At 42.2% G+C, this 72089-nt stretch overlaps 3 protein-coding genes and 1 pseudogene across 4 annotated transcripts; 3 read left to right on the forward strand and 1 right to left on the reverse strand.

The window, feature by feature from the left end:
• Window positions 1-22210: 22210 nt before the first annotated feature.
• Window positions 22211-25424, forward strand: LOC121780838 (annotated as a pseudogene).
• Window positions 25425-28385: 2961 nt separating this feature from the next.
• Window positions 28386-32441, forward strand: LOC121782375 (aspartic proteinase 36-like). Of its 2 annotated transcripts, XM_042180179.1 has the most exons (11): window positions 28386-28922; window positions 29584-29713; window positions 29895-30142; window positions 30303-30527; window positions 30693-30855; window positions 31000-31073; window positions 31371-31461; window positions 31539-31614; window positions 31736-31807; window positions 31953-32140; window positions 32261-32441. In XM_042180179.1, the coding sequence occupies exons 1-10, from the start codon at window positions 28699-28701 to the stop codon at window positions 32099-32101; spliced, it is 1452 nt and encodes a 483-aa protein (XP_042036113.1). In that variant the 5' UTR covers window positions 28386-28698; the 3' UTR covers window positions 32102-32140; window positions 32261-32441. The 2 variants fall into 2 exon arrangements, with proteins under 2 accessions (XP_042036113.1, XP_042036112.1); XM_042180178.1 differs by having other exon boundaries at window positions 31953-32441.
• Window positions 32388-33778, reverse strand: LOC121782378. The gene is made up of 5 exons (XM_042180182.1): window positions 33526-33778; window positions 33229-33440; window positions 33076-33156; window positions 32651-33001; window positions 32388-32556 (listed from the first exon to the last, which is right to left on the reverse strand). Exons 1-5 carry the CDS (start codon window positions 33662-33664, stop codon window positions 32455-32457), a joined length of 885 nt encoding a protein of 294 aa, XP_042036116.1. The 5' UTR covers window positions 33665-33778; the 3' UTR covers window positions 32388-32454.
• A 107-nt stretch (window positions 33779-33885) lies between these two features.
• Window positions 33886-36822, forward strand: LOC121782377 (dirigent protein 24-like). The gene is made up of 2 exons (XM_042180181.1): window positions 33886-34481; window positions 34643-36822. The coding sequence occupies exon 2, from the start codon at window positions 35791-35793 to the stop codon at window positions 36820-36822; it is 1032 nt and encodes a 343-aa protein (XP_042036115.1). The 5' UTR covers window positions 33886-34481; window positions 34643-35790.
• The last annotated feature ends 35267 nt before the right edge of the window (window positions 36823-72089 follow it).

The following is a 72089-nucleotide window of genomic DNA, read 5'->3' on the forward strand; positions in this document are numbered from 1 at the left end:
GGACTCTAGACTACAACGACGAAGAAGAAAGAAAACACAAACACAAACACAGAAATACATAAAACACTAATAGATTGGGCTACATTTTCAACCATCCCTCCCCTCGGGATCAGGTGCAATCCGGCCTTAGACAGCCTTGAACTTCTGCCGCCCCCCTCTTTCTCTCCCAGTCAGTACATCTGCTTGTCAAGATCGCCCACACTCTCGGTCAACCACTAGGTTCACTCAGTCACTCGCACCTCACCAGGAACGTTAGGACTGAATTCTCTCATCATGCTCAACCACAATTGCTTTGGACTTAGATCTCACGTGCAGCTACTGAAGGACTTTAAGGCTTGTAACGGGGCTGTTGGGTTGTAGTGTTTTGGGTAGATGTTCCTAAGGCTCTAAGGTTCAAAAACTTCTATTTAATTTATGAAGGGGGATTGTGTGCATCAGGCTTCTGATCAGTTGCTTTTCTTAGCTGGTGCTTCTGGCTTGAGTTTCCAACTGGTTAGTAGGCTTCTTGTGGCTTCGCCACCCTTATTCCTTCATTTTTTTGTGTGGTCAAATCTCTGACCATTTTCTTCTTTTCTTTCTTTCTTCCTCTCTTTTTTTTTTTTCGTGGCTTTGCCACCCTTATCCCTTCCTTTTTTTGGACCTGGAATGTCTCCCTGGTCGATTTTCTTCTAACTTTCCTGCCCAGCTGGTTTCTGCTTTTTTCACACTTCTTCCTAGCCAGTAAGCTCCATTTGTTTCATGCCTTACACACAGTCCCAGGGGCTAGGGGTGTTTATCTGGGTATAAAAGGTTAAGAAAAAAAAGGGTTCTAAAGGTGGTTTTTTTTTTTTTTTTTTTTTAACGGGGGGGTTCCTACTGCCTTCAGTATTTGCTACCCGTGATCACTTCACCCTAGGCAAATTGTGGTAGCCTCCCTTTTCTTTAAGTGTATGTGGAAAGTGGTTCCACTTTAAGGCTTATAACTCACATTTTAGAGGGCTTTCGTGTTTGGCTCTAAGTGTGGGCTTTTCTCTCATACTCACATCATCCATACTGGTCAGGAGGTACTAAGGAGAGTGGTTTCGGTTTTCCAGCTTGTCTTATCTCCCTCAATTCCCCTCACCTCCAGCTCAGGACGGTTGAGTTTTAAGCCCAAATCAGCACACAACATAAAAAAAACTAGACCTAAAAAACACAAAACGAGCACAAACACAGAACACACATATATACATCATACTGGCCATTACGTCCCCCCTCCTACTTCACAAGTGTCTGCCCCAGATAAGGCTGTGAAGTGGAAAAAAAAGTACTGGCCAGTATGGTAGACACACAGACAACAAAATAACAAACAAAAATAACAACTCAAACAGAAACTTCTCACACTTAGGCTATGGAATAGGCTAAGTGGGAGAGGTTTGAACACCGGACAAAATCCACTAAACAAAGAAACACTTATATACAAAAGAAACACAGAAAACATGCTACCAAGAAACAAACCCTAACTTCTCACACTTAGACTATGGAATAGGCTAAGTGTTATGAAGTGGGGTTTGCTCGCAAACACAGATTATACTACCTAACCGAATACCACAACATAACAAAAATACGAAAAGTTAAAAAAGCTTAAAAAAAACTAACTTGGTCAGTAGGGGGGGTCTATCGAAGTCGCCTGCTCCTTCGTGGGGCAGGTGGTGCAGGTTGTTCCTTCGGGTTGTCCTCTTCCGTTCCAGTTTCATTTTCCTTCGCCGGCTCCTCGGCTCTTGCCGGCACCTCGGCGTCCGCTGTCTCTTGCTCATCTGCTACTCCGGTCTCTTGGATATGTGGTTCATCAGTCCGGCCACCATGGCCACTCGGTCCTGCAGCTTGCTCCTTCCTCAGGTAGGTCATTTCTTCTAAGATGTTATCCATATTGGCTAACATTCTGTTCATTGCTTTTTGCATCTTGGAGTTTTCCTCCCCGAGATCTGATACGATAGCTTCCATGGCCGCCTGCCTCTGATGCATCATATCCTGCTCTGCAGAGCCCTTCAACATCCTTTCCACAACTCCTGCCAGCTTGATCACCTCTGCCTTCAATTGCTGATTCTCCTCTGCCATTTCAGTGACTGTCCTTTCTAGAGCGGCTTGCTTCTGAGTCAGTATTCTCTGCTCCGCAGACTCCTTCAATACCTGTTCCATTTCTGACGCTAAACGAATCATCTCTTCCCTCATCTGTCTATTTTCCTCAGCCATCTTTTCCACAGATTGTTCAATTCTGTCTCGCCTCTGGTCATGTCCTGGTGCTTCCTGAGCTGTTGTTATCCGAGCAGTGGGTATTGCCTCTTCTCCCATCGCATAAAAGTAGGGCACGCCCTGCCTCATGTACACCGTGTTCGTTCGGACGAACAAAGGGATGTCGAACAATCCTGGGGCGCTCACCATCGTTAGTGGGGTTAGGTCTTCGTCCTCCGAAACGGTGATGTTGTTCCTCATGAAGATTCCCAATATATGGCAGAGGGAAATATTCCGTGCTGGGTGAGTTGCGACGAGGTGACATGTGTATGCAGTCCAGAACCCTAAGTGCAGCTTCTTGCCCTTTTTTGCACACCATATAAGGTACAACTCCGTCATTGATGTCCGGACTGCCGAATTAGACTGCCCCAAAAGATTGTAGTCTAAAAAAAGTTGAACCAGGCGTAAAACGGGGTCGCTAAGGTGGATCGATCGGGAGATCGTGGATTGGAACTGCCCTGCTCCGGGGTGAGTAAGTTCCTCCCAAGCCGACTGGGGCTCAAATTCCACATGCCGGCGGGGAATCCCCCGCTCCCTGTTTCTCCATTCAAGTCCTATTGCCTCCTCCAAACTGCATATACCCAACCTCACAGTCCACTCAATCAGATTCATCCTAATTTCTCCTCCAAATACCCTGAAGCTAACACACTCTATATCCAAATCAGTTGTGACTTCGAATCGAAAAGTTGCGAAAAACTCCTTGGCCAAATCGACCGGGACACTTAACTTCTCATTCCTCAACAACCATTCAAAACCCAACTCATGCAAAAGGGCTAGAAACGATTCACTAATTTGCATCTCATCTAAGGATGGGAGATGAATTACCTTTCCACACTTAACCTTCTTGCCTTTTGCGTTCTTTGTGCGGTAAACTGACTGGAGCTTCTTGTCGTCAAACAACTTCATCTCTTCCACAACGTCATCCGTGAGTTCCATCGTCCAACGCTTATACCGGAGTGGTTCGGCAGGTGGATGCAACAGTTCTCGATGATCGTTGGGGAGTTCCCGCTCCTTGTATTCCTCCTCTTCCATGGTTGTGTCGCTATCTGATTCAGATTCTTCACTGGCCTCGTACTCACTATCGCTCTGTGTCTGCCGGTTTGATGGGGTCCTCCGGGCAGTCTCAGTGATCACTATGCCTGTGTTCGGGGTACGCATTCTTTTGGTTTTTGATTTTTTCTCCACAACGGTCTTGCCCTTTCTTTTCCTTTCTACTTGGTATCTAGCTTCCTCTTCCGCCTCTTTCTTGGCATCTTCCTTCTCCAATTGTTCGGGGCTCACTGACTCGGGTGCGAGGTCCAGTCCCTCAGCCACCCGCTCGGCTTCCACACCCTGATCCTCTTGCGCCGGACAGGGTTCGTCGTCACTCACGATCTCTAGGGGATCCTCCGCCGTGTTCGGTTCCGCCCTGTTGGGTGCCCACTTACCCAAACAACGTTGCGATTTCCTCTGCGGTTTGGGTGGCTCTGCCTTGGAGCCTGTCTTCACTACCAGTTTCCTTCTGACGGGGATCGGTTTAACTACCGGAGGTGCCCCTGGGGTGGATGCCTCTACCTCTGGTTCTGTTGTCTCTGTTCCTGCTTCCTTGGCTTCACTCTGCTTTTCCCTCTCCTCTTCTCCTTCAGACTGGGATGTATTATCCTTCGGTATGGGTTCTCTAAAAGCTTGTTCATTCTCTCCTACTGATCTTGGTGCGAGGTCCAGACCCTCAGCCACCAAGTCAGTTGTCTCCTCTCTTCGGTTTACCCTGTTCATTATCGAGTCAAACTCCTCGTCCGACATGAGGCCCTGTTTCCTGGCTGATTCGTTCAGATCTATCTCTGGCCGTCTTACTTCTTGAAATACTGGGTCCTTCTCGGGCGTCATTTTTGCTCCGCCACTCTCTCTCTGGGTTTCCCTTACTTGGCTGGACCTTTTCTTTCGCTCCTCAGAGTCGGAGCTGTAAAACGCGGCGATAGCTTCCAGGTCTGCCGAATCTGGTACCGAGGGTTCCGATGCCGCGGTGGCTGAGGGAGATCCTTCCTCCGACTGTAGTTCTGCGTGTCTGACCTGTGCATGAGGAATTTCACTGGGTGCGGTTCCTATGCCCCCCGTGTGGCCGAAATTGGTCAATGCCGCCGTCCAGTCCCTAGTCGGGTCTTGTTGGCGAAGGAATACCATTACGGCATCCAAAGAAATAGTGGCCGGCGGTTGAGCAGTCGGTGCGGGTGGTTGGTTCGACTGTGGTTGGGCCTCCGGGGTATCTTCTCGCAGCGGCTGCGTATCTTGGGTGTTCGCACGACGGGGCTTGATTTTCCTCGCGATAGCTTTCTTACCCATGACTGTAATTTGTGATTTGACGGTAGAAATTAGGGTTTGGTTTGAGAACGATGGTTCTGTGAGAGGGATAGAGGAGAATTTCCTGAAAGGTATTTTGGAAATGAGGGTTTTTGAGGGAGAAAGGGAGGGTCGGTTGGTTTAGTTCGGATTAGAAATGGCAGTTGCAGGTGGTTTCAACCGGCTATCAGTGGTTACCGGTCATGCCGCTTCATGTGAAAAGTGGTTGGGCGACAGGTGTTGGTTCCTGATTGGCTAGCGTGTGTACTATCTCTGCTCCACACCATTCCAGCACTGCCACCCTGCAAAAGCTGCACACGCTTAATTCAAATTTACGTCCTATCCACAATTTCCCTCTATACTTACCTATTACGGAAAATAATTCAAAATGGCACTTAAATACAAATTGGAGTGACACTAAATAGGTAATCTCTTGGTCAAAGTGTACCCCAACCTAAATTTAAGGCCCGAAAATATATTTTTGGATTTTTTTAGAAAATTTTCAAACATGCAAAAATTAATTACGTATATACAGCATTTACATTCTCCTTAGGTAATTTGGAATCCTACCTGGCCAGTATATGCAGAATATTATCAAAATGAAACTAGCCACGTGGAATTCCAAATTCCTATCTTACTAATCAGTATGTGACCTTAGTATGTGGTAGTAGTGGAATTTCATCCACTACCCCCACCTCACTATTATCCCTAAAGATTTTCAACCTATGTCCATTCACAACAAAAGGCTCAGAGTTAGAAAGACTCCCTGAAATCTCCACCGCTCCATTAGCTCGGAGGGCTGTTACGATGTACGGTCCTGTCCACTTAGATTTGAGTTTCCCGGGCATTAACTTCAATCTCGACTGGAAGAGTAGTACTTTCTGGCCAACATGGAGCTCCTTGGTTCTCAGATTTCTATCATGCCATAATTTCGTTCGCTCCTTGTACCACATGGCCGAGTCGAAAGATTCCAATCTAAGTTCTTCAAGCTCCTGTAATTGCAGCTTCCTTTCCTCCTCACAGGCTGTAGCATCCATATTCACTTTCTGTACTACCCAGTATGCTCGGTGCTCGATCCCTACAGGTAAGTGGCACATTTTTCCAAAAACTATTCGGTAAGGGGACATACCAATGGGGGTCTTGTAGGCTGTTCGATATGCCCAGAGAGCATCCTCTAATCTCACGCTCCAATCCTTCCGAGAAGGATTTACAGTTTTCTCCAAAATCTTCTTTATCTCTCGATTAGAGATCTCGGCTTGGCCGTTAGCTTGCGGGTGGTAGGGGCTTGAAAGTCTATGGTGCACACCGTACTTTTTCATTAAAGCTTCAATTGTACGATTACAAAAGTGTGTACCTTGATCAGAGATGATCGCCCTTGGGACTCCGAAACGGCTGAAAATGTGACTCTTTAAGAATTTGGCCACCTCCTTTGCTTCACACGTACTTGTGGCCGTCGCTTCTACCCATTTGGAGACGTAATCCACCGCGACTAGGATATACAGATTGCCATAGGATGAGGGAAAAGGCCCCATGAAATCCATTCCCCATATGTCGAATAATTCACAAACAATAATCGGTACTTGCGGCATCTCATCTTGGGCAGATATTCCACCGGTCAGTTGGCAACGCTCACAGCTCCGGCAGAACTCGTATGCATCTTTGTTGAGAGTTGGCCAGTAAAAGCCGCTATCCAGAATCTTCCTTGCCGTCTTCTTGGATCCGAAGTGCCCTCCACATGCTAACGAATGGCAGTGGGTCAACACATCCCGCTGTTCCCAGTCAGGAATGCACCTTCTTATCACTTGATCGGATCCTACCCTCCATAGGTAAGGGTCGTCCCAAAAATAATATTTTGCCTCACTCTTGATCTTCATTCGTTGGGCTTTGGTAACACTTGGTACCTCTGGAAGTTCTCCAGTTACTAGGTAGTTGGCCAGGTCCGCATACCATGGCTCCTGCCCTACCTTCTCTTTTCCTTTTGCTGCATCATTCTGACCAGTAAGTTTGTACACTTCTTCCCAATCAATTTTTCTGGGTGCAAAAATCACCTCACATAAGTGTTCCTCTGGAAACTGGTCGTGCACCTCCTCGCTGTTTCCTTCTTGCACTATTCTGCTCAAATGGTCTGCCACCTTGTTTTCGACTCCTCTCTTATCTTCCACCTCCCAATCAAATTCTTGCAACAAGAGTACCCATCGGATCAAGCGTGGTTTTGATTCTCTCTTGGTAACTAGATACTTAAGGGCTGCATGGTCAGTGTATACTACGACCTTAGATCCCAGCAAATATGGCCGGAACTTCTCGAAAGAAAACACCACTGCCAGCATCTCCTTTTCGGTGGTATCGTAATTCCGCTGGGCTTGATTTAGAGTCTTGGACGCATAAAAAATTACGTGCCTCCTCCCATCGATCTTCTGACCCAGCACGGCCCCTACCGCAAAGTCGCTGGCGTCGCACATTACTTCGAAAGGATGGTTCCAATCAGGAGCTCGTATGATAGGTGCGGATACTAATTTTTCTTTGAGAAGATCGAAAGCTGCCTTGCATTGCTCATCAAAAACGAACTCCGCATCATTTTGAAGCAGTCTGGTAAGGGGTTGGGCGATTTTGGAGAAATCCTTTATAAATCTTCGATAAAATCCAGCATGTCCCAGGAAACCCCTTATTCCCTTCTGATCAGTAGGGAATGGTAATTTGGATATGACATCCACCTTGGCTCGATCCACCTGGATACCTCTTTCTGAGACTACGTGTCCTAGGACTATCCCTTCGGTGACCATAAAATGGCACTTCTCGAAGTTCAAAACCAGACTCTTTGCTTGACACCTTTCCAAAACTATGTCCAAATGATGAAGGCAAGAGTCGAACGAGTCTCCGTAAACCGTGAAGTCATCCATAAATATTTCTATGCACTCCTCAATCAAATCGGAAAATATGCTCATCATGCATCGTTGAAACGTACCTGGAGCGTTGCATAAACCGAAAGGCATGCGACGGTATGCATAGGTTCCAAACGGGCAAGTAAAAGTGGTTTTGTCCTGGTCCTCAGGATCCACGTGAATTTGGAAGTACCCGCTGTACCCATCTAGGAAGCAGAAAAATTTTTTCCCAGCTAATCTCTCTAATATCTGGTCGATGAAAGGCAAAGGAAAATGGTCCTTCCTTGTTGCGTTGTTCAGCTTCCGGTAGTCGATGCACATTCGCCAACCCGTGACCAGCCTTGTTGGAATCAGCTCGTTCCTCTCATTCTTGACAACTTGGATCCCGGATTTCTTTGGAACCATGTGGATCGGGCTGACCCACTCACTGTCCGGCACTGAATAGATAATCCCTAGCGACAACAACTTCAAGATTTCCTTTAAAATTTCCTCTCGCATGTTAGGGTTTACCTTCCTTTGAGCATCTCGATGAGCCTTCGCTCCCTCTTCTAGCCTGATGTGGTGCATGCAAACGTCGGGGCTTATCCCTACTAGATCTGTAAGGCTCCATCCGATTGCCTTCTTATTCCTATTCAACACAGTCAGTAGCCGCGCTTCTTGTTCTTTTGTGAGACTGCTGTTGATGATTACGGGATATGAGTTCTCCTCCCCGAGGTAGGCATACTTCAAGTTCGATGGTAACTTTTTTAGCTCGACTTGGGGTGGAAGTGTGTCTTCGGGTAGAGGGTTTTTCTGGGCCTCCCCGTCTTTCTTTAAGTCTTCCCCTGAAGGTTCTTCCGTACTGACTGGAAGCTTGGCCCCTGCGGCTCCAATGAACGCCGACTTTTGACAGAATTCCTTGATCGCTCCTTCTATTTCTTCGTCGGTCAACCCCTGGCTACTGATCAACTCACACCACGCAGCAGCTTCTTCGTCGGCCTGATCACAAGCATCTAAAGCCTGGAGTTTTTCCTGTAATAGTTCGGTCTCAAGAAAATCTTGGACTAGAGGGTCAATCACATCAACAAAGCATAGATTTTCAGAATCAATGGGTTTCTTCATGGCATCATTTATATCAAAAGTAAACTTCTCACCATTAAAATCAATGCAAATAGTCCCCTCGGCCATATCCACTATTGTCTTAGCCGTTCTCAAAAAAGGTCTCCCTAACAAGACTCCACTAGACTCTCTCGCTTCATGCTCACTCATTTTGATCACATAAAAATCAGCAGGGTATGTGAACTCCTGTACTCTAACCAACACGTTCTCTAAAACTCCCTCAGGGCTTATGCACGACCTATCAGCCAGCTGGATCAACACCCTAGTGTTTGACAGCCTCACTCCTTTCAGTCGGTTATAGATTGATAATGGCATGACATTAATGGAAGCTCCAAGATCACACATCGCATGTTCAACCTTCACATCCCCTATAGTTATGGGTAAAGTGAACATACCTGGATCGGCCCTTTTGGGCGGCAGTTTCTCTTGCACAATTGCGGATGCGATCCCTTCCACCATGATTTGTCCATCTTTTTGAGCTTTCCCGGCTATGAAATCCTTAATGAATTTTCCGAGCGGGGGGTAGTTTCACGGCTTGGAGGAATGGTATGGTGACGTCCAACCTTCCAAAAATCGACAAGTAGTCGACCGGGTTCTCTTTCTTCCTCTTTGTAACAAATCGGAATGGGAATGGTTTCTCTCCTTTTTTCTCTTCTACGGGTTCCTCAGCAACTTTCTTTGGTAGCTCTTGGGTCCGAGCCTCCATTCTGGGATTTTTCTCTTGAGGAGGTTCCTTCCTGGTCAGTAAGGCATCGGGTTCACCTCTTATACTTGGTGTATCATCCAGGAAGAATGGATCCTGCATTCGAGGCATGAAATTCCCTATTTCCTCGGCTGAAATTGTCTCGCCTCCTATCTTCGTTCCATTCGATCCTTCACTCGGCTGTTTCGGTTGAGGTGCATCATAAGTAGTTCCTGACCTCAACGTGACCTTACTCACATTTGCCTTCTCGGGCATTTGGACTGTAGATGGGAGTTTTCCTGCATTTCCCTTCAAATCACCCATCGAACTGGCCAGTTGAGCTAACTGCCTATTCATCATATCCATGTTCGCCTTATGTTCTTTCTGGGCATTTTGCATCCCCTGCACGACCTCATTATGGGCTTGCAATTCTCCTTTGATGTTCTGTTGTGATGCTAGCATTTCACTCATCATGTCCTCAACGGATCTCCTCGGCCTGTTCGAGTTTTGGAAATGACCCGGCCCTTGGTGTTGATAGTTCTGGAAGGTTTGCTGTCCTTGATTAGGCGGGTATTGGTTATATTGGGCAGGAGGAGTGTACTGATCTTGAGGATATTGATTCTGGTGCTGGGCTTGGAATTGATTCTGGTTCTGATGGTGTTGGGATGCTTGGTTTGGTTGATTTTGGTAGTTTTGGAAATTTCTCTGATGGGGTGGCACGTAAACAGGGTTCGAGTTTGAGCTTTGTGGGTTATAGTTTTGGGCTTGTTGGTTTCTTCCTGACCAGTTGGGCTGGAAGTCTGGGTTTGCTGGTCCACGGTTAGGGTTTTGGTTCGGGTGAGGGTTATATTGGTTCTGGCCTTGACCTTGGTTCTGGTTTTGGTTCCCTTCTCCCCATCGAAAATTCGGGCGGTCCCTCCATGGTGCGTCCCGTTGTCTCCCCTGGATCCAATTCCCATTCTGGTTAAAATACCCAGCAGCATTAGCTTGCTCCGTACTGATCAAGTCATTCGGATGCTCGTATTGGGCCCCTTGATTCCCCTGCTCTGCACCCTTGTAGTTCCCAGTTGGGAGAGGTGGTGGAGTGCTCTTCTCGATGGCACTCAAAAGTGACTTCTTCAGTTCATCCATCTTCAAGTCCATTTTCTGCTCCAGCTTGTTCTCCTGATCAGTAGTCGATGCAACCGCAGCCCGCTCTCGGTTGTATCCTTCCCTTGAATGGTCATACTCTTTCTTTGCATTCAGTAGCTTCCTTAGGACTCTCTTTGCTTCGCTGACCCGTAATTGCGTGAAGCTTCCTCCCGAAGATGAATTGGCCAGGTCTTTGGTTACCGCGTTCATGCCCTCGTAGAAAGTATGATGTACTTCAATGTCCGCCATGCGATGGTTGGGACACGATTCCAAAAGACCCATGTATCTTGCCCAATAGTCGCTCAAGGGCTCGTCATATCCTTGCTTCACATTCGTTATTTCTCTCTTCAGTGCGCTTGTCTTAGATGACGGAAAAAACTCGCCCAGGAATGCTGACTTGAAGTCGGCCCAAGTCTCAATAGAGTCAGGGGGCAAGCGCATGAACCAGGTGTTCGCTTCCCCCTTGAGCACAAATGGCAGAGCTTTCAGCCTATAATCATCTTCAGTCGCTCCTGCTGGTCTTCTCTGCGCTCTACAAATCTTACAAAATTCGTGAAGGAACTCATACGGCCCTTCATAGCTTTTCCCGCAGTATGTAGGTAGAATCGCTATGACATGAGGCTTCACGTCACAAGCAGTCTGTCCCGGGGTGACCACGATAGCTTGCGGTGGTTCTCCTTCGGTATGCGCATTCAGCGTACCGATCTCTGGATCTTCGTCCATGTTGGCAGCCATTCCTGGATTGCCTTCCAACAGTGGTAACTCCACGGGAATTGGTCCTTCTATGGTGTCCTGTTCTTCGTCGCTACTCGTGTCTAGGTCAGACAGAGTTGTTGACAGGCCAGAACGAGTGGTCACAAGTATGGATCCTCGCTGAAGTATCTTCGGTTTCCACGGATTAGGATCCGAACTGCTTCTCATAAACTGAAACAAAAGAAAAAGAGAAAAAATTATACACAATATTTACGCCAAAGTATCACACACAATAGTATATAAAACGCCATCCATCCCCGGCAACGGCGCCATTTGAAGAGGTTACGAGGTGCGTAGGTGTCGTTCAAGTGAGGATATATCCTACTGGCAGGATAAAGATCCTAACTAAGCCTAGACCTCGTCTTCAAAGATTCCTCAACCCACTTCTACTGATCAGTATAGTGGAGGTAAGGGTCGAATCCCACAGAGATGGTGCGTTTAAACTACTGCGGTGATGTTTTGGAGGGTTGGTTAGCTACCACGCTCGGGTTGAGTTTCTACCTAGGCGAGTAATTAAAGGGTTGCGTCCTACTGACTAGGATGGGGGAGCAGATCGTGGAATGCAACTGTGTACGTGGAAATGAGGGGACATGGTGTAACAGAAATTGTTTGGAAAGGACGGTATTTCTATTTTTGGCTAAACAGAATATTCAGAGTGTAGTGGAGGTAGTGGTGACTAGGCTGACAGATCTGCAGGTACAACCAGAGGTGAAGGACAAAAGAAAGCAAAAGTAAATAAAAGTAAGGTGGTCCCCAATCTGGATGTAGACATCGTCTTCTCCAACAACACAACTTAAACTCAGATCACAATTCCAGATCCAACCCGGCAAACGCAGATTAACAACTCGCGAACACAGATCTAAAACTAAGAAATCAAATCTGAGATCAAACGCTGAAACTGGACTTCTGCATGCTGGTCAACATGAAAGATCGATTCAGAAAATAAAACGAAGCCTTGCATGCAACGATCTACCTCCAGATCAAATAGTACATGTTTACCTATCCTAAAGAAATTTGTTACGTAACAGAATTTAGAGATTTAGCACTTAAAACACCGAGAAATCTTAGATCTAAGCTAACTAGACAAGGAAAGAAAAGAACACTACAAAGAACGAAACGGAAATCAACTTCATAGCATTAACACGTTCGGATATCCAAGCAAGCATTTCAGAACAACAAAATCCCAAAATGTAACAGAAATCCAACGTAAAGACGGAGAACTAATTAAACTACGAAAGCAATTTAAAGATTGTTTGCCACTCCGGGCGATAAAATCTCTGACTGGAACTACGATCTAGCTAACTGGAACGGACGATGACTGGAACTCGGGAACATTCTGAACGTCAGGTGATCATGGCTCGGCGAGGCAAGAAGTGGACACGGCTGAAAGACTGAAATTACCGAGAGAACTCTCTACCTAAGGATGATGGTGAATTTAAGTCTATCCCCCCCGGCTTCTCCTTCTCTCTCCAACTTGGCTACCTTTTATAGGGAGGCTACCCTTGATTTTAGGGTAAATCCTCGCTGCAATTTGACTTCTTTGCCCTTAATTGTGGGTAATCCGTCCCAGCTATCCGTCTTCTTCATCTCAAGCCGTTTCAGCACGTATACGGATCAGTATGAGACCATGCTGGCGCTTTTTCTACCCGAACACTCCGGAACTTCCCTACTGGTCAGAACACTTATCCTGCACACTTTGAGCAACTGCTTTGCAAATATAATCATTTAAACCTGTCATACTGACCAGTAACCGAGGCCTAGAATACGACTTATCACCCACCAATCGGGAAATCCGTAGAGATGGAAGCATGTTTCAGCGGTATGTTTCCTCCCTCCACAGTGGCTGCATGTTAATCTGCTCTTGTCTGTGTTTTGGTGGAATTTAGGCGGCGGCGGTGGTCTGCTCCGATTGATTGCTGCTAATCCGACGCCGATTCCTGTTTCTTGTGAGTCGCCTGTGGGTTTGAGAACTCGTTCATTGGCCGATTCACGCCTAACCATTGCATATGCGTTCCTTACTGTGGGTATTGGATCTTTGTTTAAGATCTCCTTCTTTATGGCATCATATCTGTCATCTAGGGCCCATAGAAACTGATATAGCCTATGTCTCTGTATGATTTTGTTGTATTTCTCTATTGTTGATGGGGTATCCATAGGGTTCGAATCCCTTTCATCTATAGAGATCCAGAGGCTTTGAAACTTGTTCCACAAACATTCGAGGCTCATGTTTCCTTGCTTCATGTTGTATGCCTTTCTGTGCAGGTCTGAAACTTGAAATGGATCGGCTCCACTTGCGTACGTGATGGCCAGACCCTCCCACAGGTCTCGGGCCGTCGCGTATTGTGATACTTCATTGATGAGACTGGCTTCAACGTTGTTGATTATCCAGTTAAAGCAGCAGTAATCTCTTTGTTGCCATTTGGGGTAACTGGGATGAGTGGCTGGAGGAGGGTCGGTTACTCCATTTATGTGAGACAACAGACCCTTGCCTCCTATGGCTCGTTCCATCAGGGACATGAACCTCCCCCAATGATTCTGGTTGGTTTGAGGGAGGAGGTGGTGGTTGTTCTTGAGTTTTTGGTAGTATATTAATCTGTTTGAGGAACTCGGCCAATTGGGCAGCGAATTCCCTTGGGAAATTCACCAAAGGTTGGTTGGTGTTTGTAGCTTCTGGGTCAGATTCTGACATGGCTATTTTCTGATTTTTGCAGGTTTAAAAAGGGTCGAGAAAGGTATATCCGGGACGGAGATGAGAATTTTCTGAGTCCCACACCGCTACAACCTGCTCTGATACCATCTTAAAGATGGTAATCGAGAGAGGCGATAAGTAGAAGAAGATTCATGGTGGCTAGAGTTTGAAGAGAAGAGAAATGTTTTGTAATTTTATGTTATGAATTGTTTGATGTAGAACATTAAAAGGGATATTACAACTCTTAGGAACTCCCACTAATTTATTGTTTGTCTAGGTAAATACTACCTATTAAATGCAACAATAATTACCAAGTAGTTGGTACTTGGAACGTGGCTAACTATCCGTTTTGCCTCTTTATTTGACATTATTAGTTGTTGATCTGTTCCAAGACGAGCGTACGACGGTGGTGTGGAGATATCTGAAACGCATAGCCACGAATCAAGGCAAAATTCTGCTTTTCGGAAGAAATTTGAACTGAGAAATTGGGATCGGAAGTTGAAATGGAAGTGAACGAATTTAATTTAGTTCATTCTAACAAACTCGCTGAAATCGACACTCTAATTAATTATAAACTAAGCTAGGCATGAGAATTTAATAAAAGTAGATGTAAAAATTAATCATCATGAAAAAATATAGTACTATAAGATAGATTAAAGTAAAGTAATTGAAAAAAAATGTCTTGAATTTAATAAAAAGAAATTGACTATACTAATATGGAACATATCAAAATGGATCCGCTACTATATAACGGGGAAGTAGTATATTTAAATATGACTCGTGTCTCGAAGGGAAATTAAATAGTTAGTGCATACTACTCCCTCCGTGCCACAAAGATTGTCTCATTTCACCTTTTACCAATTTTGATAATGAAACTCATATTCCACTAACTCATTTATACTCATATTTTATTATAAAATTAATATATAAAAATAGAATTCACATTCCGCTAACTTTTTCAACTTACTTTTCATTAAATTTCTTAAAGCCGGTACCTAATCAAAGTGAGACAATCTTTGTGAGAGTATTAATTTTAGTAGATAGACCAAAAAGCGAAAAAATGGTACCGTGTATTCACTTTTTGTGGGCTATGTCGGTTACTTTCCGAGAGGGGGGGGGGGGGTTGACAGTGGGTAAATGCCTTGGTGTAGAAGAGCAAGTGGCCATTTTTGTATCAGTATTGGCACACCATCAGAAGAATCGAGTTGTGGGGACTACTTTTTGGCGTGCAGGTGGGACTGTATCGTATTATGTAAATAAGGTACTTGCTGCTGTACTTAGCCTGTATCCGGTACTCCTGGTGGACCCTGCACCCGTTCCGGACAATTGCACCGACCACCGTTGGAAGTGGTTTAAGGTAATACGAGCACACGTGTGAATCGGTTTTGTATGCTATCAGATTTGGCCCTATGTTTTATTCTTATTAACTATGCTTGTGTAACCTTTGCTTTGTTGTTCTGAAGGGATGTCTCGACGCCCTAGACGGCACCCATATTAGTGTATTAGTGCCGACCGATGACAAACCACGGTATAGATCGAGGAAAGGGCAGATAGCAAGTAATGTTCTCGGTGTGTGTGACCGTAAAATGCAGTTTGTGTATTTCCTCCCTGGCTGGGAAGGGTCTGCAGGAGACTCCCGCGTCCTCAAGGATGCTGTGTCTCATGCCGATGGGCTAAAAATACCACGAGGTAGCTTAGTCCTTACACCCTTTCGTTATATATTTTGTAATGATCTTCACATATGTTACATTTATCGGGTTCAACCTAATGTGCTCTCAGGTTGCTATTACCTTTGTGATAATGCTTATGCAAATTGCAATGGTTTCCTAACACCGTTTAAGGCAATACGCTATCATCTGAAGGAGTGGGGTCCTGGCACAGACGCTCCCCAAAACCCGAAGGAATTATTCAATATGGGCATACCAAAGCGCGGAATGTGATTGAACGCGCTTTTGGAGTTTTGAAAATGCGGTGGGGTATCCTGAGGAGCGCTTCATTTTACCCTATTAAAACGCAAATACGTCTAATCATGGCGTGTTTTCTACTCCATAATTTTATTCGGCGCGAAATGGAGGTTGATCCAGTTGAACTTGAACTAGACACACAGATGAACGTAGAGAACGCAGAGGACGCTAACGTTTGTGGGGAGTATGTTGACTGTGTTGAGCCGTCATCCGATTGGACGCAATTCAGAGATAGTCTAGCGGTGACTATGTGGAATGACAGATGAATTATTACTCTTGATGGAAGAAAATGTATTGGAATTCAGTTAATCTTATTATTATGTTTTAGGTGGACATATTGTAATCCGATTGCACTGCAATTGCTACTGTTATGATGTTTTTATCTATGAGGAGTCTTTCATTAATCAGTATTGATGATGTGGATATATGTTTTCTTCTGTTTTGATTTCAGCAATATGCATAAAGAAGAAACTCCGGAATGCCTATGCGGCGGCGGGTACATGACACTTAAGCGCGTCGGCCCGTCAGCGATAAATGCAGGTCGCTACTACCTCAAGTGTCCACTCGAAGGGAATCATCCTGGATGTTTTAAGTGGTACGACGAAGTCTTTGGTGAACATTCGTCTCGCAGCTGCAATACCCAGGCTGTATTAGGTAAACGCACAGGCTATGTACGTGGAACAGACTGTATGTCCGAAGCAACTTCCACCTCCGTTATAGGTGCTCCGTACTACAACACCCTTCGCTTGTTGGAGTGGAAGAGTAATGTCCTGATTCTGTGCATTGGTTTGTTGTTGGTTATGGTAGGCTTTTTGATTGGGAAGGCTGTGTAGCACTAGAAACTTTGAAAGCTTATGCGTATGCTTCATTACCCAAAATAAAATCGGTGTGCCGCAATGTATCGGCGGGTATGCGGGTCTGTAACTATGTTAGAGCATGTTAGCTTTCTTTTGTATTGCATAAGCACGACAACGTTATTTCCTATTAGAAGCATCATGATATTGACGCTACTGTCTGACTTGGATGCATTATGATATTGATTCCACAAACCACGACAAATGTATTGGTTTTTTACTAAATAATGTTAGTGATGCTGTTGCATGACTTGTAATATAGAAGAAGTGCAGTTGAGACATCACATAATAAACAAACTCTAGTAATACGATGCATTCAACCAATTGATAAAGCATGATAGCTAGATAGATGAAAATTTGCCATGATCAGTAAGGCATAGACAACACGCTTTGTCACAAACATTACAATAATACGACACTTACTACTACGGCAAATAGCTAACATAAGGACTTCCGATGAATTTAAACCCGGTCAAACAACACCTGAAATTGGACAGCAAGCGCATCAACGAGTTTGAAATGGCAGCGCACTCCTTCCGTCAGGTTGTTGTCATTCTTGAATCGATGCCACCCACGCTTCACCCTTATGCTTGTGGAGTTCTGTCTCAGTTCACATAGCCACGTCCCCCTTTCAGTCTCAAGATACACGCCCGCTTGTATAGCCCCCATTGGAATATGGCGTTGCCAAAATCCATATGGGATCTCAAGGCTGCGATTGATATTTGTCGCGGTAAGCGTAAACACGAATGTTGGCAGCCCGTCGATGGTGAGTGCCCTGCTATCATCAACGTAGTCGTCATCCATCATTGATTCAGATTCAATTTCGGATGGCACATAATCGTCGGACGTATCGATGTCCGAGGCGTAGCTACCTTCCATCGCGTCCTCTACGACACCTACAAAAATAAAATTAATTTTGTGTACTAGTCCCGCATACACCAAAGTCGCTGATTTCAGGATTGCTTACCGTCAACGTCGCCCGGCGGGGGGCAAAGCGTCCCTCTGTTAAACCGCTTGACAGTAAAAATTCCTACATCCACCAAGGTGAAGATGAGGTGATCACCGTGTACGACGCCGGTTGCACCAACAAACTGTCTCCATCCGGTCGAAAAGAAGAATCTGTCCTCAAGCTTCAGAATTCGTACCAAATGGCGTCCGCCATTCGGCCACACGAGCCTGCAATCGAACGGCATGTTTTGACCATGTATCCCTACGAAATCGTCGGGGAGTCGCTGCGTTTAAGAGGGTGACGTGAAATTGTGCGACAATTCGGCCAGAATCAGGTTGTGCAAAAAAAAACCATACAAAGGCACATACCATGTCATCCTTGCATCGTTCCCGGTGGAACACCTTCATGAACGCAGGGAGGCGTTGGTATTCCTGGACGAAGTTCAGGTTGGACGAAAATCCCTGCATCTGCCATTTGAGATTATGTGTGTTACAACGGTTGGTGTTATGGTGTTGAATGTGTTTACTCAAATGGAGAAGATAAGGAGATGCATTAATGAGTGGGTGGATGGAAGGTGGCGAAAATTTATGGTCTCTGCATGTGGTTGAGCACGGCACCTGAAGCTTAATGCTATTGATTTGCATGTAGTAGATGAAAATGCGCTGCGAAAATTGAATGAATTTTATTGCCATTACTGAGAGATCCTGACTTACGCTTCACACACAAGACTCAGGTTGATTAGATTGAATGCATGTAACTTGGGGTGGTTGAAATAAGGGGGTCGCCTACGCAGGAGTTCGTAAATATAATGAGCAGTATTCAAAAATGGTGTATTGTCCGTATATTGATGCTAAATGCATATAGAATTTTGGTGTTGAGTGTTAATTAAATTATTGAAGATGTATATTGGTTTTCATATTTTATTGCATATGACTTCTCGGATTGGTTATGAAGCGCAAAAATAGATACGCCCTATTTCTGTCGGGGCACATATGACAAGGGGTTAACATATGCACTAGCAATGTTACTAACTATAGATACACTGTTTGGGGAAACTTAATGTGCATTAAATTGACTCGGACACATACATATGCATCAGCCAAATTTGTATTGTTCAGTTGACTCAACTACTTTACTCTACATTGCATATTGTTGGTTTTTGTTCCAAAAGTGTGGGGCTCGAGAGAACTTACAGAAGAACGGTGGTGAGTTGCATTTATAGAAATGGTAGATAAAGGTCAATCATATTCAATAAATCGCCTCCTACTTATAAACATATTAGTTGTTTCACCGTAGTGTGTAACTTCAGCATACATAATCAGTATTGTAAAAACAACTATGGCTATACCTCCACAAGCGGATTTATTCTATAAGGGGAAATGGTCACCGGCGTGCGACGATGCGTTGGTGGACTGCCTCATCATGCTGAAGGAGGAACGTGATGTGTCCAACACCGTCTACCCTTCGTGGTTCCTGCTTACGGCATCAGATTGGATCAAGAACAAAGTAAGTGTTGTGTTCTCTGAGCTTGAGCTAAATGATAGGATACAAATGTTGCGGAAGCGGTATTACACGTTCAAAGCAGTCCTCCGTCTCCGAGGTGCGTACTGGAACCCCCAAATGAAAACTGTCGTGGCACCTCAAGAGTCATGGGATAATATGCTTAAGGTACGCAATCGGTTCTGCATGGTAATAGGTCGACAATGAACACTTAGCCCAGAAGCTTAACCTTTTGGTCATAACATGCAGATGAACGCGTTTGCGGGTGCTTACTTCTATGAAGAAGAACCCATTTGGGCACGCCTCGCGTGTGTGTTCGGGATCGATGATGTCAAGATCGAGGGACAGAAGGAAGTGGTCGTCATATCCGACTGCACCGAAGAGATAGGAGCAGACGAAGTCGCTGTCGCCGCGAATGTTGGCGGAGATGAAGAGGTCAACTCTCCGTTGGTGTTCCCTGGACCGCAGGTGCGTCGGAAGTTGTTCGACGCTGACCCACTGCCCAATGATCGTGAGTCAAGTAGCGAACCCGGGATATGTTTCGTTGACTTAACATCGGACTGGAATCTACGAACTCGGGTAGAGAAGGGTAGGATTATGTATCCACCACCCAAACCGATTCATGATGGGTCCGGGCCTTCAGGTATGAAGTCCCCCCCCCCCCCCCCCCGCAAGTTCTTGCGGCTCAAACTCCCCCATGTTGTTTAACCATAGCCGTGGCCGTCCATGACCGAGCACAACCTAATGGTCGAATGAAGTACTTCAACGACCGTCACCGGCTGGAACGGCATATATTAGGGCTAATATTTTGGTTTATTTATTCGAATGGGCAATATGTATGTAGTAAGTAAGACCAACTTGGTAGGTTTGCTTGGAAAAATATGGTTGTACGTGATGTTAGTGTAGTGGTTGCAGTGTTTTTGTGATGTTCCATATGAAATATAACCATTGCAATGCCCCTATTGTGTTTGTATCTTTACTTAGTAGTGTATTAGTCCATATACATTGGAATGATACAAGCTAAAATAAATAAGACTCCATTTCACAAACTTTAAATAACTTTCATAATCATAATGCAAGTATTTCAGTGCCCACATATAAGTATACAAAAGGGGATTTAGTAGCCAAAAGAGTAGATGATTGCACTACGTCAAAGTAAGGTTCCATATTACCAAAAACACACGTCCCGACGTGACTAAGTCATACGGAGGATTTGCTGTAATCACACTTCCTTATGTTCGTCTTCGATGAGGCATAGGAGATATCCTAGACGAGCATTGACCGGCATGCCAATGAAAACTTCAAGACGTTGCGGTTTGTCACCAAGAATATTGCACAATCGGTAGCGTTGGGCCAGTGTAAGGCCGTCAACGGTGCAGAGCTTATCAAAGACTTCCTGTCGTGCTTGTCCCATGTCGAACTCATATCCAATACGTTTAGAAATCATCTCAAGACGTGCGTCTGTTCTCTCGTGGAGGTTGCCAAGGAACTCCATCAGATCAGAGTCGGGGGATGGTTTTTTGCTCTTTCGAGGAATAGTTTTGGTCGTCGAAGTTTGTTTCCCACTATTGTCGGAACTGTCGTCGCGCACCTCATTGTTGGTGGACACCGGTGTATACGGTTCAGTGATAAAATCTTCAAAGGAGGGGTGGTAGTCGTTCTCGTAAACCTGGCTGCCTCCAGAAACCTGTGCACGGACACTTTTCGCAGCAGCTCCTACCTCTTCAGCAGCCAGCCCGGAAGCACGATCCTTGCCAAATATAGTCTTCCACGTCTCCCACAATGGCCACGATTTGTTCCGCATATATTTTGTGTCTTTGTCTGCCTGCAATGACCACCAATTGCTAAGTATTTGTTAACAATATAAGGACCAACCACGATAATAGATATCACAATACCTGCACAATTTGTTCCCATTGCTCATCACTACAATCAAACTTGTGATCACCGTGATGGTTCCACCCTACCCCAGTTCTGCTAAGTATAGAACGGAGAAGGCCGTAGCTCTTCTTCCATGACCCGATTTTGGAGTTGATGTGCGGATTGCCTTTCAAGTCTGTGTTGGGAAACTCAGCACGGAGACTATCTTCTATTTTACTTAGGTACCCTGCTCTGAAACCGTTGTCTGATTTCCAACCTGTTGCAGTGAGCTCAAGCATTGTCGCTGCTAGTATGTCTTCCTCCTTTGGAGTCCACATTCGTCTCGATCTTTCCCTCTTGCGAAACTTGTTCCGCGGCGTCCCACTCACAACTTGAATAGACCAAAACACACCATCCCAGTCAGACAATCACATAAACGCTCCGTCAAAACTATATGTCGTTAACTGAAGCAGATGGGTTTACATACCGTCGCAATCGGCCCTGCTGCTAGGGCTACCACCCCATGGACGTTTTCCGGAGTTGGGGATACATACATTCGGTGTACCAGATAAGGGAGACAGACCTTAAGTAGAAGCACATATGTAATTATCAATTCACACAATAACGTAACCACAGTTACAAATCGGCAATGTTAGTACAGAACTCCAACAAATATAACACCTCTGCGTCAATTTACCCACACCGTCAACCAATTGAATCGGAAAATTATGTATGAACACCACGCGTTGTGGGGCAAAACATTGGAGAGCATCGTACATACCTTGCCCGTGCGGATGACCAGCCTGCATCTTGCTGTTTGGCTTCCTGGGTCTGACGAAGCTCGTCTCCTTACTTTCACCAAATAAGGCTTGCAAGTATAGAGCTTGCCGCCAAAGTAATTTGGGTGGCGGGCAGAGTAGGTAATGCATATATTGGGAACTAAAAAAAAATTGATTGCCCAAATTTAGAACCCCTATTTCCGGAAGCACCCAAGCATCTTGAACACATTGAAGTCAAGGCTTAAAAACGTGATTGCACAGTATCAAAACCGGATCAGATATAATTGAGCATATTTCATGTCGGCCAACTTGAACAGGCCCTTAGGAATAAACGAGTTGTCATGTGGTGTCTCATTAAATATGATGACTTCTCTATACACGCATTTCTCACAAGTTCGAAGGAAGATCTTTTCCACACCACCATAAGATTAAAAAAAAAAAAAAAAAAACAGAACTTTACACACTATTATCACATAAAACTCAAATCTTTTTAGATACGAAGAGAATGATTTCAACACTTGTATAAATAATTGAGAGTTCTTTATTCCTTAGCCCGCCATCTCGTTTGTCTCGTTTTCCCTTTTTTTCTCAAGCCCGCCACTCACATGGAGTATTATTGCTATTCCCACTCCCCAATTCTTGTCTTCTCCCGAGATGGCGATTCGTTCATATTCTTAACATGTTTACATCACCTTCAGTTTTTGAATTAGTGATTGTTTTCGGTGGCAATGGATTGCGGGAAAATGTGGTTGGTTTTGTTGATTTTGGCAGAGTTGATGTGTTGTGCGATCGGGCATTTTGTGTTTGAAGTTCATCACAAGTTGGACGGCGAGGGAGAGGCGGTGTTGGGAGCTATGAGAGCCCATGATTTGCAGCGCCATCGCAGAAGCCTCGCAGCCATTGATTTTCAGCTAGGCGGCCATTATTCCCCCACTTTACACGCGTATGTGTCAAACTAATTTGTTTTTTTTAAGCTTGGGATTTGAATTTCGAATTTGAATTTGTTGGGAATAATTGACCTAAAACAAAAATTGTTTCTTTTGCTGGTTTTGTGCTGAGAGTGATTTTGTTTCTGTTACTAAATCAACCTGTTTTGCCCACATTCTTGATGTTGAAATGCCACTCTAGGGTAAAGGAATTCATAGAAGAGATGAGTTTGATTTGTCTTGTTGTGTTGAGATGATCAAAAAAATGTATGACTTGCAGCATCCATTTGTAGTGTTAAATTGAGTCTCACATGGTTGATGTTTGGTTGAATTCGTGTATACTCCTTGTAGATTCGCAATCTGCATTCTTCTGATCAAAGAAGACTAGCTTTTTCTTTGATTGTATCGACACTTATCTATTGCTTTGTACGCAATGGCAAGCTTTAGTCTCCAGTAATGTGAATCTCGATACTTATTTGGCTCTACCAAAATTGCTATCGTGTTAGTTTTGCGCCAAAATTTCCATGATTGCAGCACTGTATTTGTTTCATATCGATTTGTATACAATGATTCAGGCTCTATTTCACCAATATCACTATTGGGACTCCTCCGGTTGACTATCATGTCCAGGTCGATACAGGAAGTAATACTTTATGGGTGAATTGCCACGACTGTGAAAGTTGTCCCAAGAAAAGTAAATTTGGTGTATGTTCCTTTCATCTTTCCTTTCCTTGTTTCTTTCTTTCCGTTTCCTAAATGAAATCTCAAGATACTGCTTTCAAAAATCTCAATCCGATGCGCCCCCTTTGACACCAAGTATTTTCCTCGTTACTATGTTTAATCCACCAGGTAGAATTCAAGCGGTATGACTTGGCAACCTCTTCCACTGGGAAGAATGTCACTTGTGACGAGGAGTTTTGTCATGCTGCATCAAGCAGCTCAAATAAAAATTGCCCAGCTGGAACTGGAAGACAATGTGAATATTCTGTTGCGTATGCAGATGGGGGCACAACCAGGGGATACTTCGTCAGAGATAATTTTAGATTTAACCAAGTGACCGGAAACCTCCAAACCTCAACAATGGATGGCAACATAGCATTTGGGTAGCTATTCATGTTTGATCTTTTAGTCAGTCTTATGTCTCTGTGGAGTTTTTGTTTCACTCTTTCGACCTTTTGTTTCTAATCTTCATAGGTGCTCAATGTCTGAAGACCCTACTAAGTCTGTTGATGGAATAGTTGGCCTTGGACGAGCAAATGAAACCATCGTTTCACAACTTGCTTCCTCAGGAAAGGTGAAAAGGGTCTTTTCACATTGCTTGGACGGAAACAGGGGAGGTGGTATTTTCGCTATTGGAGAAGTAATGGAGCCAAAAGTCAATCGAACGCCTTTAGTCCCAAACGAGTATGCGATTTCTTTTTTTCGTGCAATGTCTCCCTTTCTCGGATGAAATTGGAGTTACACTAATCTTACTAAAATTTATTACATTTTGTACCATCTTAGGTCACATTACAGCGTAAATCTGAAGTCGCTTGAGGTAGGTGGCCGATTCTTAAACCTCTCGACAAACTTGTCTGGGACGGGATCTAGTAGAAGGACTATAATTGATAGTGGTGCATCATTGGCGTATCTTCCATCTGAGGTTTATCAACAGGTTTTGGAAAAGGTATGCTATTATGTCTTCACCCTCGATGTGAAATTTAAATAGAATTATTTTCTTCTCGTTTGCATTTATGACTATCTTGATTCCTGCCTCTCTTTCTCCTCGAGTCCCTGATTATTTGTCCATCTGTAACTAGATGATGTCGCAGCATCCAGATCTGCAGACTCGTATAGAGCAAGGATTCACATGTTTTGAGTACAATGGAACGTAAGTTTTGTGACTGTTGAAGAATGTTCAACATTCGCTCGTGAGCGTGTATCCCTCATACTAACTTGGCGTTTCACGTATTTATTGCAGTGTTGATGATGGATTCCCAACCGTAAATTTTCATTTTGAAAACTCTCTCAGTTTTACCAGTTCATCCCCACAGTTACCTTTTCGTATTCCAAGTAAGTCATTTTGGTCGGAGCATTACAAATAGAGAGATTTGGATAAGAAACTCGCGTAATTCGTTTGCTCGTCTTGTAAAATATCCCGACATCGAGTGACGCATTGATGTGATTTCGCAGGGTAACGAATACTGTATAGGTTGGCAAAACAGTAGTGGCACACTGCCAAGTGATGAAAGAGACATATTTCTGTTGGGAGGTACACTTTTACATAAGGTTCTTGCCTTGACAAAGAATGAATCTTTATAAAGTGATTGTGTATTTGAATATGCAGACATAGTATTATCAAATAAGCTGGTTGTGTATGATCTGGAAAATCAGACCATTGGATGGAAAGAATATAACTGTGAGTATTATTATATCTTCATTTTGTTAGTTGCTATTTCAATGAAGCAATTAATTTTGATTGTGTTAATAATTAATTGCAGGTTCATCAAGTATCAAAGTGAGAGATGAAGCAACAGGGAATGTTTATGATGTTGGATCACATCTTATATCTGCTGCTGCTGCTGCTGCTGCTGCTGCTGCTCCTACTTTCACTCTCTTCAATCCAACTTTTATTACTCTCCTTTTCTTTATAGTTGCCTCACCCAATGAGTTAAAAGATCATGTAAAATTTATCTTGGTTTCTATTTTTTTGTTGGGTTTTGTAACTTTATAATTTTACATAATTTTTTCCTTTTCAAACACTGTCATAGTTTGAAAATATTTTTCGAAGAAATAAAATAAAAGTTCATTTATCACCAAATACTATTATTTCCATTATTTAGATACAACCCATTTATTTATGAATCCATACCAATTTCATGATGTCTGAAAAATAGGCAATTTACATCATAAATATTATTTACGTTATTTAGTTATTTATCTAATTGTGTTGATCCCTTCAACCCAAAGTGTTCAGACCGTTGGGGCAAAGACTTTATTCTACTAATGACTTTGTGATTTCACTCCGACTTAGGTCGTTATTAATAAGTTCTATTTCAACAATTTATCCTTCCAATATCAAAACCAATCGAGAAATTTCGGAAAAAAAATGATTAAATTCGCTGACCTTTTGAAATGAGGGATTAATTTCGCTGACCTTTCGAATATGGGTTCGAGGCATGCGAATTTTTCAGAATAAGGGATTTTTAATTTTTTATGCATTTTCTCTTCTTTTTAATGATTATTTCATGCATAGCATTTATTAATTGACCAAATTACCCTCCATAATTTTTTTACACAATTTATAAAAAAAAATCAGCTTTTCTTCAAACCTTCTTCCGCCCTCCTCCGCTCTCATACCCAGCATCTTCGTTTTCATCGATCAAGCTCATATCTGTGCTCAAATTGTGGCTCGTGATCGTGATGTTGTTCCCGCTATTACTACTACTTGATTGAATGTGATTTTGGGGCTCTATATTTGATGACCGTGACTTTCCTGATTGTGATTACTTCTCAATTCCCTTGAAATTCTTGATTAAAGCCCATTTCTTTGATTTGGGCTTGTACCTCTGCCGCTGCTGATCTTACTGATTCTCCGAGGGGCCAGAGATGAAATTCCTCTCGATCAGGCCGGAGAGGAATCTGCGCTCAATTTGGCCGGAGATCGGGCTGGAATTTCTGAGGATCGGGACAGATTTAATGGTGGTGGTTGAGTTTCTGGAGATTGCCTGGAGCGAGATTGAGGAGAAGAAATTGGAGCTCTCAAAGGCGGAAGCTTTGTCGATTTGAGCTCTCAAAAGTTTGTATATCTACGTATTTTTGGTCCCTTACACAGACGTTGCCATGAAGGAGAGAACGTGGTGGGGCAGGTTCGTGGAAAGAGGCGTGCAGTTTGGAGTGAAAGAAAGCTGTGGAAGCCATGAAAACACACACACTGGAGATATATTTGGAGAGTTCTCTCAATTCGGCATTTTTCATTACTTCAAATGTAACCAGATGCAATACATATATGCTACATTCAAACGACCTAAAAACATTGTACTAATCTACTTTAACAAACTCTGCAAGACATGTTTCCTCTTTAAACCGCGCAACAGCACATCGCGCCAAGTACACATGTGGTCCTCCATCTTAGCTGGCTTGTCCACGGTTTCAACACGTGCGAGGTTGATCATTGGCTCCTTTTGTGCCGCACACTCCTTTCTCTTCTTTGTCTCATTCTCAGCTTCAGCTCTCATGGAGTTCGTGGATGTTCTGGCTTGCGCACAATGCACTGCAGCTTGATCAGCTTGACGGTCCAGTGACTTGAGATTACAGATCGCGGCTTGTTGATCAACTCGGCAGGTGGCGGCTTGATCAACTTGGTTAGCAGCGACTTGATCAACTTGGCTAGCAGTGGCTTGACCAACTTTGTTATCTCTTTCAACTTGATCAACTTGGCATGCAGCGGTTTGACCAACTTTGTTATCTCTTTCAACATGGAGGTAGGGGTGGGGGGTTGGATGATTTTTTTTTATAAATTGTGTTAAAATTTATGGAGGGTAATTTGGTCAATTAATAAATGTTAGGAACAAAATAATCATTAAAAGGAAGAGAAAATGCATAAAAAATTCAAAATCCCTTATTCTGAAAAAATCGCATGCCTCAGACCCATATTTCGAAAGGTCAGCGAATTTAATCTCTCATTTCGAACGGCTAGCAAATTTAATTCCTTTTCCTGAAATAAACGGCACCGTGATTATCTTTTATTATTGTGGGGGGTTTTAATTTTAGTTCATAATTGTAAACTTTTCAGTTTCTAGAGTCATTTTAGTAAATGTTAACCTCATCCACAAAAATAGTCTAATGTAGTACTATTTATTTTGGTCTATCCACAAAAATTAATGTCATATTTCCTTCACTTCAACTTAGTTTTTCGTTTTAACTTGATTGAGATATTTCTTTTAAATACAAAAGCTCAAAATAAAAATAAAAGAAAATAAAAATAATTATAAATGAAGATAAAATGAAATAAGAGAGAATAAAATAGAAAGATAAGAGAGCATAAGAAATAAAATATGAAAAATTAAATATTTATTTTTTGGCCGGAAAATGATTCAACTTAGTTTGAACATCTAAAAAATTATGACTAAACTAAGTAGGGATGGAGATTATTAAAATGAAAAGTTGCTAGTATAAATTTATTACTCTATTTAACTTACTGTATTTTTTCTTGTGCTTTCTTGTTTTACTCATTTTTTCTCTTTTATCTCTATTGTTTTACTAAATTCGCATTACAAATCAAGAGTCTATTAATATGACTATTTTTGGTAAATGACATATTTTTGTTGAAGGAGAGAGTATAAAAGAATAGTATTTAATATTTACAGGTGTCATTGGTTTGTTATGATTCATTATCATATGATTATTTATTTAATATAAAATTGTTAAATTATTTTAAATAGGAGTAAGCTATGACTCATTATCATATCATTATCCATCTAGGATTAAGCTGTGCAATTCAATCTCATGAAACAAACATAATATTGCATATTTAATCATGAGATATAATCATTCAAATTAAACTGAGCCTATAGTTTAAGAAGAAAAACTAAATTAATATTCCCTTCCTCCCGTTCCGATTAAGATTGACACTTATCTTTTTAATTTATTCCATATTTCTATTTTTTGAAAATAATAAAATAATTTATTGAGAAGGCGTGTGGTTTGGTCTGACACAAAGCAAGAATGTGAGTCAGGTATAAAATTCATAAATGCAGATTAGACACACAAATTCTTGACCTCACTTTCTCCGAAGCTTCATTTAGAGATAGAAACGAAGTTATTGTTGACTTCAAATTGAACCCATGTAAGAAGAAAAAATAAAAACCTCTATTTTTTATCTCAACCTCCGTAGCTTTGAGGTTGAGTCCAACCATTTCAACCCACCTATTTTTGCTGAATTTTACTAAATCAAACCTCATCAATTTTGTCAACTCTCACATTTCTTTTACCGCCAAATTTCTTCTTCTTCCCAGATTCCGATTTATAATTCATTCACAGATCGACTTTGTTTGTTTACAATTTCAATTCTTTCAAGTAATTTGGCGATGGATTCCGGGAAAAGGTGCTTCCTTTTGTTCTGGGCTTTGCTGATTTTGGCAGAGGTGGTTGCCGGCAATCTGGTGTTTCAAGTTCACCACAAATACGGCGGCCGCGGCGAGGGGGCGGCAACGCTGGGGGCGCTCAGAGCCCACGACTCGCGGCGCCACGGCAGAATGCTTTCCGCCGTTGATTTTCAGCTCGGCGGCGATGGTTCCCCCACTAGCGCTGCGTATGTTTCACCCTTTTCAGTGATTTTGATCTGTGTTTGTTGAAATTCTTGATTTGATGAGTTGTGTATACTCAATTTGAAATTTGAAATTCAATTAAATGGCCTTATTGTTGTTTCTTTGTGAGATCATTCCTTTTGCTTTTTTGTTTTGCTGTCGGTTACTGTTTTTGGTCGATTTGTTGATTTTGATATATTACTCGAGGAGAAAAGTAGCTGAGTTGAATAGTCTTTAACTTGTTTTGTGTTGAGATACTGTTGAAAGATGCAGTCTTGGAGAAATGGTATTGATATAAACAATTTATAGATGAAAATAGTTTTGCACCGTGTTTAGGGGTAATAGAACTAGGGATGAAATTGAGAGAGTAATTACTCATTTCCATTGATGATCCTCGTGCGAGGGGCGTACGAAATCAAGACTAGATTCCTCAATGCCAGCATCGGTTCTGTGGCGAATATAAGAAATTGAACATTAATTTTATATAGCTGTGGGAACACTCCTTTGCTTTTGTTAATCTGTATGCGACGCCACAAGTTGTCGCGGTCATACGAATCCGCAATGTTAATGATTGTTTCTGTTTCGGTGCTAAATACTTTGAATGCAAAGTTGTAGTGGAAAGCTCTGTGTTTGTGAATCTCAATGTTTATTTGATTCACTGAACAGGCTGTATTACACCAAAATTACTATCGGGTCTCCTCCAGTTGACTATCATGTCCAAGTAGATACAGGAAGTGATATTTTATGGGTGAATTGTCACAATTGCGACAGGTGTCCAACTAAAAGTGATCTACATGTATGTTTGGCCCTTTCTTCTTTCTTGCTTCTTTTCACTTTTCTCGATGCTTCTGTAATGAAATCTGAAGATTGTGTCGATACTGCTTTGAGTGTTTTCCCTGTCCAACATTCAGCTCTTTTAACTGCAAGTTTCTTCTTCTCTAGAAAGACTGCTATATGTTTGTTTTGCAATCCTTCAGATAGAATTAAAGCAGTATGACTTGGCGGCTTCCTCCAGTGGAAAGGTGGTCACTTGTGATCAAGATTTCTGTGACGCTGCATTCAATAGCCCAAATGCAAATTGCCAGACTGGTATGAACTGCGAATATTCTGTTAGTTATGGAGATGGGAGCAGGACTGAGGGATACTTTGTCAGGGACAATTTTAGATTTGACCAAGTGACCGGAAATCTTCAAACCTCGTCAATGAATGGATCCATTGCATTTGGGTGAGAATTCATGTTTGATCTATGAGTCTATCTTATGTATCTATGGAGAAATTATATTCTTTGCTATCTGCTGAACTTTCAATTAAGACTTGCTTGAGCTTTCTTATAATCTTCCCGCGACTTCTGTATCTTATGCTTTCTGATCTTACATCTGAGATAGGTGCTCAGCCAAACAATCTGGAGAATTAGGTTCATCTTCTGAGGCCGTTGATGGAATAGTTGGTTTTGGACAAGCAAATACATCCATTCTTTCACAACTTGCTTCATCCAAAAAGGTGAGAAAGATCTTTTCGCATTGCTTAGATGGTAGCAAGGGAGGTGGAATCTTTGCTATTGGAGAAGTAGTTCAGCCAAATGTCAACAGAACACCACTTGTTCAAAATGAGTATGTGATTAACTTGGTTGTTTCTTTGTTTCTTTTCCCCTGTCTTTTCTTGGTCAAAGTTTGAGTTATTTTGCGATAGAATGCCCGTGATATTTTTTTTGCATTTTGAGTGAAATAATGTTACCATAGTTTGACTGAAACATGTCACATTTTGGATAAACTTAGGCCACATTACAATGTGAATCTGAAATCAGTCGAGGTAGGTGGTCAATTCTTGAACCTCCCGACAGACTTGTTTGATACGGGATCAAGTAAGGGGACTATAATCGACAGTGGTACAACATTGGCTTATCTTCCATCTGAGGTTTATCAGCAGCTTTTGGACCGGGTACGTAAAGATGAACTTCGTATAAATTGGTTTCTCGATATTTTCATCTCAGCCTACAGTTTTTACTATTTTGCTTCTTGCTCGCTTTTTCCTCCCACATCCCTAATTGTCTATCTGTCTGTTTATCTATTCGTCTCAAGCTAGATGATGGCGCAACATCCAGATCTGCAAACTCATATAGTTGAGCAACAGTTCAAATGTTTTGTCTTCAGTGGGAAGTAAGCTACATGGCTGAGATAATTTTCTATGTCGGTTCACGTGTGTGCACAGACCTATCACTTTCTATAGCACACACAGTTATGCACAATACAAGGTCTTTGATGCTTTGCCTTATTGTATGCTGAGTTAAATCGGTATCATAGTACATGTCCGATCAAAAGTACTTCAGGCAGTGATAATTTGGTCATGACTATGCTGTTTCATTTGTCCCGTTCTTATATGCCTTTACATTTTATTCACTGTCTTTATCTAACCAAAAATAAAAAATAATGGACTATTTCATGTATCTGTTGCAGTGTGAATGATGGATTTCCAGTTGTAAACTTCCATTTTGAGAACTCTCTTGTTTTGCCAGTGCATCCCAGCAATTATCTCTTCAAAATTGGTGTGAGTAATTTGGTTTGATCCCAAAATGTTTTCAGTAAGGTTGATAACTCCATGATCTTGCAACTGCAATTTTGCAGGAGACCGAATATTGTATAGGTTGGCAAAATAGTGGGATGCAGACAAAGGACGGAAGGGAAATAACTTTGTTGGGAGGTAGTTTTCGCTGCTTTTCTTGAACTTAAAATCGTCAATTGATGTGTTGCAACTCGTTTCATGAAAGATGTTGATGCAATCTTCTTCTTGTTCTTGTTCTTGTTTTTATTTTTAACTGCAGATATAGTATTATCTGACAAGCTCGTTTTGTACGATCTGGAAAATCAGACCATTGGATGGACACAATATAACTGTGAGTATACTTTACATTTGATTACTGCTGATATACTCAACTTATATAACTTGCGAGTTTTCGAATAGAACCCCTTTGCTGTCCTTGATTTTTTCAAATTTCACGTTATCAAAGTTCATTCTTGTGAGGTTGATGTGAATGACAGGTTCGTCAAGCATCAAAGTAAGAGATGAGGCTACCGGGAATGTTTATACTGTTGGGGCACATGATATCTCTTCTGCTTACAATGTGTCGGAGGCAAATTTTATAGCAATCCTTTTGTTTCTATCTGTGCTCTGTAAACTGATAGAGTGAGTGAGTTATACACAAGCAGCAGCAGCAGCAGCTTCACAGGTAATGCTGCTCTTGTATAATAGTAATTGTTGATGCTGGTGCTGCATTCTTGAACTAATTATAGAAAAAGGTTTGGCTCGATTTCGAGTGTTGAAAGTTCTCTCCTTTTCTTCCTTTTAGTGCCTCGTCCCCTCCTAAAACGATTAGCCTCTTCTTGCAACTGCGATATTGCTGAAGATTCACTGACATTATATTTATATCTACACGTACGAGCTTTGTTGTGGCATCGCGTGCACTGTGTAACAGATATTTGAATCATTGGTATTGAAATTATACACAGCTTTGATTTTTAGTTTGTAAATTTCATGAATTCTTTACAATGTTGTCTTTAAGAACTGTACAACTAAGTAGAGAACTGCCAGAAACAGAGCAACTTGGATTACGTCTCTCTGGAAGCTGTCGTCGCGTTGGAAAAACTGGATCGAATGAGAGTAGATAGATATCTTTTGTGAGAAATGAGAATACTTGAAACAAATCAATGAAATCCAGGTATATAACATTGTATTGTACCTTGGTTGGATCACCAGTAGGGTCTGGATACATTTCGATGTTCTTATTCTCCTTCGCGAATCGCTTAGACACGTCCTTTATGGAGTCGGAAACATCTTTTCCGGCTTCAACTGTGGCAAAGAGCCGCCGTGAGGCCCAGAAATAGGCCTGGGTGATGGGGGGCGACTGGGACGGGTCCCACGTCTCTTCGTGCTCGATTACTTGCCCGCTGATCTGGTTCATGGTGAACTTGGAGTCCACTTTGAGGATCAAGTCTCCTCCAAAGGCGAAAATCGGAGACTTGGGCTTCCCTCTCAGAGTCCAGTTGATGTTCAGCAGACTTGTTGATAACATTACCATCTGCTGCACACTCTGCAGAAACATGCCATTTTAAACTAATCAGTTCTAACATAATTAGGAATTCTTGAACTTGTCTGAATTCTTACCACAGTGGGATTCTGTAGTGCTTCAGTTGCCCACATTTGTCTCTTGTACTTGTCTCTACCACTGAAGCTCCTAACCGGATCCTGCGACCGTCTCAACATTTGTAAATCGATCTTTATCACCCGAAGTAACGACTTGTTTATAGAAATTAGTACCTTGTACTTGACAGAGACGGCATAACTTCCAAGTGCGCGATTGCCTTCTCGAAGCTCAAGAATGTCGCGTACGAGCTGTCTGGCTGTGGATTCGACTAGAGGGCTGCTTATGCACTCGAACTCATCGCAGAGCTCACCAAAGTCCATGCCATCTACGATCTTGTCAGCCTCTGATCTTGCATCAGGAGATGCTTCGGTCCTCTCATTTGCAACTGTAACGCAACATAAGTCGATAGTTTCTTACAACTGATCACGGTAATCAACGAAAAAGCTTCTACATAAACGTAAGTACTAGACCTCGGAGGGATACATCGGTGAGGTGAAGGCGTCGAAACGAAGCAGCTTGAGGCTTGTTGAGACGATGCTTGGAGATGACGGAAGAGGAGGACGAGGAGGAGGCGGGATTGGGAGGGAAGGTCATGACACAAGTACTCATGATTTATCGATGTGTCGAAGACGAATTCTCCCATACTGCAAGAATTTGGATTATTGATGATGGGGTGTGGTGGTAGATGTTGTTGTCCCCTTTAGTTTTGTTTCTCCCACAAAATCTAGGTGTGTTTGGATAAGATGCTATGTGGTCTGAATGATTTTGGTAGTTCATCACTATTTGTGGCCACATTATACCCCACTTGGTCTCTTTATATATTTCAAGAAACTGTCATATATATTTAATCTCGTGTCTTATTACTCCCACCATCCCTGAAAAGTATTAACATTTGGAGGCAGTTCAATCATGTCATTTCATGGTTAAAAAACAGCCTACTTTCAAATGATATAGAGAGAGTTTACAAGTTGGAGAGAGATAGAGAAAGAAGCTTGTTGAACTGAACTTTGTCTTGATGCACTCATGTGATCTCCTTTTATCAGCATATGATGACTATTTGCAACAGATGAAAACGAACTTCCCTCAACAGCAGCAGCAGCAGCAGGAGGTGGCACGTCGATTCGTTCTTCTCGAATATTCTTTTCCAGGATATGCAAATGAGTGACACATTCATTACTAATCACATCTTATAGAGGTGTCTTTTTCAGATGAAATGCAGTAAGGGGATAAAAAAAGATGCTTTTTTAAGTTAAGAGTATCAATGATATAAACAAGTGGGCTCTAGTTAGTGACTGATATCATCTTTATGTTTTCCCCATTTTCATGCTTTTCACAAAACACCATCTTAGTCTTCTCTCTCTATCTCTCACACGCACGGTGAGACGACAAAGCCACCATGGCCCGGCACCAATCAGCCCTTTTTCCGGTGAGTATGTTAGTGTGCATTTTTCTGCAGTTGCACCGCAACTTTCTCTTGTAAGGAGTCTTCCCGGATTCAAAGGAACCTTCCCTTCAAAACATTACTGGGGGTATATTTTTTGGTATACATTCCCTTATTTAATTTTGACATAACTTTATTATGTGAAGGTATGTGACATTATAGGCCCTCCAAAGAACCTCTTCTACTACCTTTGTAGTGTCGGAGAGAAGTCATGCGCGTGATCCTGTTGTTCTATGGCTAAATGGAGGACCAGATTGCTCGAGCTTTGATGGCTTTGTCTATGAACTTTGTACGAACTTGTCTAAACTTCACACCCTATATAGATTGCTACTTGCTAGAACTAACGACGATCGAATATTGGTTAATTACATTAACTTCTGCTATACTTTTGACTTCCTACTTCTGGTTGATAAGTCTTGCTGATAAAAAAACAAAGAAAAAGGAACAGAAAGAGAAGTAAGAAAAGCTCTTTCGCTATATATTGTGGAAGAATAATAGATATCTTATGTAACATCGAATGATTTCTGTTAGTCATGTTGCTACAGAAATCATGATCAGCTGAACTTTTCATGAACAAGGCCTTTCAACGTTGAAGCATCAAAATCGGGAGGCTTGCCTGTTTTGCATCTCAATCCGAATAGCTGGTCTAAGGTTGAGATTTTATGTGAAAAATCGAGTCTTTTCCCCTGAATTTCGAGTTAGAAATTAGGCAGGAATACTAACATGGATAGCGGTTGTGTGGACTAAGGTTGCTAGTGTAGCCTATTTGGACTCACCGGTTGGTGTTGGATTCTCGTATATGTAAACAGAGGGCTTGGGGTGACGGAGAGGCCTCATGCTGTGAGAAAGAGGATTTTCGGACGTGCTTGGCCTTTTCGTGCACCAGTTGCAGATGGAGTCATCCCTCTGTGGCCTCGAGTTTTCATTGTGTTGTGTGTGAAAAAGAGTATGCTAATAACTTCACTTTCCTCACTGTCAAGGTAGATGGAAAAATTATTTTAGCATTTTTTTCTTGGATCAAAGGCAAAATTATTAAATGATTTGCTTAGAAACAAATTCAGTGGTAAAAACTGATCAAAGTTGGATATAAAAATGAGCCTCTTCAACTAAACCATACCTTTCCAACCAAAGAGTTTAGGTTTTTCTAATTGATCAATCAAAGTGACCAACTCCATCTCATCAGCTCCACTCTCTCATTTCCTTCTATAATCTACACTATAAATACCAACAAACCAATCTCACATTCACATCAAATACAAAACATCTCCACAATAGTTCTTAATTTTTCTTCCAAATGTCTAACCATTTTACTCTCACATCCTTCCTTTGCTTTGTCCTACTTGCCACCCTGGTTACCTCATCAAGAATCCTTGACCAAGTAACCCCACCATTCCCACTCCCATCCGACCCGATACCGCCGCCAGAGACGGTGGCTCCGGCCACAACCGCCCTCCCGAGCGGCCAAATCCCGGCCACCAATGTAGCACCACCCGAGGCTGCCCCGATTGAAGAAGAACCCGTCGCCCCCGCCCCATCCGACATCCCTGAGGCCACCCCAACCGCCCCACTGGGTGGAGCGGCTAGCACTGATCCCAATGCTGCCGCGGGGGCTGCAGTTGTGGCCCCCGCGGGCGCATTCTCCTTTTTCATGCACGACATCCTAGGCGGGTCCCACCCGTCCGGGAGGGCCGTGGCCGGCATTGTCGCCAATTCGGACGCCAACAACCTCCCGTTCTCGAAGCCGAGCAACCCGATCTTCCCGATCAACGGTGGGGTCCCGTTGAACACCATCAACGGCGTGATCAACAACAACAACTACCCGTTCCTGGTCGGCCTCAACGGCGCCCCCTCGAGCACCCTCGTCCAGAGCAACGGCAACAACGCCGTGGCCAGCACCGGCGGCAGCGGCCAGCAAGCCTTTGTGACGGCCGGGCAGCTGCCGCAGGGGCTGACCCTGAACCAGCTGACGTTCGGGTCGGTGACGGTCGTCGACAACGAGATCACCGAGGGGCACGAGCTCGGGTCCGGGGTGCTCGGGCGGGTGCAGGGGATATACATCACGAGCTCCTCCGACGGCAACAGCCACACGGTGGCGCTCACGGCCGCGTTCCACGGCCACGAGCACGAGGCCGTCGACGACACCATCAGCTTCTTCGGAGTTCATCGGACGGCGACGCCGCTGTCCCATATCGCCGTAGTCGGTGGGACCGGCAAATTCGAGAATGCAAAAGGGTATGCGACCATTGAAACGATGCCACATGTTGATCAACACACCACTGATGGGATTGAAACCGTTACACATTTCACGGTTTACATTACTCCATAGGAATATTGTCATGTTTTCTAATCTTTCTTCAATTTCTGTTTATTTCTGGATTCTCAGTTTAATCATTGTGTGATTGTATATTTGTATTTGATTTTATGACTTCTCAAATTCAGTTGGTATCACTTTTAGGCTTTTGTTATAGTTATTCAGTATGCAATTAGGAGTTCCGATTGAGTTTGAATTTTAAGAAATTTAAAAGAAATTGAATAGGAAAACATAGCATGTATAATAAAAGTGAACCGTTACTCTTTCTATTAACCGAAATAGTAAAAGGTTGCTCAGCTCACATAAATGGCTAAACTGGAGCACGCTTGAGCATCTTCACAGTCATTTTGATGTTAACCCAAATAAACACTTAGATCAAGTTATTTTATACTCTCTCCGTCCACTATTTAAAGAATCATTTTGCCATTTTAATTTGTCCACAATTTATAGAACCATTTACTTTATTCCACTTTTAATATGCGAACCTCATATCCCACAAACTTTTTACACGCACAAACCAATATAAAACTAATACTTCCTCTCCAATAACTCACTTTCTTTTTTTTTTGTCCCAACCAAGATGACTCATTACTAAAAATGGAAACACTTTTATCTCTACTTTATTCCATCTCTCTTATTTTACTCTCTCCACTTAATACACAAAATAAAGTTGCATAAAAACCTGTGCTGCCCAAGGAAGGGGTCATCTTCCTTGGGGACAGAGGGAGTACTTTAAATGAGTCTCACATTCCACTCACTTTCTCATTTTACTTTTTCTTCACAAAGTCAAACAATTTCTTAAAACCTATGACGAGTCAAAATGACTCTTTAATTTAGCTGGCTATTTAATCCATATTATACATTTAATTTTAAAATAATAGTAGTAGAATAAAATAAATAAATTTTAATTTGTATAGTAAAAAATTGAAATAGAATAATTTTTATCATTAATTAAAATATTATACTCCCTCCGTCCACGAAAAATAGGGTTATTCCATTTTTATCCCTCGTTTTGGAAAAATAATAATAAATAGTTAAAGTGGATAGAAAAAAAAGTAAGAGAGAGATTAATATAGAGAAGTCTTTTGTCTATATTATTCTCTCTCTTACTTTTCTTTCTCTCCACTTTAACTATTTATTATCATTTTTTCAAAACGAAAGATAAAAATGGAATAGCCCTATTTTTTGTGGACGTAGGGAGCACGTATTATTAGTACATAACAAAATTGGACTTATGCGGTGTTTAAACTTGTGCCGGAAAGTTGTAGGGAATGTGTGGGTTAAATAAGCAACTTTGATCTCCCCTCCCCCGCTCACTAAAATCCACCCTTACCCTTAGGAAGCTCATCCAACTCGAAATTTCTTAAGAGAAGAAAAGTTCAGAGAAGGTTGGAGAGTGGTACGCCCGGTTCACCAGGTTCTACCACTGCATGGCCCAATCATAGTAAAAAGAAGAGTTTGATCCTGGCTCAGAAGGAACGCTAGCTATATGCTTAACACATGCAAGTCGAACGTTGTTTTCGAGGAGCTGGGCAGAAGGGTCATTGACCTGAACTCATCAAAGTCAGCATTGGATGAACATCCGGTTGACGGGGTCTAGGTTTGATAAAGAGAAAACTTCCTAAGCCTTTTTGTTTTGGAGGAAAACCAAAACGAAGATACAGGAGTGAAACTTACAGCACCCTTTGATCAGGTGGGGATTCGTGGATCGAAGAGGCTTATGGGGGCGGGGGTGGCCCCGCACCCCAACCCCGAGGAAATCAATGACGCAGCACCTCCTATTGCCGCCCAGCAGGCACCTTCGGTCGAAGAGATACGGCATCAAGTAGATTCTTCATGCGTGAATAGCCGGGAGGAAAGAAGACGCTTATTGTGTAGTTACCTACAAGATCGGCTAGCATTTTCTGTTTTTTTCTATTTCTCTTTTCACTCTTGCTCCCAAAAGGCCCGCAAAACTATATTGTTAATCTCATATTATACCGTATAATTGCTGCCAAGTTTATCAACTTGGATAAATTCTGGTGAATTACACATAATTTACAAAATTTAAATGATATGAATTATAAATTTTTATATTTTTAATTGTCCACCAATGAGTTTTTGCCCGCACATATATTATTTCTGGTAAATTTTTCATGAAATTCTAGAAATAACTAATAGATTAACTATTAAGTAGAAAATTTTAAAGACCTATTTAGAAACTATCTGCTCATTATTATTCTAATGATCTAGGAAGCTATCTAGTCATTTTTAAATTAAATCTAGAAGTTGTGGACTAGATATTAGTTATAAAGAATTATAGAAAAATATAGTGACTTCTTAGAATATCTGCAACGCTGTCTCTTATCCGTTCCTTAACCATCCCTTAAATTACTATTCATGGGCCCCACTATACTTTTTTACTCCATCTCTTAACTAAGGGACGGAACCTGTAACCCTACATCCCTTAACCGTCTCTTAAATTACTATTCATTCAATTTCATTTTTTATTTTTATTTCCAACCAAATTCAATTAATAAAAACACACTTCATTAAATAAAATAAAATAAAATTACAACATAAAATAAAAATACAACTTAAAATCCAAAAAAATAAAAAAACACAATTAAAATCCTAAAAAAATAAAAATTACATAATTTAAAATACAATTTTATAGAAAATAAAAAAAAACTACTCCGCTGGCGAATCATCCCTCGAAGGCGGCAGAGGTGCACTGAAGCCACCTGGATGCGGAATACTAAGTTGTCCTGCCATAAACTCAATTCCGGCAAGATAGGCTTGGTATTAGGGAGGCGTCATGCGGGAAGTGTCCGCCATTGTGGCGGTCATGTACATGGACATTAGGGAGTTCGAGGGTGCCCCCCCGAGCCCGAGCCCGTCTAGCTTGATTCGGCTCGGCCCCTCCTCCCTCTAGCTGCCTTCGTCGCATTTCTCTCTTGCGGCCGATGGCGCCCACGGGAGGACCCCCCGGCATCGTCTGCTTTGCCCTTAACCTCCTGCGAGGTAAACTCTTGTGCGGCGCTGCCCGAACCGCCCTTAGTAGATGAGTATTGGCCACCCGCCGTGTGCTTCGTGCGCTTCGAGGTCGAGCCCGAGCTGGACCGGACAACGCCGGCCCACTTTTCCTCGTCTTTGAAGAACTCCCAAACATCGACATGTTTGAATTATTTACCGGTGTCGTCGAAGTAGACTCGCAAAGCCGACCTCAGAATGTCGGCTCCAGTGGCTCCGCTTTGGTAATGAGCCGCTTCACTCTTGTAGATGGCGCAAAATTTTTTGACCTCTCTGTCGACTCTATCAAAGTGAGCGCGGAGCATCTTAAATGTGCGGCGGCGGGGCCCCTTCGGCTTAATCTCGTGGTAGGCCTCGGTGACCTTTTCCTAGAAGAACTTCCGGGATTGTTGATTCCCGACGATGGGATCGTACGAGATGTTGATCCAGGCGTTGTACACCGCCAGCGTTTCTTTGGGGCTGTACGGATGCCGACCTAGATCCTCCTTCTCCTCCTCGTCCGCCTCTGCCCTGGAGCTTCCATCTCCTCCACCGCCTCCGCCTTCTTCCGGAGTGGGTTCAACGGAATAATCCTCCCGAATCTGGGATAATCCCTGCGAATACCTCGAGGCGGAGGGACGGGCGTATGCATCCACATCAAAATTGGGGTGGTTGGTACCCCCCCGACGTCGACGAACCCTGGGTGCCCGGCGTCGACGAACCGGAACCACCACCCAGGACATTGTACATGCCCCCAGTCGCCGAACGCGTTGATGTCGAACCCGCCGGAGCTGCCACCACCAGAGTTTCTGTCACCGGACATTTTGTGATGAGAGGTTAGTTGAAAATTGGAGAGGAAATGGAGATGATTCGAGAAGAATAGATGTGTATTTGTGTGTAAAATGAGGATGAATTAGGAGTATTTATAGAGTAAAAAAGTAAAAAAGAAAAAAGAAAAAACGGTAATATTAACGGTAATATTACCGTTTTTCATTTTTTAATTTTTTTTTAATTTGAATGTTTTTTTTAAAAATGATTTATTGCATCAGCGTGACGATGCCCACTCGCGGGCCGGCGAGTGGGCGTCACGCATGGCGCCAGAGCGTGTCACGTCGCGCTAGCGCGTGGCGAGACGTCTCACCATCTTTCTCGGCGGGACGGAACTCTCGGCGGGCTGGGGACGAGACGGGGCGCTGCAACGCGTTACGCCGTCGTCTCGTCCCGGCGTGAATGATTGCGGGCCACCCGCGTGACGCTTTGCGGGTGGCCTTACACGATATATAAATAGAGAATGATGTATTATTTAAGTGGAAATAGATGTTCTCATATCCAAACTATCACTTATTTCCGTCGCATACACCTACCAAAACCAACTAGTTCTACCAAAACCTAGTTCAATTTTACATTTAGGCGTCGTTTTCATTCACCAATTAATTCATCACGACTTGTCTATTAATGTAACAACCACGTCTAGTTCAAATCTTAATCCTAGTTCGGCATACAAAAGGGTAAACATAAATCATAGCAAGGAAATTCGGGAAGAGGTACTGAAAATACACTTTCATTGCTATCATGATATCATTATCCAATGTGGTCATAAAGCGGTCATCTGGCCGCATTCCTTTGGATAACATCTCATGCATACGAGAGTTGAAGCCTTGAGTCACTACTGTCAAAAGAACAAAATTCTATTACTCGGTCAAAAGTACACACTTCCATAAATTCGTCGATGAAATTTTGTAGCTTGAACCTCATCCATCCGCTCCATCATTTAAAACACACCGTGTGTGTTACACTCTCTTCGGTACATGTGATGTGAAAAGGTCTATTAACCATAAAAAAGAATACTAATGCTTGGTTTTGGCAATGTTGTTTTACCATTTACAACAAACTTGTGCACTATTAATACAATGTTTACTTCATCTGTTCAAATACAAATTAAGGGTGCTTTTGGTTTGTATGTTGGTAACTAGTGGATTCTATTGTTTGGTTTCTTAGTTAGCTAAATGCTTGGCCTGATGATATGTGCCAGGCCCAAGCTAAAAACGCTGAAATAGGTGGTTTTCTTATCTTTAAAATTTGGTGTGATATTGGGAAAGTAACTCATATAAAAACACAAAATGACATTGCAGCCCTCACTTTGAACTCCATATAGAGCAGTTCATTTTGAATCAATTAACGCAGCTGAATTGGGTTTTCTTCACCTCTGCGCAGTTGCTGCGCAAGATTAACCGGTAGACTGATACAGACCAAACATGAGAACTCATCCCAAAAGACTAGTGATGATTTAGCGGATTTTTGATGGGAATAAATGCAAGTAATAAATGAAGATCACAACACTGAAAATTACGTGGTTCGATTTACTGAGGTAAATCTACGTCCACGGGAAGAATAGAGGGCAAATTTGTATTGCTTGATCTAGCTTACAGATTACAATACTGACTTGCTATATGAGATTCAGGATCTAGAGAACTTAACCCTGGTCTATCTGATCTAAGTTCTATTTATAAATTCGAACTAAGATCGTGGTTTGCAGCCCTGGTAGGGGGGTTGATAACTGCTTAATACCACTAAATAGATCGTGGGTGTAATGGAGGTCGTGGAGATCCTGCATGGGTCCACTATCTCCTTGTTCGGTCGAATACTGAGACCGAACTGCTGAACTTTGCCGATCAGCTTTTGCCGATCTGAGAGTTGAGCTCGATTGGTCGGCTTTTACCGAGCTATAGGCTGTGACCGAACTCTTTGGTTGTGCCGAACTGATACTCTTTCTTGGGTTTTGGGCTGATGGGCCGTCACTGCTATTGGGCTCGCAATTATTGTTTAGTTGTTTAGTTCGTATCCCATCACCACCCCCCCCCGAAAAGCGAAGTGAATCACTTCGGCATTTTGGATAAGTGTAAGGGGGAGGCTGACGTCAGGGGACGTGCTCTGCACGTGTCTGCATTAAATGTGACAGCAAATCCGGCCAGAGAATCCAGAAAAAGTGGGATTTGAAACGGTGCGACGAATTTGAAACGCCTCTGCGAATCTGATAAATATTTCCTTTCTTCATCATTGGAACACTTTTGCGATTATTTCTTCTGCATTCTCTCTCTTTTTCGTAAAATTTTCTTCCGCTTCTTCAAGAATTTCTTCAGAGACTTTCGACCATCAAAGAGTAAGAATCATGTCTTCTTCTTCTGAAACTGTTTCTGAATCAGGTAGTGGTAGGAAGGGGGGTAAGGGATCTTCTGGCCGGAAAAAGTCCGGGGAGAAGACGGTAGAATATTTTCACAGCATTTTGAGTAAGGATACTGTGATATCCTTACACAGAAAATATTTTCTTCCTGGGGGGTTAGTGGTGATTCCCGACGACACTCATAGGGCTAACTCGCCGCCGGAGGGTTATGCCACCGTTTACGAAGCCTGCTTAGAGTGCGGGCTTCGTTTCCCTCTTCCCTCCTCCTTTGTAGAGCTTCTTGATTTTTTCCAACTTCCTTTAGGTCAGGTGACTCCAAATTCTTGGAGGCACTTATCGGCCTTTGCTGCCGAGCTGCGTAGACTAGAAAAGGATCTGTCTCTGAGGGCAATCCTTAATTTCTTTCAGTTTAAGAGAAAGGGATCCTGGTTTTACTTGATCCCTTTACAGCCCTTTAGAGCCTTCTGTAAAACCAAATGGCCGATGTGGAAAAATCGCTTCTTTTTTTACAATAGGACAGCGGCTCCGGACTTTTCCTGGAGAGGGCCGAAGTCCGTAATTCCTCATCCTCGGGTAGAACCGTTGGACGAGCTCGAGGGCGGGCTCAATAAGATTCCCATGATTAGGAAACAGTATTTGGAATCTGAGCTCGTCAAGGGTGACTTCGTGTTCGACTCCTCGTCTTCGGACGAAGAGACTGAGGGTGAGGATTTCTTTTTTATGCTCTACTGCTTTAGCGGCGAAAACTAACTTTGTTTTCTTGCTTTTTGGCAGTGAACATGCTAAGCAAGCTTGGTCGCAAATCCTCCGAATCAAAGGAGCCGGAGAAACAGAAAACCACCAGCTCGGCGTCTGATGCCGAGAAGAATCCGAAGAGGCAGAAGACCTCTTCGAGTCAGTCTTCGGATCCAAAAAAGCCGGGATCGACCTCGGCAAGGGGGAAGGCGAAGACTCAGAAACCCCCAAAAGCGCCAGAGAGAGACATTGTCCAGGGGGGTTATGGATCAGGAGTGGTTACGGCCACTTCGGAACATATCTCTGAGCCCTTTTTATGGCCAAAGGACTTTGTAGAGGTGAATTTTCTTCTTGATTTTCTGGCTTTGCTTCTTTCCTATATTTGTTTTGTGGCCCCTCTGTTGACTTTTTCCTTTTTCCATTTTCAGAGGAACAATATGCTCTGCAAACTCGTCATAGTTGAACTCTCTAAAGCGTCCAGCGATTATGATGAGATGCAGAGGAATTTGAATGCTGCTCGTCACCAGGCCGAACAGGCTCGGGCAGACTTTGAGAGGGCAAGGGCCGCTATGATCTCGGCTCAGGATGAAGCCCAGCGTGCCAAAGACCAGCTCATCATCCAGAGAGAGCGGTCGAAACAGAGGGAGGCGGCTGCCGTGGTTGCTCAGGGGGAGGCTCTCCGTGTTTACACGGAGAAACTCTTTTTGAGCAATCAATTTTCGGCCCTTATCGGTGATCTGCTGAAATTGATGACCGATAATGTTGAGCAGGAACCCGAAGTCGTCTTGCCGCTGTATGGCCGAGAGATTGCAGCGCGTCTCCAGAGTCTGCCGCTCCTTGAGGAGCTTGCGTCTTCATCGGTCCTGCTTTCTGCTGAACGAGTCCGTAATTGCCGTGCTGACCGTGACGAGAACATGGAGGCCATCTTTGCCTCCTTGGGGCCTGTTTCACCCGCTTCAATTTTCAAAGAAGAGGGTGAGCAGGAAAATGAGGCCGGCAAGGAGACCGAGCAGAAGGATCAGCAGACCGGCGACGGGCACGCCGAGCAAGAGGTGCAGCAGATCGGCGATGGGGGCGCCGAGCAGGAGGGAGGGAGGAGGGAGGCCGAGGCTGAGACCGAGGTCGACAAGGAGAAAGAAGCTGAAACCCACAGGGAAGCCGGAGACGAAACTGGCGGAGTATGATTTCGTCTCCCTTCTCTTAGTTTAGTTTCTTTCTTTCTATTTGTAAAATGGCCTTGAAGCCCTCCTTGTGTAAATTTTTTCTTGTGAATGAAAAAAATTCTTCTTTCTACACTCGTGTCTTCCTTATAGCTCTTCTTAATCTCTTTTACTCCTATTGTGGTTTACTGCCTGCTCGGTAAACTGAAATGCCGAACTGACATAGCTGCTTCGTATTCTTAACTCTAAGGAGCTGGAGGTACTTCACTGGAAGCGGCTATACTCTTTGGCTTTAAATGAAGCTGAGAAAAAAGCTATAGACGACCAGATGAAGTATGATGAACTCTTGGCTCGTTTAGTGGAGCTGGAGTCCAACAATAAGGACTTAGAGTGCATAAAGAAAGATCTGGAGGCCGAGCTGAATACTGTCATCGCGGAGAGGACTGCATATGAAGATTTCATCTGCGGGCGCGGGGGAATGACTATATCTGAAGTTCAGAATCAAGTTGATGAACTGTGGGAGAAGCTTCATGTACTCCGGAAGAACAATGTGCTGGAGAGCTCGGCTTGCCAACAAGTTGTGAAATCATTGCGGCGCTTGGCTTCTCTGTACGACATCATTCTTTCCCGGCGTCCCTCAATCGAGAGATTCCTTAGCCGTTTCCCGCTAACAGATGCTCACACTCCAACTCAAACCTCTAATCCACTTACTCAAAATTCTACTCCAAATCAGCAACGGACTCAGGAGCAACCGGAAACGTCAAGACAAGAACGCCCTGAAGTTCGTAGAGGAGTTGTGAATATGAGTGAGCAAGATCAGCGAATGCTTCGTGAAGAGACTCTTCGCCGCCGAGGTGCTAGAACTTCCCGGACTCAGGGAAGAGGCGGTAGGTCGATCAGAGCATCTCGTCCACCTACTTATTCTTCAACTGCTCGGAACGCCCGAACTCAGCATCATGAGGATTTTTCGGATAGGTGGCTCAACTTTAGCAATCGTAGACAGTAGAATAGTCCTTTGTAATGGTGTAACGCATTCTCGTAGGGCAGCGGAATTGTATGCCCAACAAGACTTAGTAAATGAAATTTTTTCATTTCGCTTCTATCACTGCGTATTTACAGTTCAGCGATTTTTTATTTCATTTATTGTACTCGTCCTCGGTCTTATGAAGTAAACTCTTCTTTGACCGGACTTAGTTAGTGTCCTTATTTGGCGAGTTTTATCGCTTGGATTGGACTTTCCCTAGTTAACCGGAGTGGTTTTCGGCTTTTTGCAGTTCGTTTCAGACGAATTGCTTATTTCTTAAGCTGAATTGTGGAATCTTGTATCTTCCTTAGAAGCTTGGACTCACAATTGTCTTTAATACATGATCTAAAAAAAGGGGATCAGCCTTTAAGGAACAATATACCTCAGTAACATTTATAAGAGACAAAACGCACATAGAGAGACAAATAAAAAGGACGAAAAAGATTTTAAACTTTTAAAAAACGACAAGTATAAAGAACGATAAAAATATGAAAGCACATAACCCTAGGACCGAACTAGACACAAGACTGACCGGACCTTGTCTCTTACAAATAGAACTTCTTGAGGTTGGAAATATGCCATGTTCGGGGTACTTGTTCTCCTGACATGTGAGTTAATTTATAAGACCCTTTTCCCAGGACTTCTGACACCCGATACGGACCTTCCCATGTGGGTTCAAGTTTGCACAGCTTTTCTGCTCGGCTTACTTCATTGTTTCTCAATACGAGATCTCCCACTTGAAACTGCAGCTTTTTCACCCTTTGGTTATAATACCGGGTTACTTGCTCCTTGTACTTGGCTTCTTTTATGAAGGCCAATTCTCTTCTTTCTTCGGCAAGATCTAGTTCGGCTCTCAGTCCGTCGTCATTCAGTTCTGTTGAGAAATTAAGGGTTCGGGTGCTGGGTATGCCGATCTCAACCGGAATTACGGCTTCAGTGCCGTACACTAGACTGTACGGAGTTTCACCGTTGGAGGTTTTTGGTGTAGTTCGGTAAGACCATAGGACTTGAGGAAGATTTTCTACCCATTGTCCTTTGGCTTGTTCTAACCGAGTTTTTAATCCTTTCACCAAAGTACGGTTTGTTACTTCCGTTTGTCCGTTTGCTTGTGGGTGAGAGACTGAAGTGAACCGCTGTTGAATATTCAACTCTTGGCACCAATTCTTGAATGTTTTGTCAGTAAACTGAGTCCCATTATCTGAAATGAGGATATGGGGTATGCCAAATCGGCAAACTATGTTCTTCCAGACAAAATCTAATGCCTTTGAGCTTGTTATCGTAGCTAATGGTTCAGCCTCCACCCACTTTGTGAAGTAATCGACGGCAACGATCAAGAATTTCATTTGCCGGGGAGCTTGTGGTAGTGGTCCTACTATGTCTATGCCCCATTGCATAAAAGGCCAAGGGCTTTGCATAGCACATAGATCAGTCTGCGGCGTCCTTGGGATATTTGCATGGATTTGGCATTTCGTACATTTCTTAACTAGCTGTACTGCTTCTTGTACCAAAGTTGGCCAATAATATCCCCATCTCAGAACTTTTTTAGCTAATGCTCTAGCTCCGATGTGGCTACCGCAAGATCCTTCATGAACTTCTCTAAGGATGTAATCCGTCTCTTCTGGTCCTACACATCGCAATAACGGTTGAAGGTAGGACTTTCTATATAGGACTCCTTCATGAAGTTCATACCGACGTGCTCGGCATGTGATTTTCCTTGCTTCTCTCTTATCCTCGGGCAGTTGTCCTTGATCTAGATACTTTAATATTGGCGTCATCCAGTTTGGTGAACTGGTTACTGAGTGTACTTCAGCTTCATCAATGCTTCTGTGCGGTAATTCCTCCACCTTTGAGCTCGGATATGAGGCCAACTTACTTAAAGTATCTGCTCGGCTATTTCCCGCTCTGGGAATGCGGATTATCCGAAAATAAGAGAAATTTCGGCTAATACTTTGCGCTTTGTCCAAGTATTTTTTCATCCTTTCACCACGGGCTTCACTTGTACCCAGCATGTGATTCACTATGACTTGTGAATCACAATGAATTTTGAGAGATTTGACAAGTAGACGTTGCGCTAACTGAAGTCCGGCAAGAAGGGCTTCGTATTCGGCTTCGTTATTAGTGGTTGGGAATAAGAACCGAAGTGAATAAGTTACTTCGTGTCCGTCGGGAGCGATAAGTAGAATACCAGCTCCACTTCCTGTCTTATTCGAAGCTCCATCTACGAATCCAATCCAACAGTCCGGCGGCTCTACTTCGGGTTTCTGGGGCTGTGTTAGTTCATCATTGGTAGGATTTTTCTGTTCGGCAATAATAGGGATTGCCTGATCGAACTTTGCCTCTACAAGAAAATCTGCCAAGGCTTGTCCCTTGATGGCTTTCCGAGGTAGATATTCTATTGAATGTTCTCCCAACTCTATGGCCCACTTGGCAATTCTGCCTGATGCTTCTGGCTTAGTCAAAACTTGCCAAAGTGGAAGATCGGTTAAGACGCATACTTTGTGAGCATAGAAATATGGCCGCAGTCTCCTTGCTGCATTTACTAATGCCAGAGCAATTTTTTCCAGAGGTTGATACCTTGTTTCGGGACCTCTTAATGCTCGGCTTGTAAAGTAGATAGGACGTTATTTTAGGCCTTCTTCTCGTACAAGCACCGCGCTAATGGTTTGATCTGATGCTGCTAAATATAAGAATATCACTTCGGCATCTGTTGGAGCAGAGAGAGTAGGAAGTTCGGTTAAATAACTTTTGAGTTCGTCAAAAGCCTTTTTCTGTTCGGCTCCCCACTCAAACTTTGGTGCCTTCTTCAAAACATTGAAGAACGGCATTTGCTTTTCGGCTGCTTGGGAAAGGAATCTATTCAGTGCGGCTAGACATCCAGTTAGCCTTTGCACATCATGTATGGACTTCGGCATTGCCATGTTCTGAACAACTTGAACCTTTAGGGGATTTGCCTTGAGTCCTTCCTTTGAAACCCAACAACCCAGAAATTTTCCCGAATCTACCAAAAAGGTACATTTTTGGGGATTGAGTTTGAGGTTGGCTTTTTTGAGCACGTCGAGAGTGGATTTGAGATTGTTTTCGTACTCCGAAGTGCTTCTGCTTTTAACAACTATGTCGTCAACATATACTTCAACCTCTTTTCCGATCAGGTGCCGAAATAGCTTATCTACCATCCTTTGATATGTGGCTCCGGCATTCTTTAAACCAAATGGCATCTTTTTATAAGCAAAAATACCGAAGTCAGTAATGAAAGCCGTTTTTGAAGCATCATTCTCATCCATTAAAACTTGGTGGTATCCTTTATACAAATCAAGAAAACAGAAAATTTCGAAGCCTATCAGAGCTTCTACTTTTTTATCTATGTTGGGAAGGGGGTAGCAATCTTTAGGACAGTGCTTATTTAGATCCGTAAAATCTATGCACATCCGCCATCCTCCTTCTTTTTTCTTGATCATCACAGGATTGGCCACCCAAGAAGGATATTTTACTTCAAATAATACATCCGCTTTCAGTAATTGGCGGACTTCGTCATGGATGACTTGATTTCTTTCTGCCGCAAAGAGTCTTTGCTTCTGTTTTATAGGCCGGACTGAAGGAACAATATTTAACCGATGTGTAATTACCTCGGGAGACACTCCAGTCATGTCCAACGGAGACCACGAAAAGACATCTTTGTACTCTTTGAGGAGCTGGATGGTCTTTTCCCGGAGTAGAGGTGTTCCCGCGAAACCGATCTTGACCGTTCTGGATGGATCATCTTCGTATAACTGAACTTTCATCGAGTTCGGCTCCAGTGTGACTTCGTTCATTTCGCCTGCCTCTGACTCCGGCTGCTGTGATTGCTATGCTTGATGGTGCCGATCTGATTGTTCGGCACTTTTAAGCGCAATCTGCAAACATTCTTTTGCTCTCTTTTGATCACCTCGGATGACTGCTATCCCTCCTTTAGTGGGGATCTTGATTGTGAGGTGATAAGTAGAGCAAATGGCCCGAACTGTGTTGAGCCAGTCTCTTCCCAGTATAATGTTATACGGGGATCGAGCTTTTACCACAAAAAACTCGATCACCGTACTGGAGCTAGTAGGCGCTCTTCCTACTGTAATCGGAAGGCTGATAATACCTTCAGGGCGGGTGTCCTCCTGGGCGAAACTTTTCAGAGGAAGTGGGGCCGGACTGAGCCGAGCTGGATCCACTTCCAGTTTATCAAAACATTCTTTAAAAAGAATGCTAGTCGACGCTCCTGTATCCACAAACACTCTGTGGATCAGTTTGTTTGCCACTCCAGCTTGAATGACAATAGCGTCTTGATGAGGAGAAATGGCCGGGACGGGATCTGCATCTGAAAATGTAATTACTTCCTCCTTCTTCAGCCTTTTATGTGTTGGCTCCTCTCGATTGAAGCCTCTGCGCTCTGATTTTAGAGACGATTTAGTCTTCCCGGCTGGGAGAGCGTCAATAGTCTGGATTACTCCATCATATTGCGGCTCGTCATCGTCTTCGGGATCCTGTTGCCTTTTAGGATCCTGAGGAGCGCAGTTCGCACTTCTCTGTTTCTTATTCTTTTTCGGCGGCTTGCTTTGGTATTTTTTTAACGTCCCTGCTTTCACAAGAACATCAATATCTGCTGCCAAATTTCGGCACTCCTCGGTATCATGACCGTGGTCTTGATGGAAGGAGCAATATTTATCCTGACTTCGGCGCGTGGCCGATTTCGTCATCGGCTTTGGTTTTTCGAACATATCAGAATGCAGTTCGAAAATTTCCGCTCTCGACTTGTTCAATGGTACGAACTGAGCGGGTGGTTTCTCAGGATTGAGACGTGGTCCCAATCTGTCTTGTACCGGTGCCCTTTGAATTCTTTCAAAAGGAGTTCGGCGAGGATGTCCCTGATCGCTATGATCGGGCTTCCTCTTGTCTCCTCTGGAAGAGCTGTCTAAAGACCGTTTTCGACGGTCTGCCTCATCAGCACGAGAAAACTGGTCCGCAATGTCCCACATCTCTTGAGCTGTTTGCGGACTGCATTCAACGAGCTTTCTGTAGAGAGCTCCTGGCAGAATTCCATTTTGGAATGCCGAAATGACAAGTAGATCATTGAGATCATCTACTTGTAGGCATTCCTTGTGGAATCTTGTCATGAAGTCGCTAATCTTTTCATCGCGACCTTGACGTATAGAAAGCAGCTGAGCCGAAGTGATTCGGGTTTCAGCTTTCTGGAAGAACCTCCTATGAAAAGCATCCATTAGATCTCTGTAAGATCTAATGCTGCCTTGAGGGAGGCTATCAAACCACCTTCTTGCGTTCCCGATGAGCAGCTCGGGAAACAGCTTACACATATGAACCTCATTGAGACCTTGGTTCGCCATATTATACTGATAGCGTCCCAGGAAATCATGAGGATCCACTAACCCGTCATAAGTCACTGACGGAGTTCGGTAATTCTGTGGCAACGGAGTTCTGGTGATATCATCCGAAAATGGAGTCTTCAGCGCTCCATACATAGCGAATCCGACATCTCTACGGTATGGTGGAGATGGAGTTCTCCTGTGATTTCGGTAACAAGGAGGAGAAGGAACATATCGGTGGTGAGGATTCTTTCTCCTGGAAGATACGACACTACTGCGGTAGTGACTTTCATGTCTGGAGGGGGAGGGAGAATCCGCCGTTTTCTTCTCCGGCTTCTGGCTCTTTTGCAGGAATGTTAAGAACTCATCCTGTTTCTCAGCCAAGAACAACTTGACAGCCTCATTCAAATCGAGCTGCTGGGGAGGCTCGGTGCGATGACTTTTTTAGTGGTTTGTTCTTTCACCATGAGAACTGGAGGCAGATTTCTCCAGAGGCTGTTTTCCAGACCTACGGGCTGGACTAGCTTCCTCACGTTCATCACGGACGGAAGTATGGGTATTATGTGATCTGGTACGCATTTTTTGGTGGAAGAGGATCAAAAACTCGCTTTTATCACAGTTTTGGTTTTCTGTGTTCCCACAGACGGCGCCAGTGATGATTTAGCGGATTTTTGATGGGAATAAATGCAAGTAATAAATGAAGATCACAACACTGAAAATTACGTGGTTCGATTTACTGAGGTAAATCTACGTCCACGGGAAGAATAGAGGGCAAATTTGTATTGCTTGATCTAGCTTACAGATTACAATACTGACTTGCTATATGAGATTCAGGATCTAGAGAACTTAACCCTGGTCTATCTGATCTAAGTTCTATTTATACATTCGAACTAAGATCGTGGTTTGCAGCCCTGGTAGGGGGGTTGATAACTGCTTAATACCACTAAATAGATCGTGGGTGTAATGGAGGTCGTGGAGATCCTGCATGGGTCCACTATCTCCTTGTTCGGTCGAATACTGAGACCGAACTGCTGAACTTTGCCGATCAGCTTTTGCCGATCTGAGAGTTGAGCTCGATTGGTCGGCTTTTACCGAGCTATAGGCTGTGACCGAACTCTTTGGTTGTGCCGAACTGATACTCTTTCTTGGGTTTTGGGCTGATGGGCCGTCACTGCTATTGGGCTCGCAATTATTGTTTAGTTGTTTAGTTCGTATCCCATCAACTAGCCTGTTAGGAGAGAGAGTTCATTTAGTCTATATACCCTACATCAGTTGTTCTCACAACCGATGTGGGAATTGAGTCCGTAACATTCGACCCTCCTTTAAGGGCCAACGTCCTCGTTGGTCACGGCGAGAACAACCGATGTGGGAATTGAGTCCGTAACATTCGACCCTCCTTTAAGGGCCAACGTCCTCGTTGGTCACGGCTGGTTCTTTGCCAGGCCACCACTCCGAGTTCTCGTTGGTCACGGCCACGTTGGTCATGGCGGATTCTTTGCCCGACCACCACTCCGTGGGTCACCACTCCGAGCAGTCCCAAACGCACCCGCCGAACACTCTTGTGTTTGTAAACTTTTCAACGAGAGAAAACAGAGAAAACTAAAATAGAGCTTGTTATTTTATATAATCCTCTTAAGTAAACAAGTCAAGTCTCTATTTATACTAAGGACCCTAGGGTGGTTCGACTCTCTTTTGCGATCCGGGAAAGAACCACATAGAAAACCCGGAAATGAGCTTATAAAAATATGCTCGACGCTCTATCCTATTACAACTTACATAAAGAAAATAAAACAGAATACTTATATAGAAATATGACTAATAACAACTTCTATCGTCGAACATAATCCTGATAGCGTTCTGGCTGCTTGATTGCACGACGAGGCCTCTACCCCTGGGTGACCAGCTGTGAGCGTGGAGTGATGCTCATGCAAGAGGTCCAGCCATGACGGGGACGAGGCATCCACATAAACTCGACGATTATAATAGATAAGACCATCACAATAAGATAAATGAGAAAGTGATGTTCCATCACTGATTGAAGCTACTATCTGTTTTGGTTTTGGAGAAGTTCCTGTCTCACGTCGAAGCTTTGTATGGCCGCGAGCCACCAGCCTTGATCGCTGCTCCTCCGTCGCGTACAACGCCCCCTGCTGTCGCTGATTTGATACGTCAGCGCGGGAGTCTTTTAGTTGATCTCCGATGAAATCTGGAAAGAGCTCAGCAGCGTATGCGTTCTCACGCTAACCACCATCGTCGTGATGTTCAATTTGAGATAGGAGATTTGGTTTTATTGAAGTTGCAGCAATACCGTCAACATTCTGTGGCACGCCCTTTATTAGCTAAGTTGGCTCGAAGATATTATGGTCCTTTCAAGGTACTTGAACGCATCGGACCTGTTGCTTACCGTTTGGAACTACCTCCTGGTGCTCGCATACATGATGTTTTCCATGTGAGTTTGCTGCGGAAATTCGTCCAAGGACAACCAGGTCCATCTGCTGTAGATCTTCCCTTGGAATTCATTGCAAATCTGCCGGTTTCAAAGCCTATTCAGATCCCGGGGAGTCGTATTGTACTGCATGATGGCCTGCCGGTCGATCAAGTTTTCGTCCGTTGGTCCGGCGATGAACAACCGACACCTACTTGGGAACCACTTCAAGAGATCTCAAGGCGTTTTCCTTCATTGCTCCTTGAGGACAAGGACGTTCCCAACGGGGGAGGAGTTGATACGTCTGTAACCATTCCACCACAGGACAGAGATGAAGAGCTTACACAGCCACCAACGGAGACGACCGAGCTGGAAGCCAACATGAAGAACCATAGGCCTCGTCGTGCAATCAAGCCGCCAGAACGCTATCAGGATTATGTTCGACGATAGAAGTTGTTATTAGTCATATTTCTATATAAGTATTCTGTTTTATTTTCTTTATGTAAGTTGTAATAGGATAGAGAGTCGAGCATATTTTTATAAGCTCCTTTCCGGGTTTTCTATGTGGTTCTTTCTCGGATCGCAAAAGAGAGTCGAACCACCCTAGGGTCCTTAGAATAAATAAAGACTTTGACTTGTTTACTTAAGAGGATTATATAAAATAACAAGCTCTATTTTAGTTTTCTCTATTTTCTCTCGTTGAAAAGTTTACAAACACAAGAGTGTTCGACGGATTTCGAGTCTGCGAAGCTCCCTCTTCCCATTTTTTGTCAGAATCCAGCCGCTGATCTCTGATAAGGACGTTTTCCTTATCAATGCCACAACCACCGGAAACAGGGCGTCCTCCACCAGTTTCTTCATTTGAAGAAGGTCAATCTTTAGCTTCTAACGCTATCTCGATGAACACAATTCTCTCCACTATTCGACAATTAGAAGCTCGAATGGATAACACCGATCGTCGCATCGAGATCAATCGTCCGTCGGCATTGCCTGATCCTGACCCACCATACGGATTAGCGCGGTTCAGACATTCCGATCATATGCCTTTACCAGACAATGCTTCAGTTTCTGGGTTTCCACAACCTTACGGTTTTTCAAGTAACCGACATCCTATACGCCCAACTGCCCACTCAGATATGATTCCAAACCGTTTTTCTAACATCAATACTGACTCCCACACTCAACCGCCACTACCATACTCCACCAGTAACCGCCCACATCCCAATTACGGTGGAAATCATCCTCACTCTGGGTGGAATTCAACTGCTACTCTTCCACAATCTACACCAGGTTCTCTTCGCCATCACACTAGTTGGGATTTGCCGGATCTGAACCCCTCGTTTGGACCACCTCTTTATGACCAGCCTTCGGAACGCCAACCATCTTGTTGGGATCTGCCACCCATTCGACCACAGAACGTACAGGGATTTGATTTCACACCTCGTGTCCGAATGGATCCACTGCGTTTTGACGGTTCCGATGCAGCAAACTGGATAGCACGTGTTCAATATTATTTTGATCATGTGCAGATGTCCGATGTGCAACGACTACATTACGTTGTCATGATGTTCGACCCTCCGGCTGCTGACTGGATATTTAACTATCGTGCTAACAATATGTTTGTTACCTGGCATGATTTTTTAGAGGACGTCCGTCAACATTTTGATCCCCATTGCTATGAGAGTTATATTGGCCTTCTATCCAAACTTTGCCAGACGGGAAGTGTTGTCGAATACCAAGCGGCAATTGAGAAATTATTGAATAGGATTTCTGGTGTACCGGAGTCAACCCGATTGCCAATTTATATAGCTGGCTTAAAGCAACCGACCCAACGACAAGTTAAGTTGCATCGTCCGCCTACACTTACTTCGGCTTTTGCATTGGCACAGGAATTATCAGCCTGCTGGATTCTGACAAAAAATGGGAAGAGGGAGCTTCGCAGACTCGAAATCCGTCGAACACACTTGTGTTTGTAAACTTTTCAACGAGAGAAAACAGAGAAAACTAAAATAGAGCTTGTTATTTTATATAATCCCCTGAAGTAAACAAGTCAAGTCTCTATTTATACTAAGGACCCTAGGGTGGTTCGACTCTCTTTTGCGATCCGGGAAAGAACCACATAGAAAACCCGAAAAGGAGCTTATAAAAATATGCCCGACGCTCTATCCTATTACAACTTACATAAAGAAAATAAAATAGAATACTTATATAGAAATATGACTAATAACAACTTCTATCGTCGAACATTATCCTGATAGCGTTCTGGCGGCTTGATTGCACGACGAGGCCTCTGGTTCTTCATGTTGGCTTCCAGCTCGGTCGTCTCCGTTGGTGGCTGTGTAACGTCTTCATCTCTGTCCTGTGGTGGAATGGTTACAGACGTATCAACTCCTCCCCCGTTGGGAACGTCCTTGTCCTCAAGGAGCAATGAAGGAAAATGCCTTGAGATCTCTTGAAGTGGTTCCCAAGTAGGTGTCGGTTGTTCATCGCCGGACCAGCGGACTAAAACTTGATCGACCGGCAGGCCATCATGCAGTACAATACGACTCCCCGGGATCTGAATAGGCTTTGAAACCGACAGATTTGCAATGAATTCCAAGGGAAGATCTACAGCTGATGGACCTGGTTGTCCTTGGACGAATTTCCGCAGCAAACTCACATGGAAAACGTCATGTATGCGAGCACCAGGAGTGTAATACCCCAAAAAAATAAAGGAGAGAAGAAAAAATCAAATTAATCTAATTAAATCTTTTCCTAGTTGACTTGGTCAAATATATTTCTCTAAACCTCATCACCAAACGATTTCCCCATATCTCTCATCCCTAAAATCTCTACAACAAACCAAATCTCTACATAATTTATTATATATATATATATATATAATATATATATTTTATATATAATCGGGAGAACATAGAGGAAGAAAAGAGCTGCTCTGCAACAAATCAAATAAGAGATGGTGGCGATGTATAAGGATTTCGGCGGGGATGACGAGAGATAGATGGAGCGACGACGGAGCAGCAACGTCAATTCAGCGGCAATGATTGACGGAGGAGAAACTTCTCGGATCGAACATCAACCAGCAGCAGTGCGGCAGGCTGTCCTGGCGGAGCAGTAAAGTCCGTTCAGTAGCGGCGATCTCAGCGGCTGCAGCAGGGCGGCAACGATCCCGACAGCGGTGCAGAGGAGAGGCAAAGGCGGACAACAACTGATCCTTGGCCGTGACGGCGGCGATCGATTAAAGGCGGTGTCTCAGTGGCCGAAAGAGAAGGCGGTGCGGCGAACTCACCTCCGTGACTACCACGGCAGCGGTGCTGCAAATTACAGTGAAAGGAAGAGGAGCGCAACGGAGTCTTACGTCGAGAGTTTGAGAGAAAGAGAGGAAGAGGAATGGAGGCGCCGCTGGGTTTTGTCCCCAATTAGGAAATTCTCAAATGTGAAGTTTTGCAGAAGAGGGAGTTACGATGGGGAAGACATGGACTTAAAGATTTGGACCTTTTTAATTAATTCTGGGCCAAGGAGTATTTTGAATTGGGCCTTATTTATTTAATTCTTTTGGCCTAATGCATTAATTAAAACATTTTGGCTTACTGTTTTGATAAGGAGTTGGAATTGAGTTGGGTTGAGACAAATTAATAGAATAGAAGATTGGGTCGGAGTACTTTAAATCAATGGGCGACTTCACGCATGCTTTCCGAGGACAGAATGAAACACAAGTTAAAGCTTTAAACGGACAAGGTGGGCTTTCTAACTAAGTATTTTGTGGGCTTTCTTTTTAAATAAGGGCAATGCCCTAAGTATATTTTTATGTGAAATATATTGTGTCATGCCGTATTTTGTTTTTAAGGATGTGCATATCTAATCGCCCTAGTGGGGAGTGAGTCCCTACTAGAAGTTATGAGGTTAATCGAATTCGGGTTTGTCTAGGGAGTGAGTCTATATTCAAGCTAGTGTACACAGAGGGGATCTGCGCTAGCTTTCGAGTTGGCCGGTCCGGTGATCGTGAATGTGGCCACGTTCTCGTTTCACATATGAGGTTCAAATATGGTACGAGGAAAGAGAAAAATGGGCTGCAGCCATACTTTTGAGCGAGAAAATGTTTTGGTGACTTGGTCTTTTATAAAACCCCGAGTTCACTTTTAAATGCTGACACAATATTTTATGAAAATTATTTTGGCTTGTGTTCACTGGGTACATCAAGTACTCAGCCCTGCATTTCTTTTTAAAAATTTACAGGTTGAGCGTGACTGGCGCGGTGAGTGTTGAGCAAGACCGTTGAAGAAATTTAAGTGTCTAGAATGTGTCATGTCTTCACACGTGGCATATTCCTTCTCTCAAATGCTTTCGCTGAGTAGTTGTCCTTATTTTGAGTTCTTTTATCGTTGAGATAATATTTATTTTTGAGTTGTTGATTGTTGAGATACTCTGATTTTATTCGAGCTATTCCCATATGTTTCGAGCTATGGTCGAGTTGTGTTGTTTTCCCCTTTCTTCCCCACTTCTTTAATTCTCCCCTAGTCGCGATCAACCGTGTTTTCTATCCTTAGAAAATGCGGGCATGACAAAGTGGTATCAGAGCAATTTTTCTTTCCGCTCTGGACCCGAGAGTCTTTTTCAGTCTTAGTCTAGACTTGTTTCGCTAGACTAAAATAATAATTAATAATGATAATAATCATGCATTGAAGGCTCAACATCCCGACTCGTCACACTCAACTGAGAAAAAGGTAACATGTTTTTTTAATATTTTATGAGAAAGTTTTGGAGAAAGGAAAATAAGAGAATTTTGAGAATGAAAGAGGAGAAAATTTTTATAAGAACGAGGAAGTAAAATCTTTCCGTGAGGGATTGGTTTTAAATCGAGAATAGTATTTTTTGATGTTGTGAAAAGAGCGAGTTTCGAAGAGGAATGATGGAGTGTTTTACATGAAAGATGAAAATTGATGAGTTATTTTGAGACTGTTGAAATTTTGAAAAAAAGTGAGCCATTTAAAAATGTTTGTTTCTTATTTTGAGACTGTTGAAATTTTGAAAAAAAGTGAGCCATTTAAAAATGTTTGTTTCAACATATATGTGAAGTGCATCAGTGTTTTGTTTGAAATGCAAATGTGATATGAGTTTATACTTGATTATCTTGAAGTATGAATGGTGTGAAATACGATGGATGTTGAGATGTGAGACGATGAAGAGTGTTGCGAACATAGAGTGCTTATGTTGTAGGCTAGATTAAATACGCGCGAACCGTAGTTTTAAGTTGAGATGATCTATCACTTTCCCGAGTGACGAAAACGAAGGAGAATCTGAAAGTTGTGGTAAACCCCTAATTTGTCAAGACACAACGAGGCAAGGAGATCGAGAGTGCGAATGGAGGCCGGTGGACCATGAAACTTTTTCTCAGAATTGCGTGAAACTTTGGAGAAAGCAAGGTGCGAACCATTCGAAGGACGTAAGCAAATTTCGGGACGAAATTTTTATTAGAGCATCCACAATGGCGCCTAGTGCACCGCCTAGCCGAGCGCCGGCGCTAGGAGGTCGCTAGGCGAACCATTGGAGGAGCCGAAAACCGCCGAGCGGTTTTCCGGAAATCAATTTCGCCTAGCGCTAGGCGGTCAAAATCCGCTGGGCTATGCGCTGGGCGATCCGCTCGGCTCCATTGCAGCGCCCGGATCGCCCAGCGCATAGCCCAGCGGATTTTTTATTTTTTATTTTTAATTTTCGAAACACTATATATACGCGATTTGCACTTCATTTTCATTCGCACCACTTGTATTAACGAGTACTCTCTATCTTAATTTCTGTACAAGATCAACACCGAGAAATGGATCTGAACAACGAGCCTAGTTCAGGGACGAGCGGTTCTCAAACTCCCCCAATCCCCGTTGGAGGCGGATGGAATCAGATGCCCGGGTACTCCAACATGTACCTGTGAGTGATTTTTTCTTAAGTAATGTACTTTTTGCGATTTTGAATGTCATTTTTTTTATTAATGTACTTTTTTAAATTTATTGTACTTTTTTTTAAAAATTAAAATAGTATTATTAATGTTTTCCGTATATGTCTCGTAAATTAAATTCCGTATATTGTGTTATTAGTGATGTGGCTATTGATGTGGCTGGGCTATTTATGATATGGCTAAGCTATGGCTGGGCTATTTCTGATGTGGCAGGAGGATTTTTAGTATTGATGATGTGGCAAGAGGAGTTTGTGGCAAGGCTATGGCTGGGCTATAACCACTGTGGATGCTCTTAAGATGGGTAGATTGTAACACCCCGAAAAATAAAGGAGAGAGGAAAAAATCAAATTAATCTAATTAAATCTTTTCCTAGTTGACTTGGTCAAATATATTTCTCTAAACCCCATCACCAAACGATTTCCCCATATCTCCCCTCCCTAAAATCTCTACAACAAACCAAATCTCTACATAATTTATTTTATATATATATATCCCCATGATTCAACGTTTGTTTCACACACGATATTCACAACTATAATCGGGAGAACATAGAGGAAGAAAGGAGCTGCTCTGCAACAAATCAAATAAGAGATTGTGGCGATGTATAAGGATTTTGACGGGGATGACGAGAGATAGATGGAGCGACGACGGAGTAGCAACGTCAATTCAGCGGCAATGATTGACGGAGGAGAAACTTCTCGGATCGAACAGCAACGAGCAGCAGCAGCGCGACAGGCTGTCCCGGCGGAGCAGTAAAGTCCGTTTAGCAGCGGCGATCTCAGCGGCTGCAGCAGGGCGGCAACGATCCCGACAGCGGCGCGGAGGAGAGGCAAAGGCGGACAACAACTGATCCTTGGCCGTGACAGCGGCGATCGATTAAAGGCGGTGTCTTAGTGGCCGAAAGAGAAGGCTGTGCGGCGAACTCACCTCCATGACTACCACGGCAGCGGAGCTGCAAATTACAGTGAAAGGAAGAGGAGCACAACGGAGTCAACGTCGAGAGTTTGAGAGAAAGAGAGAAAGAAGAGAGGAAGAGGAATGGAGGCGCCGCTGGGTTTTGTCCCCAATTAGGAAATTCTCAAATGTGAAGTTTTGGAGAAGAGAGAGTTAGGATGGGGAAGACGTGGACTTAAAGATTTGGACCTTTTTAATTAGTTTTGAGCCAAGGAGTAGTTTGAATTGGGCCTTATTTATTTAATTATTTAGGCCTAATGCATTAATTAAAACATTTGGGCTTACTGTTTTGATAAGGAGTTGGAATTGAGTTGAGTTGAGACAAATTAATAGAATGGAAGATTGGGTCGGAGTACTTTAAATCAACGGCCGACTTCACTTTCCGAGGACAGAATGAAACACAAGTTAAAGCTTTAAACGAACGAGGTGGGCTTTCTAACTAAGTATTTTGTGGTCTTTCTTTTTAAATAAGGGCAATGCCCTAAGTATATTTTTATGTGAAATATATTGTGTCATGCAGTATTTTGTTTTTAAGGATGTGCCTATCTGATCGCCCTAGTGGGGAGTGAGTCCCTACTAGAAGTTATGAGGTTAATCGAATTCGGGTTTGTCTAGGGTGTGAGTCTCTATTCAAGCTAGTGTACACAGAGGGGATCGTGCGCTAGCTTTCAAGTTGGCCGGTCCGGTGATGGAGAATGTGGCTACGTTCTCGTTTCACATATGAGGTTCAGATATGGTACGAGGAGAGAGAAAAATGGGCTGCAGCCATAATTTTGAGCGAGAAAATGTTTTGGTGACTTGGTCTTTTATAAAACCCCGAGTTCACTTTTAAATGCTGACACAATATTTTATGCAAATTATTTTGGCATGTGTTCACTTGGTACATCAAGTACTTAGCCCTGCATCTCTTTTTAAAAATTTGCAGGTTGAGCGTGCCGGGCGCGGTGGGTGTTGAGCAAGACCGTTGAAGAAATTTAAGTGTCCAGAATGTGCCATGTCTTCACACGTGGCATATTCTTTCTCTCCAATGCTTCCGCTGAGTAGTTGTCATTCTTTTGAGTTCTTTTATCGTTGAGATAATATTCATTTTTGAGTTGTTGATTGTTGAGATACTCTGATTTTATTCGAGCTATTCCCATTTGTTTCGAGCTATGGTCGAGTTGTGTTGTTTTCCCCTTTCTTCCCCGCTTCTTTAATTCTCCCCTATTCGCGATCAACCGTGTTTTCTATCCTTAGAAAATGTGGGCGTGACAAGGAGGTAGTTCCAAACGGTAAGCAACAGGTCCGATGCGTTCAAGTACCTTGAAAGGACCATAATATCTTCGAGCCAACTTAGCAGATAAAGGGCGTGCCACAGAATGTTAACGGTATTGCTGCAACTTCAATAAAACCAAATCTTCTATCTCAAATTGGACATCACGATGATGGCGGTTAGCGTGAGAACGCATACGCTGCTGAGCTCTTTCCAAATTTCGTCGGAGATCAACTAAAAGACTCCCGCGCTGACGTATCAAATCAGCGACAGCAGGGGGCATTGTACGCGACGGAGGAGCAGCGATCAAGGCTGGTGGCTCGCGGCCATACAAAGCATGAAATGGAGAAGTCCCCAATCCCTCATGATAGAAACAATTGAGTGCTAACTCAGCCCAAGGAAGTAAGTTCGCCCATTTCGACGGTTGCCCGTTGTAAATACTCTCAAGTATTGTTCGAGACCCCTATTCCGGACCTCTGTCTGACCGTCTGACTGTGGATGATATGCTGTGGTAAAATGCAATTTTGTGCCACTCAAATTTAACATATTCACCCAAACAACATTCAAAAAGACGGTGTCACGATCGGAGACCAAAGTTTTTGGAAAACCGTGGTGCTTGACTACGATATCAACAAAAAGGAGCGCGACACGCATAGCATCAAAACGTGTAGGTAGAGGAGCGAAGTGCGTGTACTTAGTAAGTTACCATGATTGTAGTATAACCTCTCGACGTAGGAAGACCAGTTATGAAGTCCATCGAAACATCTTCCCAAACCTTAGAAGGAATAGGTAGCGGCTGAAGTAGTCCTGCGGGCTTTTGGGTAGAATATTTAGTTGTTTGGCAGTCAACGCAAGTTGCCACAAATTTTTCGACATCTTTGCGCATCTTCGGCCAAAAGAATGAGATGGACAAATGGCGAAACGTATGCTCTACCCCTGGGTGACCTGCTGTGAGCGTGGAGTGATGCTCATGCAAGAGGTCCAGCCGTGACGGGGACGAGGCATCCACATAAACTCGACGATTATAATAGATAAGACCATCACAATAAGATAAATGAGAAGGAGCGTTCCATCACTGATTGAAGCTACTATCTGTTTCAGTTTTGGAGAAGTTGCTGTCTCACGTCGAAGCTTGTCAAAAATAGCAGGTAACGGATGAGCCAAGGCTTTGAATAACGATGCAGTTTCTGTTTCAAGCATTTCTACACGAGAAAGAGCGTCTGCTGCTCTATTGGTGGAGCCCTTTTTATACTCGATCCGATATTTAAAGCCTATCAATTTTTGAATATAAAAATGTTGGTCCGGAGTCTGGACTACCTGCTGTAGGAGTTCCTTTAAACTCTTCTGATCACTGCGTATTACAAACTCTTGTCCCAATAGGTATTGTCTCCATTTTTGCACCGCTTCAACAATGGCATACAATTCTTTGTGATACATAGAAGCACTTCTACGACGTAGGCCCAATTTCTTGCTATAGAATGCCAATAGATGCTCGTCCTGAAGTAAAACAGCCCTGATACCGACCTCTGATGCATCTGTCTCTAGGTAGAAGGGCTTGTTAAAGTCTGGTAGATGGAGAACGGGTGCTGCTGTCATTGCAAATTTCAAAGCAATGAAGTTATCCTCGGTTGATGTAGACCAACGAAATGCATCTTTTTTAAGTAGTTCAGTGAGTGGTGCTGCAATCATAGCATAATGTCGGATAAAACGATGATAATAACCTGTAAGACCGAGAAATCCCCGCAGCTACTTAATATTTTTTGGCGTCGGCCAAGCTGACATTGACTCAATCTTCTTAGGATCTGCTTTGAGCACACCATCCATAATAACATGTCCTAAATAATCAACGGAGTTGCTGCAGAAGGAACATTTTTTAGAGTTTTACGAAGAATTTATGTAAAGCCAAAATTGATAAAACCTCTGAAAGATGGAAAGCGTGCTCCTCCAAAGTTGCACTATAAACAAGGATGTCGTCAGAAAAGACAATCACATATTTCCGCAAGAATTGCTTGAAAATAATATTCATTGTTGCTTGGAACGTTGAAGGCGCATTTGTCAAGCCAAACGGCATCACCAAGAACTCATAATGACCCTCGTGAGTACAAAAGGACATCTTGAAAACGTCGTTGTGATGCATCCGGATTTGGTGGTACCCCGATTGAAGATCTAGCTTTGTGAAAAAACGTGCCATCTCTAACTCATCAAATAATTCATCGGCGGTAGGAATGGGGAAATGATCCGGAACGGTGGCTGTGTTTAGAGCTCTGTAGTCAACACAGAATCTAAAAGTGCCATCTTCCTTGTGAACCAAAAGGACAGGAGATGAAAACGAGCTCTGACTGTGGCGAATAATACCTTGATCCAATATTTGTTGCACTTGATGCTTGATCTCATTCTTTTGAAATACGGATATCTGTACGGACGGACATTGACCGGTTTCGTGTTGGGTAGGAGATGTATACGGTGGTCAAATTGTCGAGGTGGTGGTAAGCCTGCAGGTAACTGAAAGACTTCGCAATGAGACTGCAAAACATTGCTGATTAAAGCAGGCAGATCAGTTGGAAAACAGATATCTTTGCTGCTCTGCGACGACGTGGTGTCGTCGGTCAATGAGAATAGTTCATAAATATCATTGTCACATGGCTGGCTTAAAATCGTGGACATTGGATTGAGAGAGATCCGACGCGGTCTCGGATAGTCTACCTTTAAGCATATATGAACATATCCTCTAAGAAATTCCATAGTGCGTTTAACATAGTCATGAGTGACCCGTCCCAATGATTCCAACCAAGTCATGCCCAATATAATATCCGGTCCGTGGATAGGCAAAATATACAGGTCAATAAGAAAAAGAACATCCTGTATCTTCAACTCAGTCACGTGAGTGACGTGGGATCAGAGAAGTGAAGCCCCATTTCCAATGTACACTCGAAATGGTGAAATGGATGTTAAAGGAAGGCTGAGTTGTTCGGTAATCCGAGGGTGTATAAAGTCATGAGAGCTTCCTGTATCTACTAACACCCGTACCGTAGTACTTCTGATGTAGCCAATGAGACTAATGGATTTAGACCGTACCAAGCCGTCGATGGAATGGACGTGAGAAATATCATCTGTGATCAAGCCAGGCTCATCTTGATCCACATCTGTAGGAGGGTCTATTTCTTGAATATCATCCGTTCCCATATAAGCCAAAAAATTGCATTTACACGAATGACCGGGAGCCCATCATTCATCACAATACCAACAAAGGCCTTTTTTGGATATATCCGCCTTCTCTTCACGTGACAGACGAATGACAAGCAATTTAGAATGATCCGGGCCCGATTTTGGTGAATACCCCGATTTGCCTTGATGAAGTCCGGCAGACTGTGGAGGACCTTGAGTAGATGATGATCCAGTATTGAAACGCAAATCTCTAAATTGCCATGGTCGACGTTGAAGACCAGAAGAATGTGTCAACCGATCGTCATTGCAGGCTGATAATTCCTGTGCCAATGCAAAACCCGAAGCAAGTGTAGGCGGACGATGCAACTTTACTAGTCGTTGGGTCGGTTGCTTTAAGCCAGCTATATAAATTGGCAATAGGGTTGACTCCGGTACACCAGAAATCCTATTCAATAATTTCTCAAATGCCGCTTGGTATTCGGCAACACTTCCCGTCTGGCAAAGTTTGGATAGAAGGCCAATATAACTCTCATAGCAATGGGGATCAAAACGTTGACGGACGTCCTCTAAAAAATCATGCCAGGTAACAAACATATTGTGAGCACGATAGTTAAATATCCAGTCAGCAGCCGGAGGGTATAACATCATGACAACGTAATGTAGTCGTGGCACATCGGGCATCTGCACATGATCAAAATAATATTGAACACGTGCTATCCAGTTTGCTGCATCGGAACCGTCAAAACGCAGTGGATCCATTCGGACACGAGGTGTGAAATCAAATCCCTGTACGTTCTGTGGTCGAATGGGTGGCAGATCCCAACAAGATGGTTAGCGTCCCGAAGGCTGGTCATAAAGAGGTGGTCCAAACGAGGGGTTCAGATCCGGCAAATCCCAACTAGTGTGATGGCGAAGAGAACCTGGTGTAGATTGTGGAAGAGTAGCAGTTGAATTCCACCCAGAGTGGGGATGGTTTCCACCGTAATTGGGATGTGGGCGGTTACTGGTGGAGTATGGTAGTGGCGGTTGAGTGTGGGAGTCAGTATTGATGTTAGAAAAACGGTTTGGAATCATATCTGAGTGGGCAGTTGGGCGTATAGGATGTCGGTTACTTGAAAAACCGTAAGGTTGTGGAAACCAGAAACTGAAGCATTGTCTGGTAAAGGCATCTGATCGGAATGTCTGAACCGCGCTAATCTGTATGGTGAGTCAGGATCGGGCAATGCCGACGGACGATTGATCTCGATGCGACGATCGGTGTTATCCATTCGAGCTTCTAATTGTCGAATAGTGGAGAGAATTATGTTCATCGTGACAGCGTTAGAACCTGAAGATTGACCTTCTTCAAATGAAGAAACTGGTGGAGGACGCCTTATTTCCGGTGGTTGTGGCATTCCCACCTGTTCGATGTGGCCAACTCCTGAATTCGGCTGAGACATAGGAATCAATGAAAGCACCAAAATGATACAGACCAAACAGGATAGCTCATCCCAAAAGACTAGCCTGTTAGGAGAGAGAGTTCATTTAGTCTATATACCTCACATCAGTTATTCTCACAACTGATGTGGGAATTGAGTCCGTAACATAGACACCCGTAATACTGCCGATTCAGAGAATGGTGATGGAACGGCGCCGGCCATTTATTTCGTTCCAGGTTTGGTTTAATTTACCCCTCTCCGAGATTTCCTCCGCACCATTGTATTGTAGATTTGGTTGTTTAATTGGTATTCAAATCTTGAGTTTTAACAGTATGTTTCTTCAATTTGATCAAGTTGTCTGGTAATTTCATGTTTAATCTTTGGCAAATGTTGATGGCAATTCCATATTTCCATGGCCACCAATGGGTTTAAAAAATTTCTTACAAAAACTTGCAATTGAGTTGCGACATTAGACACTGATTCCACCGAATCTCCAGTACACCAAGTTTCGGCAAACAAATTTATTCCATCTGACTGAATTAAAATACGAATTAGGGCAGAAGGGCAAATGGTGTCATTTGGTGAAAATTAAGAGGGTAAATTCTTCAATTCTAGTTGATAATGTGTTATATACAACAAACCAAACTATGTATATATAGCACCAAGAAAAGCTATGTGACAAGCCAAACTCTTGTCTACTAAATGACCACCCAAGAAAAGCTATTCAATTTTAAGCTCAAAACATTTTCTTGAGGAATGCTCAAAACGGACCCAATGATGTTTACTTCATTTACAGCTGAGTAATACAATAATTAATCAAATAAAAAACAAACATTTACCTGGACTTAATAAGAGAATACTTTAATTAAATATCAATATCAATAAAATAAGTAAGCGCATATCTAACTGAGACATATTTGAAGACACATCAACACCTATGACAATAATATTGTTCTCCCACACTTTGCAGGTATGAGGGCTCCTTTTACTTGGAAATGTACAGTGGCGGACACAGGTGGAAGAGGTGAGGGGTAGGGGTGAGCAAAAAAACGGGAAACCGAATATCCGAACCGAACCAAACTGAAATTTTGAAATTCGGTTCGGTTTTAAAAATAAAAAAAATTCGGTTTTTCGGTTCGGTTCGGGCGAAGAAAAAACGGAAAAACCGAAAAACCGAATTATATATATATTCTATTAATTTAATATATTATATTATATATAATATATATTCTTTTAATATATTCTACTATATAATATATATTATATGTATTATTAATTTTATATTATATATAAATATTCTATTAGTATATATAAAATAAAATAAAATACACATATATAAATATATATTTATATTATATTTATTTTTTTCAGGTTTTTCGGTTTTTTTTTCAGATTTTCGGTTTTGTTCGGGTTTTTCGGTTTTTTAAGTTCGGTTTTTGGTTTTTCGATTTCGGTTTTTTCGATTTTTCGGGTTCGGTTTGGATTTTGAACTAAATTCGGTTTTTCGGTTTTGGCAAAAAACCGAACCGAAACCCGAATGCACACCCCTAGTGCCCCTCCTAAACCTTATTTTTAATAAATTTCTATGATTAAAATTTTCAAATTTTTTACAAACTATCTTCAGTCCTTCCCAAGTTAATATATTTGGGGTTTAATGGGAAAGAGATTTAATGGGAGGAGGGGCTGACAAAATAAATTTACAAAGAAAACTTCGGCAATGGTCGCCCCATTGAATTGGGATGAGGAAGAAGATGAACATAAATGAACAAAATAATAATAGTCGAAAAATCAATCCCTACTCCCTAGTTAAATGGTGGCACGTAGGCATGCACACGATTCAAAAACCGCCGATTCCTAATAATAGTTAAAAAATCAATCCCTACTCCCTACTTAAATGGTGGCACGTAGGCATGCACACAGTTCAAAAACCACCGGTTCCGGTTTGGAACCAGCAGTTCACAGTTCAAAATTTCATTGAACCTGAACCAGCCCGCCAAGGTTCTAGGCGGTTCCGGTTCCAAAAAACCGGCAGTTCATGGGGCGGTTCATAACCGCCGGTTCCGGGCCGGTTCGGCGATTCAATTTTTTTTCTTTTCATTTTAGTCTTTATTTGACCGAGACTACAAGTCACAACTTATAATGTTGGACTTGAGCCTTTGAGTTGAAAGATAGTGTATTGGATGATTATCTTTTATAGCTACATGTTCTTGGATGTGTTGCTCTTTCTTTCAATATGGGATAAAAGTCATTATTTGTAACTACATGGTAGATTTCCATCATCTTTGTTTATATCTTGACTATTTTTTATTATTATAATTATAATTTAACAACAAATATTATTACATAAAGTATTATTCTTTAATCCTTTATAATTATCGATTTGTTTGTGTGTAAGTTTATGTAGTATATGTTAACTAATAAATACCATTATACACATTAAGAGAATAATTATTACAAATTGTATTAATATAGCGATAACTATTATATGAATGATTATTTATCTATATACAAATCATATTACTCAGTAATTGTTTATTCTTATCAATCAAGAATATATATTCACAAATAATAATTTTATTTATATAAATTATACTACATCTATTAGAATAATAAATATTATACAAAATTATACTATTAGTCTACTACTTATATATAAATATATAAACTATATTATATCGCTATACAAATCATTCTTTAGTTATTTATTTTTATCATTATGATACAAATTATATTAATTGTTGTTCTTTTCACATTTTAATCAATATATTGAGAAAAATTAGCAACATGCATACATTTAAATCCAATTATTTGAACACGTCCACATTCTATAAATATACAAATTATGAGAAACATGCAACATTCAAATTTAATTAAACTATTCAAACTAAACTATTCTAGTTGATACTATTATTATCTATAAATTTGTCTTAGAAAAAAAATCATACAAAAACAAAGATAATGTTAGCGAATAATAAAATGTAGTATAAAATAAAGAAAAGTAGAAAACAAAAGAAAGTTTTGTATCCCACATTGGAAAAAGATGAATGAATAATCTAAACATATAGTTATAAAAGAAAATACTTTAACATATTTTGTCTCATATTGAAAGTAAAACACAAAATATTCAAGGATGTCTCTATAAAAGTGTAACAACCAAGAATGATTTCTTAGAATTATTAAAAGTGAGCACATTTAAATACAAATATTATTTGAACACATCCACATTATATAAATATACAAATTATGAGCAACATGCAACATTCAAATTTAATTAAACTATTCTATTTGATGCTATTATTATCTCTATATTTGTCTTAGAAAAAGAATCATGACAAAAATAAAGATAAAATTAGTGAATAATAAAATATAGTAAAAAAATAAAGAAAAGTAGAAGACAAGAGAAAGTTTTGTATCCCACATTGAAAAAAGATGAATGAATGAACTAAACATGTAGTTATAAGAGAAAATACTTCAACATATTTGTCCTCCATTGAAAGTGAAACACTAAATATTCAAGGATGTTTTTATAAAATAGAAATAACCAAGAATTATTTTTAGAATTCAGAGGCCCAACAAATAAATATGGGCTATTATGAAATTCTTGTATTTATTTATTTATTTGTGAAAATTGATTGATTTTTAAATATAAAAATTAATTTTTATAAATAATAAATAATAAATATTTTAAAAAAAATCATTTGCACCGCCGGTTCCGGTTCTTGAAATTCTTGAATTTGAACCGGCCCGCATGAACCGCCGAATCGTCTGTCGGTTCAGAACCGCCGCGCCGGTTCCGATTTGTAAACCGGCGGTTCGGCTCGGTTTGTGCATGTCTAGTGGCACGTTTTTGCAGTATATATATTACGGAGTACTATGAAAAACGTAACTATACACAGTACATTCTAAAGTTATCAAAACAATTTTTAAAATGTTTCCTAGACACTAATGCTTGTTATTCAAATGAGAATTATAACTTCAATTGGAGAGGTGATGTCAGTTTTTCCATTTTCTTTTGCCATATTCTTTCTGTTTTCTAAAAATAAAATTTTAGAAAATTTTAATACAAAATTGGTAAAATAAATTAATTAATTAATATAGGTAAATTATGAGGTCCATTTCCTAAAATTAAGAACTTCTATTTTTAGAAAACAAATTAAAAAAGAAAGAATTTTACCGTACTGAAAATATCGATGAAAGAATTTCATATTGTTACCGTATCAAAATCTTCAATATACCGAATTACGGTATACCGAACTTTCGGTATGAGTAATATCACTACCGTTACCGTATTGATATTTCAATATATCGTACCCATTTCGTTATAGTATACCGAACTTCAGTAGACTATACTACTATATCATAACGTTTCGTATAACTTTATACCTAAAAATACAAAATGAAATATAAATTATTATGGATATATTTATCATTTTAATCAAAATAGTAAATTATATTATTATTTAATCTGTATGTACGACATATACAGTTAATCGATACGTATTGATTTCGAATATATTTTAGACTTTCGGTATACCGATAATAATCGTATATATAGGTAATATTGGTATATGTCATCGGTATACCACGGTATAATGTGGTATACGAAAATCCATACAGTTACTGTATCGAAAACTTACGGTACGGTATCATATCGTACCAAAATTTATGGTATACCGAATTTTCGGTACCATACGATCGATAATACCATTTTTTCGGTATCTATGCCCACCCCTAAATATGTAAGCTACCTTTTGAGTGGAATGAACGGGTTAGGGGTCCGCCTAACCCTCCGCCATAGAAGGCGTTTAAAAAATTCCGACATTATTCATGATAAGGATAATTAATTGCTACCAAAATTATGAAGTTGGGTAAATTCTAGTGAAATGCACATATTTTTCAAAATTAAAATAATAAATTATGAATTTTCATTGTTTTAATTGTCGTCCACACATGTATTAGTTCTGGTGTCATGAAAACAAAATTATTGAATTTCAAATGAAAAACTTCATGGCACTAAAATATTACCATCACATTGAAGTTCTTAGATTGGACTAAGGAATATTTCTACTAAAAGTATAGCATCAACCACATAATTTTGAATGATAAGATCTTTGAAGGGAACGTTTGGACACATAATTTTGTTTGAAAGGAATGAATATTTGGAGATACATGGCTATACTAATACAGATTGGGCTAACAACCCGATAGATATATGATCTATAGTTAGTTATTTTTTATTTGTTGTAGCTAACTTAGTCACTTGGAGTAGTATGAAGCAAAAGATTGTAGCACGCCCTGGTGCAGAAGTCGAGTTTAGAGAAATAAGAGTGGTTTGACCGAGATATTGTTTGATATTTGCTTTCCACCTCCAGAGACATGTCAATTATTCTGTGATAATACAATTACCATCAATATATTCGAAAACTTGATTCAATATGATCAAACCAAACATATAGAAGTGGATATACATGTCATCAAGGAAAAATTAAAGCTGGAATTGTGAAATTGCCATTTATTCGTTATGAAGACGGTTAACAAATATTCTAACTAAAATTGTGAGTTAAACAAGTTGAGTATCGGAGATCCCGTTATTTAATTTGAAGGGAGTTCTATAAGAGGAAAGATGGACAATATCATAGAAGAAGGAAAACAATTAAATAAGATTGATTCATTTTCCCTTCACAT

The sequence above is a fragment of the Salvia splendens genome, chromosome 20 (assembly GCF_004379255.2).
Source record: "Salvia splendens isolate huo1 chromosome 20, SspV2, whole genome shotgun sequence".
NCBI classification, from domain to species: Eukaryota; Viridiplantae; Streptophyta; class Magnoliopsida; order Lamiales; family Lamiaceae; genus Salvia; species Salvia splendens.

Coding starts and splice junctions, on each gene's coding strand:
- LOC121782375 (XM_042180178.1), top strand. CDS start 28,699: ATGGATTCCGGGAAAAGGTGCTTCCTTTTGTTCTGGGCTTTGCTGATT. Junction 28,923..29,583: donor GGTTCCCCCACTAGCGCTGC/GTATGTTTCACC, acceptor TTCACTGAACAG/GCTGTATTACACCAAAATTA. Junction 30,143..30,302: donor AATGGATCCATTGCATTTGG/GTGAGAATTCAT, acceptor CATCTGAGATAG/GTGCTCAGCCAAACAATCTG.
- LOC121782378 (XM_042180182.1), bottom strand. CDS start 33,664: ATGAGTACTTGTGTCATGACCTTCCCTCCCAATCCCGCCTCCTCCTCG. Junction 33,157..33,228: donor CCGTCTCTGTCAAGTACAAG/GTACTAATTTCT, acceptor AGACGGTCGCAG/GATCCGGTTAGGAGCTTCAG. Junction 32,557..32,650: donor CTACTGGTGATCCAACCAAG/GTACAATACAAT, acceptor CATTCGATCCAG/TTTTTCCAACGCGACGACAG.
- LOC121782377 (XM_042180181.1), top strand. CDS start 35,791: ATGTCTAACCATTTTACTCTCACATCCTTCCTTTGCTTTGTCCTACTT.